Source organism: Ooceraea biroi, chromosome 3, assembly GCF_003672135.1.
Source record: "Ooceraea biroi isolate clonal line C1 chromosome 3, Obir_v5.4, whole genome shotgun sequence".
NCBI lineage: Eukaryota > Metazoa > Arthropoda > Insecta > Hymenoptera > Formicidae > Ooceraea > Ooceraea biroi.
Genome location: NC_039508.1, coordinates 8,345,600 through 8,417,688, shown reverse-complemented (window position 1 = coordinate 8,417,688; position 72,089 = coordinate 8,345,600). Strand labels below are relative to the sequence as shown.

The window sequence follows — 72,089 nt, the reverse complement described above, 5'->3', positions numbered from 1 at the left end:
TCGTGCCCATTATCCCAGTCCAGACATTTAGTTTCCATCGTGTTTGAAAATTTCTGACACGTGTAGCTGAAGGATTCTCGTCATTCCACAGATGCATATTGTGGGAATTATAAACGCTTTCCCGTGTAAATAGCGATTCATCGCTGAATATTACACGGTAAGGAAATTCGGGATCCTCATTTGCTCTCGTCAAGAAATATTCGCAAAATCGTTTTCTTTTCTGGTAGTCTTCCTCTCGTAAATCTTATATGCGGGTGTAGTGATAGGCGTGCAATTTTTCGACTCTGAGGATTCTCCTTACAGTAGAATGAGACAAATCGTGTTCTCGTGCCATTACCCGAATACTTGTTTCGGGTTCTTCCTCAACAGCACGAAGAATTGTCTCGACATTTCGTAAATTTCTGGCATTACGATTTCTACCAGTGTCTTTTTTCTTCGGTAAGATACTGCCAGTTTCGTACAGCCTTTGAGCTGCCACAAGTATTACGGGGGCCGATGGATGTCTTGCTCGGTTAGGATACAACTTAGCATATCTTCTAGCAGCAACGGCAACTACGCCGTGGCACTCTCCGAGTGCCATAGCATGTCGTAGTACTCTTCGTTCGTGTATGCTGCCATGTCTCCTGTGCTTCTAATAATCGAGGGATTATTGATTGCAGTATCGATCGCTTCATCCCATTTATACGATCCTCGCGGGGGGTCGATGCCCCCTCCGCGCCCCCGCGGACGAATCGCCGACACCCGCGACACGCAACTAGCCGATTGCACTCCAAGTCAGCGCCCGCGTCGTTGGTGAGTGGCGCCGCCCCTGTCTGCCTCCTGTACCCGACCTGTGGTACGCTCATTATTTTCATTTATATCTTGAAAAGTAAGCTTCCGATAAAGTTTTGCAAGAAGAAAAAGTGATTCACAATTCACTCAAGATTATGTGGCTTTAATGATAAAAGGTTGTTCTGACTCACCCTGTATATGCAAACCAATAGAGATCTTTTCAGTAAGTACAGTTTTATTTTTGAAATTTGGTATTTTTATAATTTCAAGTTAAACTTGCAAAATAAATCTTTATTTAACAGATTTGTATCATTATTATATCGGATCGCTCGAATTTTGCCTAGTTTTATGTATTTTTTTTACTTGGCATCGTGACGCTACCGTGTCGTGGAATTTAAAATAATTAAATTGAAATATTTTTAATCGCCAGTTCAGTTTCATATATATTAAATACAATTTTTGTCGATCATACTGGCTAACGTGTGCTCGATGGTCAGCACTAAATACGCGATAAACTGCACGCCGACGGGGTTTGTCAGTCATATGCAGTAATAAATCATCAAATGAAGCTGGAAAGGAGCGTTTCGTCTTGAGATCGTCTGCAGACTCATCAGTAGGGCTGTGCAGACGATCCCTTGCCCTAGACGCTGATAAACGAAGTTGTTAGAAATGTGTATATATTGCAACAGTGCCGTACAGAGTGCCTGCGAGAAACCCACAAGCGCGCCCCCACACGGTACATATTGCAAACCCTATAACTAGATCAAGGGTGTATTAAATTGAAATACTATTTTTAATCGCCAGTTCAGTTTCATATTGAATATTAGTTTTTCTATCGATCTTACTTAAGTAAGATCGATAGAAAAACGATTATTGCATTTGACTGACAAATCCCGTCGGCGTGCAATAGATCGCGTTTGAATAATAAATAATAGAGGATTGCTGACCATCTAGCATACGTTTAGCCAGTAAGATCGAAAAAAAAACTAATATTCAATTTAAAAAAACGTCCCATAATAAAAATATATCCATTTTGTATTCTCTACAAAGACATAGATTATTTTCATACAATAACATATACATACCCAGATAACACAAAAGTTCCAGAGACAATCTAAGAACGTTCAAAGTTGTCAAGACGAAACGCTCCTTTCCAGCTTCATTTGATGATTTATTACTGCATATGACTGACAAACCCCTTCGGCATGCAGTTTATCGCGTATTTAGTGCTGACCATTGAGCACACGTTAGCCAGTATGATCGACAAAAATTGTATCTAATATACAGGGTGTCCCATTTTAATGTCCCACCCCAAATAACTTTTGTATTTTTGATTGTAGAAAAAACTGTTTCAGACAAAAGTTGTTTGGTTCGAAGAGGGACACAAGATGGTGTCATTAATTTGACCTTGAATAGTTGCTTGAAGGTCACCTTCAATTTTTTTAAATTGAAACTCCAATTTTTTATTGCAGAATCTGATTCTCTGTCGAAAAGTAAGTAACTTTTGTTCAAAACATTTTTTTAAAAACGTCCTCCTTATCCTGAAAACTCAGATCCAACCATTGGCGGATCTATGATAATATCTCGCTTCATAACAGATACTGAACTTTCTTTTAGTATTTTACTGTTTACCATCAGCATGTGCGTGCGTGCGTGCGCGCGAGCGTGCGTATGCGTGTGTTCTACATCCAGCCAACTAAGGCAAAATCGATCACTGATCCGGCCGGTTAAGGCAAGATCGATGGTTGGTCTGGCCAGTGAAGGCAAGATCGGTGGTTTATCCGGCCAGTGAAGGCAAGATCGATGGTTGATCCGGCCAATGAAGGCAAGATCGGTGATTGATCTGGCCAGTGAAGGCAAGAAGTGAAAGTTAAATGATTCTTCTGGAAGAATGCAATTGAACATCATTCAGGTCTTCGAATCAAATGTTCAAAATGTCCGCCATTATTCCGTAAGCATAATCGAAGTCTACTTTAAAAATTTTCTAATACTGATCTCAGTACCTCTGACGTTATCGATTCACAAAACTCTCTTTATTCTATTCATCATGTCTAATCTGGTAGTCGGTGCATTCTTGTAAACAATATTTTTTGAATAACCCCAGAAGAAAAAATCCAGCAGATTTAAATCTGGTAATCTTGGTGGTCTTGGAAGCCACAGGACTGGTCCTCCTCGACCTATCCAACGATTTGAATAGTGCTCGTCTAAGAAAGTCCTAACATCATGATGAAAATGAACTGGAGCACCATCTTGCTGGAACCAACACCTCTGGCGGGTATTTAATGGAATGTTCTCAAGGTATTCTGGGAAATGATCCTGAAGGAACTGTAAATAGGATGCACCCGAGATGGTATGTTCAAAGAAGTGATGTCCGATGATTTCACCATGGCATATTCCCACCCAAACATGAAGGTTCCAACGGTGCTGGTATAATACTTGTCGATATCAGTGAGGATTTACTGGTGACCAATAATGACAATTATGTCTATTGAGACACCCATTGCTGTGAAATATTGCTTTATCTCCGGACAGGACATTCGAAAAAAATTCTGGCTCCTGATCTAATATATCGAGTCTACATAATTGTGCTCCTATTCTGTGGTCGTTTGCGTTTAATTCCTGTACAAGAGTTATGTGGTAAGGATGGTATCGAACCGATTGTAATATGCGATGAATAGTGGCTTTTGGAATTCCAATTTGATTTTGCGCTTGACGAATACTAATATGTGGATTAATATGGACCAAGCCCAATATCGTAAGAACTCTAGGGGCATTATTGGTCTGAAGTCTGTTTCTCTGTCTTTGGCGATGAAATATATTCGTGCGAGATCTTATTTCAATATTGCGGATTTGGTGATCAGCTGGATGCCGGCGATCAGGATATCGTTGAGCATAGACGCGTACCGCACGTCTGTAGTTTCTATGACATTCACCAAGAATAAGAAGAATGTCGACTACTTCGTTTGGTGGATAATTTGACATTTTGTGAGGACAGATACGTCACTGAATTTATCAAAGTTAACTAACGATGCTCTCTAATTTGTACTTTCTACTATTACTCTCTGCCTTTTGTCAGAGAACAAAAAATTGTCTTAATCGCAGATTTAGATTGATAATACGTTACATAGAGATTAGAAAGGAGAGAGGAGAGAGCAATAATAATAATATGGTAGAGCGTGGCTATACCGTCATTTCATGTTTACATGTTTACAACTATGTATAAACACGATTGATGCTTCAAAGTGTAGATATGATGTCAGACAAGACAAGTGTAGACACTTTCAAATATTCATTTGCACTGGTTAGAAACATAAATATTATCGCTAGACGAAGTTGCCCCGTGGACGGTGTTGCTAGTCTGCAGACGCGGCTCACGGCTCGGCGCGACGTATTGGCAAGCGAAGTAGAGAGAGTACCGCGCCGCACGAGCTGTCGGCGCGCTGGCGGCGCGCAAAACAGAGATATTGTAACTTTCAAGCCTTATAACTCCAAAAGTACTTAACGAAAAAACATTTTCCGTTTCAGTATCTGTTATAAAGCGAGTTATTATCATTGGTCCGCCAACGGTCGGACCTGAGTTTTCAGGATAAGGACGTTTTTTAAAAAAAATGTTTCGGATAAAAGTTACTTACTTTTCGACAGAGAATCAGATTCTGCTAATAAACAATTGGGGTTTTAATTTAAAAAATTGAAGGTGACCTTCACGTGACCTTCAAGCAACTATTCAAGGTCAAACTAATGACACCATCTTGTATCCCCCTTCGAACCAAATAACTTTTGTCTGAAACATTTTTTTCTACAATCAAAAATAAAAGTTATTTGGGGGGGGACATTAAAATGGGACACCCTGTATATGAAACTAAACTGGCGATTAAAAATATTTCAATTTAATACACCCTTGATCTAGTTATAGGGTTTGCAATATGTACCGTGTGGGGGCGCGCTTGTGGGTTTCTCGCAGGCACTCTGTACGGCACTGTTGCAATATATACACATTTCTAACAACTTCGTTTATCAGCGTCTAGGGCAAGGGATCGTCTGCACAGCCCTACTGATGAGTCTGCAGACGATCTCAAGACGAAACGCTCCTTTCCAGCTTCATTTGATGATTTATTACTGCATATGACTGACAAACCCCGTCGGCGTGCAGTTTATCGCGTATTTAGTGCTGACCATCGAGCACACGTTAGCCAGTATGATCGACAAAAATTGTATCTATTAAAATAATTAAATTTAAACTTTTTATAATTTATGCAATTTATATTTTTATTTATTTATATTACAATAAATCATTTCTCATGTATCAAAATCATTTTTAATTCCTAATAAATTAAATAAGTCGTGCATGTGTGAACGCACCTTGAGGGACAAAATAGCTTTGCTTGCGAGCATACGTACGTGAGTCTGAACAAGAATATGGAAATGGAGAAAAACGAAACGTCACAGTTCTAGCATACGATTACAATATCTCAGCATTAACTGCATCAATCTTATTCGGAGTGGTCGCGATCGAAAGCTTGTATCCACATTATATTATAAAAGTGCCGTTAGATTTTTGAATATGGCTTTAGTTCCTGAGATATTTTAATCAAAAGTTTGTTTGACATGAATTTGGCATGAAATTCCGGATAAGCTATACGGTAGCGCTCGACGTTTATGCAATGAATTTGGCAACGCTCGACGTCTATGCAGTAATGCTCATTGCTTGGAACCTTGGTTTTGTATGTACTTGGCGTCGCTTGACTAATCAGCATAATTTTGTAAGCGAGTGTTGTACTAGGCTCATTACGTGTTTCATTAAGCGATATTGGACGGCTTTAATAGTTTAAAGATTTTCCCAGCAAACAATAGTCTGTTTTTTTAATAACAATTAATCATTCTAAAAACTGAAAATACTTATTCCATTTACTGATAGAGACGTAAATCATAGATGCTCTTACTTTTTTACTGTGTATTATTCTTTTGCACGTATTCTTCAAACAACAAAATTACCTTTTTAAAAAAAGCGCCAAGTATACGCGCCTGAAGTTCTTTCAAAAAAGGACTCTACAAAACTAATGATATGAACAAATTGCGCCAACTACAATGGGTATTTATGCAAACCAGAAAATTTATTACTTTATTATAAATATTTTAATACATAGAAATATGGCAATACAAATAAGTGTTTTTTTCAAAATACTTGGCGCTGTTAAACCGAATCATTATGTTAATTACCTCATTCTATTTCTTTCTTTCTTGTGAATGCGTGCGTGCGTGCGTGCGTGTGTGTGCGTGCGTGCGTGCGTGCGTGCGTGTGTGTGTGTGTTGTGTATTGTGTGTGTTGTGTATTGTGTGTCCGTATGTGACATTAGAATTAAGTATAGAATAAGTTTAACTACATTTGTACATATATGTATTTCAGCGAGTTGTTATGTAATTTAGAGTTTGAGGAAATTATTATAATCTTTAGATTATTTACATACTAAGACAATTTGTGATTCGGTTTAGCAGCGCCAAGTATTTTGAAAAAAACACTTATTTGTATTGCCATATTTCTATGTATTAAAATATTTAACCCACCTTTTCTGGGTTTGCGATACCTTTTCCGGGCGTTACGTTAACTATTTTTCATGTCATCCTGTTAAGTATAAGATTAGTGTTATTAATGGACTAGTTGACAGGGCTATACGATTATCTGACGATAGATTCCACTCTGATAATATAGATATTGTCCGGTCGATCCTTTTTAATAATTGCTATCCTTTGGTTTTCATTAATAAATACATTAAGAAACGGTTGAGTTTAATTAAATATGATAAAGGGCATTCAGTCAATAAAGATATGTCAAGACGTGAGATATTTACTATACCGTATATTAATGGAGTGAGCGACAAGATATGTAGATTTTTCAAACATTTTAATTTTGATGTGGTTTACACTGTTCCCAATAGACTCGGATGTATTATTAAACGCGGTAAAGATATGTTGACGAAGGCGCAACAGACTGGTGTAGTCTATAAAATTAATTGTTTGGATTGTAACTACTGTTATATAAGACAGACAAAGAGGCATTTGAATACTCGAATTAATGAACACAAATCTAATGTTAAGCGGCCTGACAGTGCTCTATCTGTAGTCAGTAAACATAGATTGAACAACAATCATGAATTCAATTGGAACAATGTTAACATTTTGCATAAGGAAACTCACAAGAAGAAGCGCGAGATCGCTGAAATGTTTTTCATTAAACGTGAGAAACAGGTAGACACTGAAAATTGGCCCGGTATTTACGATCCTATTGTGATAAACACGTAATGTGTTTCTCCGTAGCTTCACTCGTTTGTCGACCTTGTTCGAGTGTAGACATGTTTCTTGTAAGATATGTTGAATCTTAGTCTGATCTCTGAATTTTCTGTCAGTGAGTGGAATTTATTTATTTATTTTTTGTGGCTTTTCATTAAGGTTATATATACTTTTATAATTTTATATTTATTTTTATGTTTATTATTATTCATGTACTTTGTTTATTGTATTTTAGAAATTGACTTGTATAATGATTATGTTTTTCGACACTTGAGAAGGGCTGGAAGCCTGGCCGAAACGTAGTGTAATTCGCTATTACTAATAATAAAATTGCCAGCCTGGTCGATGATTGATTGGTTGTTTCTTTAATGTATTATTCTGGCGGCCTGAACTAATTGAAGCTTATTGAATATAAATTATGGTTACGCGAAGTACCAAATAATGCGAACTTAGTATTCTGTATTATTTGTGATACATTTATTACTGGTGGCCTGTCACAAATACATAGACACGCAGAATCCAAGTTGCACATAACTAATTGTGGAAAAAATGACGCGAACAAATGGAACGAAGATTTTGAAACGCAAATTGATGAATCTCATTTAACGTATGATGAGCAAAGGAAATTAGCCGAAATACGTTTTGCAGCATTGATGACGGAAAAGAATATTCCTTATCAAACAGCAAATGAGATTCTCAGTCTTTTTCAAGACATAGGAAAAAATCCTCATGTCTTGAAAGGCATGAATATGGGTCGAACAAAATATAAGAATATTATATGTACTGTTTTATGTCCTGTTGAGACGGAACGTGTAGTACGTAGTACGTAGTATTCAAAATACGAAATTCTCCATTTTCATAGATGAAACATCTGATATTACGAATGCTAAATGGATGACATTTCATGTTCGATACGTGGATTCCGAAACTATAGATATTCGGTCGCAATTAGTCAAGTTAATTGATATTGATGCAAGAGATTGTAGTGCAGAAAAATTATTCAATGCATTTCAATCTGAAATGTTTAAACTTCAGATTCCATTTTTAAATATTATTGCACTGTCATGCGACAATGCGTCTGTCATGACAGGAAAGCATTTATCATTTAAAAAGAAGCTTGAAGCAAAATGTCCAAATTTATTAACAGTTTCATGTTCTTGCCATTCCGCTGCATTGGCTGCGCACGCTGCGTGCGCTAAAATGCCTGATTTTTGCGACGAGTTCTTGAGAAAAATCGCAACTTTTATTAATAGCAGTCCACAGCGGCCAGCTATTTACAATGAGTTTGCTAATGTTTTCAAGAGACAAATCACAAAATTTTGAAATTATGTGATACGGCTTACGCATTATACATGTATTGTGTTACGTCACGCCGGGTCAGTGCCACGAGAGGGCGAGTCTGGCCGTAGACGGGACACGATCGCTATTACGGGTCGCGGAGTCGCGAAACTCTACCCGGGGATACCCGCGATCAAGGTTATTCGCGAGGAAGACGCGTCTACTGGTCGGTCGAGGGTGAGACCCTACCCATGTAATCACCTTGAAAACGAATCACAGTTGGGTCAGGTAGTTCGTAAATGCTCTCACCGGTATACCGTAGTTGTTCAATGAGTTCGAGATAGTTGTCCGAGCAATTGTCGTAGGTGTAAAACGAGGCGTATGTTGCGAGATTCGCGCGACACAATTCACACGTAGGGACGTGACGGTTAAATCCAACGTACAAGTCGTGTTTCGAAATACGCGTGAAATATTGTCCCTCAGGGTAAGGGATTTCGCTTAAATTATTGAGGCACCTTTCGCAAATTAGGATTCGACTGAAATCAAGCAAATACGCGGTGTATTTCATGCACGAGACAACTGCAGTTCGACGTTGATATTCGACAACTGGGTTCACGAGCTGGGTGGAACCGTTTTGTCGTATAATTCCACGGCACATTGCACGATGTTCTCCTATGGTCCCTTTCGCTTATGGATTTCGACAAACAATTCTATTAACAAACCACTAAATTGATTGTGACGATAGGTAATTAACTCTAGCTTTCTCCTTTGAATTAGGTAAATAGTTCCATTAGTGACTAATTGTCATTCCTTTCTCTTTGATTTCAGACACAGTTCCATTAAAATTTCATTAGGTTGATTATGATACAAGTAATTAGCTCTGCCTTTCACTTCCAGTTTAGATAAATGATTTCGTTAATAATCAATTATAGTTCCCTTCACTTTTGACTTGAACAAACAATTCTATTAACAATTCATTAAGATGATTGCGACGATAGGTCAATTATGATTCTTCTCATTTTATAATGATCGGTTAATAATATTCTAATACTAAAATGGAGTAAAAAGAATAACAAAAATAATATTTTGGTATTAAAACGACAAATATATATATAATTTTAGTAGGAATGAAATTATGCTGCGACAGTAATTTTACTTACTAGAATACTTCTGATTGTTCTCGATCCAGCTCTGCACCTTGCTTTCTTGCGCCAGTCTATTGTAATGGTTTCGTCGAGGGTCGTCCTCGGGGATGTCTTGGCACAGCGAATATCGTACTTTGTGCGAGATCGGGGTTAACCTCGTCGACCACGTGTCCTCTTCTCCTTTGCTCTTATTTACGTTCCTAATTATACTCACTCGGTAGGTGCACGCGGAATTACTAATCACTCGCAGTTTTGCAGGTCGCGCTACAGCGGGATTATTATTATTATCGCAACGCGGCTGTATGCTTTCGGACGGTACACGTGTCTGAAATAGTTGTTCGTATTCAGGATCGATATAGCAAGGTTCGACACCGCAATATGATGAAATATCGGCGCTTGGTGTTTCGTAAAGAAACTTGGAAATGTTTTGAAGCAGGCGTCGCGCACGGTGCTTCTTTCCTCCTCGTCTCGTTTTCGGCATCTAGTTCCAGTGATTCTCGATAATTACTTTAATCGCTAGTGCTGTTGATAGGATTGAGGGTATCAGAGGGTAAGCGAGACTGGCGTGCGTGGACCGCACTGGCAGTTCACTTATGTAAGGGATCACGTTTAACAATATCCACGTGCGAGGACCGCACTGTCGAGATCGTAGAACGTGTCGGAGAAGGAACGTCACTAGGGTTATTCACACTGTGCGTTGGTTCGTCGGGATTGCACTAGTTACGATTACACTTATGGTTTAGTTTACGCGTAGGGATTGGTTGGTTGAAAGGTATGCGCTAATAAGATACTGAGTTAACACACAAAAGCTATATTCTAATAATAAAAGGGTTACAATTACAATGTAGAATAACTTCTAGAAATAAACTAAAACTGAATAAAACGATATAGAAATAAACTAAATTTGAATAGAACGATATAGAAATAAACTAAGTTTAATGAGACGATAAAAATAAACTAAGTTTAGAGTGGCAAGATATAGAATTAGACTAAGTTCGAATTAGAATTAGAAGCAGAGGTTCGAGACTCGGCGGGAACTGACTCGTCCGGAGTCGTAGTTAAGAGTGACGGGAAGTAGTGCTGCACTGAAGTCCCTCGATTTGGCGGCCTGCCGTTTGGTGGTGAGGCGTGAGTTTTCCTCCTTCCCCGGTACGGCCGGTTGATGGTGGGACCTTTGGGTCCTCCCCTTCTGCGGATTGAGATGACTGTCTTGGCGATCAGGGTGGGAGTCAGGCCGACAAAATGGCGTATCGGCTGCGATTGCCGATGGCGAGAGACGTCGCGCGTGTGACTCGGCGCATTAAAGTTCTATTTGCGAGGAAAAATGATAGCCGGATTTTCGCGGGACGTCACAATTGATAGAGTTCTTGAATCATGGGATACATTAAAATCTTTCCTTCGTGAAACGGTTATGAGCGATACATCAAAGTCTGGGGAATACTTATTATCTGTAATGGACAATGTAGATACAAAAGCATATTTCCTATTTCTAAAGTATATTTAAAATGTTTTAAATTCATTTAATGCTTTCTTTCAGCCTGTTGAAACAAGGATTCATTTGTTACATCCTAAATTAGGTGACTTCCTAACGCAAATTTCTAAAAATTTTTTGAAACCAGATTCATTAACACATTTACTTACAAATATTTCATTTCATGAAAAGAACAATCATAAGTCTCTTTGTTCGGAAAGAAAGAAGAAAGGCTCATCCAAAAAAAAAACATTCCATCCCGCGGGACTCTCTTCATGGTCCGCGCTTCCATCCCGCATCACGGCGGGACTCTCTCCATGGTCCGCGCTGTGATTTCGCGTTCCGGCGGGACTCTCTCCACCGTCCGAGCTCCGATCCCGCGCGCCGCCACCCGTCTCGCTCGCTTCCCGAATCGCCACCAGATGGCCAGGAGAGCCAGTATGTTCTCGGAAGAGAAATACGTCAAGCGACCTATAAGATACTAACCGTTCGGGCATCCTTTTCCGGGACCTTTTTTCCGGCACCGATCCTCGACTCCGACCCTGGACACCGAAGAAGACCAATCCTCGACCATTCGACCCTGGACACCGAAGAAGACCGATCCTGCTCCGGTTGAAACCGGATTATTCCTGCTCCTTGTGTTTCTGTTCCTGCTTCGTGGAGGACGATTTGATCCGCTGCTGATACGCCTTACGGCGTTGTTCTCCGGTCCTAGTGGCCGGCGTGGTTCTCGGTCCTTATGACCGCTGCTGGATCGCTTCAATGGCGTGGTTCTCGGTCCTCGTGACCGCTGCTGGATCGCCTCCACGGCGTGATGGTTCTCGGCCCTTGTGACCGCTGCTGATACGCCTCCTCGGTGAGGTTCCCGGTCCTTGCGACTGCTGCTGGTACGCCTTACGGCGTCGTACCCTGGTCCTAGTGGCCGGCGTAGTTCTCAGTCCTCGTGACCGCCGCTGTGACGCCTCCTCGGTGACGTTCCCGATCCTCGTGACCACTGATTGACCACCTCTACGGCGCGATTTAAACATCCCTCGGCACCAACCACGGATCCACCCTCCTACTTCCCTCAACTTTGGAAACAGCCTTCGGACCTGCACGTAAGTGAACTTGCCAACTTCCCGCTACGAACACAATCCTCGGATTCCTTCAAGACTTCACCACCCCTACTCTATCTGCCCATGCATCCAAATAAATCCAAGGATCCACTCGGCATCCAGTGAATTCTCTCCCCATTCCCAACGCGATTTAATTTACGCAACACTCTTCATGATATAAATTTAGGGTCAGAATGTGAAGAATATCTTCGTGACTTACTAAACGATGGACATGAAGATGTTATCATAAATATACAGCAAAAGTGTTTGGAATTTTATGTTACCGTTGCCAAGGAAAGTAAAAAGAGATTACCTGTGCATAACGTATTTTTATATAGATTACACGTTTTTGAATCACACACAGCTTTGTTTGATAATGATAGAGAAAAATCGTTCAATAATGTTTCATTTATCGCTAGAACCTTAGGCGATTTTCATGTCGATGCTTTGAAAGAAGAATGGCATGCATTGCATTTTGATTTGACTATGGAAGAAAACAAACTCTCGCATCATTAAATTTTGATAATATGAGGAAAAAAATTTTTATATCTGATAATCTTAAATATCCAAATTCACGATCACTCGTCAATGCAATTGGATCACTTCCGCATTCGAATGTGGATCCGGAAAGAATATTTTCTATCTTGCCCGATGTAAAAACAAAAAAAAGAAACAGGCTATCGTCGACCAATATTAATGCCACTTGCGTTTTAAAATCAGCATTGAAGACGAGGGGGAAAACAGCTTTAAATATTAAATTGATCATGAGAACCTACGTCGTATGTCGACAGATATTTTATATGCACCTACAGCAAAAAAACCTGCAAATACTCTTACATTATATGGTGCAGACAGTGATACTGATATTGCTGGTCCCTCCTCGTCTAATGTGTAACGATGCACCCCTCCGCATCGTGTATTTCCGGCCAAACATCCGCCGATGCCGCACGCCCGAACACCAGGCGGGCGAAGAGCGGGCGAAGAGCAGGCGCTGTGCGCCAAAACAACCCGCAAACAAGCTAACCGGTTCCTAAGCCGATCTACTCCGGTGAGGGCCGGAAGGGGGCGCGACGTCCTCCGTACCGCCGCTCCGACGTCGCCGCCGATCGAACCCCCACCAGAGGAAACAGCCAAACAGCCAGGTATAAAAGAGGCTGTATTCGGCTGAGAGTCAGCCTAGTTCGATCCGACTTCCGAATCCGACGCTACGATCCGAGCTTTCGATACGAATTCTCGATCTACGCCGCATCCGAACTCCAAGCCGAAACCGAGTCCGATCTATCCTGGTCCGAACCGGGGTCAAGTGTTCTTGACCTCCGCTAAGGGTTCTTAGTTAGACGACCAGTCCGATCCCCGCCACCGATTCTCTCGACAACGCACCGTTCACGGGGGTCAAGCGTACTTGGTCTCCGCCGAGCGTTCCCGGCAACGGCCTGTCAGAGACATCCGTGAGCAACTGTCACACACCGAACTCGTGCCCGGGGGTGAAGCGTTCTTCGCCTCCGCCGAGCGTTCTCGGCCACGAACTCCGGTCAGATGACCATTCGTCTTTCGTCACTGCACCGAGCGCGGGGTGAAGCGTTCTTCGCCTCCGCCAAGCGTTCTTGGCCCGGTCAGGAGACATTTCCTACTCGCCATTATGTCGGGTTATTAGCTTCAGCACAACGCGATACAATAACGGGGGGGAGGGGGGCAGGTGTTATCCTCGCGCCGCGGCATTAACTACACCCCGCGAGTCTAAAGCCGCGCCGCCCGATGCATACATAAGAACACGGCGACCGCATCGATCGTCAACACGGTGCAACCCACTGTATATAGTACGTCTAAATAAATTATTACGTTATTGGAAATCTCGTCTCTTCACTGCCCGCGACCTAACAACCGAACCCATATCCGGCGAGCCTATCCGTGCATAAGCACGAGCGAACAATGGTCAGGTCGTTTTAAATGAATAATGTGCAATTTATTATCTGTTGGACATTATTATATGAGTGTATATACAGGGTGTTCACGATAACTTTGGCAAAAATCACAGAGTAGATAGAGGCTCCATACAGAAGTACTTTGAACATAGGAACCATGTTCGAAAATGCCACCGTACGGAGGTACGGCTATTTTTAACTTAGGTCTTTTGCGCCTAGCGGGTAGGCAACCCATCGGACTCGAAGCTTGCGTTTATCAGGTGTATTATGTGTGGAGAAGCTGAAGGGGATAAAAATTGAAAGTTTTATGTTCTAAACGTATGGATTTAATGACATCAAAGTCGATAAACTCAATCAAAGTAAATAAACTGAACAGATAACAGTCATTAAACTAAAAAAAATTAAACAATCACCAGGCGTCTCTTAAAACAAAACGTAACTTCCTGAAAAAACAGAAAACCAAACAAAAAACGTGACGCACAGAGGTCTTACAAGAGCTGCTTGAAATGCTGCCCATTGACTTCAATGCACTTTTCACTGCGTGCCATCCACGATGCTCGCATTCGTGCGAAGACTCCCTGCTGCTGACGAATGGTCTCTGCGGCCATTTCCACTCGCGCAATCAAATCCTCTACGGAGGGCACCGGCGTCTCGTAGACACTTTTTTCCATGGTGCCCCACAGAAAAAAATCTAGAGGGGTGAGATCTGGAGACCTTGGTGGCCACGCGATAGGCCCTCCACGCCCTATCCACCGATTGAGGAAAGCTTGGTCCAAGTGTTGCCGGACGACTCTTCCCCAGTGCGCAGGACACCCGTCTTACTGCCACCACATGACGCGGCGGAACTGCAGGGGCAAATCATCCAAATAATCCGGCAGCTGTTGTTGAAGGAAAATCAGGTAATTCTGCGCATTCAACCGGGCAGGCAAAATGTAGGGCCCTAGCAAATGGTCACCGACGATTCTAGCCCAAACATTTATAAAAAATTTTTGTTCGTAGCCCCGTACATGAATGACATGCGGGTTTTCCTCCGCCCAGTAGTGGGCGTTGTGAGGGTTGAACGTGCCTTCCCTGGAGAAGCCTTTTTCATCCGTGGAGCAAACGAACGACAGGAAATTAGTGTTCTCTCCAATGCATGCGTTCAGCCACTGGCAGTAATGAAGGCGCTGAGGAGGATCGCCAGGGGCAAGATCTTGCACTTTGGTCAGTTTGACGGGGTGCAGGTTGTGCTCATGGAAGATGTTCCACACCGACCCATTGCTGCAACCCACTTCGGAAGCGACCTGACGCGTACTTGTGCGGGGATTGGCTCTGACACACTCCATCACCTCTTCCTCAAGTCCATCACGAACTGGACGCTGCACCCCTCTCCCCTGGCGCACCTGACCAATGATTTAACGTTATCGAAACGTAAATGGAGGTAAGACAAAAAAAGCGTTTTTGTGAAGTATCGACACTTACTTGGAATGACCCAGTTTCACGTAGCGTGCGATCAACGTTCGTGAAAACAGTGTGGTTGTCACGTCCGGGGAAGTGAGAATGTAGACGATCAGGTACCTGTCCCAAATCTATCCCTCAGGTGATTTGATTTCAGGTGCTCTCTTTTGATTATGGGTCAATCTGCATACACCGACTTTACCCGGGAATGGAGAGAGCTTGCGATTAACTCTTACGGTGATGAAATTGTGATTGTCAAAAGGAAAATATTGTAATCAATATTGATTGAAACTTGGTATCTCTCTATTATTTAATAAATGAAAAATGAATTTAAATTATTATCTCTTTTAATTCTTCAACAAAATTACGGTATAAAAATAGGAAAATATTGAAAAGAAAATCACAGCGTAATGTCGCTGTGTAGTGTATGACAGTAGTATAATATGGAAATAAGGGCGTCACTTCGCTCTTACTAATGGAAAAATGAAAAGGATGAGCAATAATAATGCTCATATGCAAAGGATTGAATAAAATAAAATATCTCAAAAGAAAAGTAGGCAGGTTACTATGCCTTTCTTTATAAGTGGAATGTAACACAAGGTAAGGAGACGAGCACTTTTATGCTCATACACGGTGATGGAGTTGAAGAATAAAATAATGATTTAAAACAAATTAATATAGATTCTAATTCGTTATTAACTGTTATTCATAATTTCGTAATGCTTTATTCGTTAATTCAATAAGATATACCTCCTGTGACCAAATTAAATGTATCAGGTAGAATATATAATGAAATGGTCAGACGTAGTATGCATAAGGAATTGGTCAGACGAATGAATCTATGTTCGTGCTTAACAATACAATAAACGAAAATTATGTAATTTATTAAACTTAAATCTTGTTAGTGATATACTGTAACCATAATTAAAGTTATTAATTCACCATGCACTGCTTTATGGTAAGTCAGCAATCTCTTGATATTGTCACTAGCGTAATTGTCACTAGCGTAAGTCGTACTATTGTCACTAACGTAAGTCGAACTTTTACCATGCTCACTTGATTTAAGTACACAAGTGTAATAAACTTGTAATGCAAATGTTAAATTAATGTTTATAATCGACTTATCCTTCAAATAATGGTATGATTTGATTCTAATTCACTTTAATATTAAATGCGACTTAATTGTGTAATGAGGCATATATGTTCTTATACCGAGCTAAAGCATGAGAAAATGGCGGCTATACACGCCGTGGTATATGACAGGTATGGAAGCGAATGTTCGCCCTCGAATGTTTTCAAAGGATAAATCACAGCGAATGAAGTCGCTGTTAATGGTATTCAAAGGGAAAAAGCGAATTAACGCTTTTAATATAATTGAAATAAATGGGTATGCCTCGCACAAATAAATTGAAATAATTAATGCATTCATGTACTATATATTCAATATAGGATGACGCTTCGCTGCGAATTTACGCTGGCGAGCGATTTGGAACGAAAGTTAAAGTTGAAATATGATTAGTTGCAACTGTTGTACCACTAACATTATTCTCAATGATTAATACAATAATAATTGAAGGGTATATTCAATGAACAATCAAATTAATCAAAAGTTTATTACTAAAATCAAGTGTAATATAGAAGTTGGTTACAATATGAATGTATGTGTTACTTGAAATAATTTTATTCGCAAATGTCATAAATCTGAACCCTCAGGCCAGTAATTGGTTCTCAATTAAGTGACTGTAAGTGTAATAATGTAGTGAAACTTTATAAATCTGCCAAAATGTGTAGTATGTATATGGAGTAGAAGTATAACGTTCCATAAGAGCAGCGAGTATAAAATAATGAAACAAATCTACTCACAAGCGTTCGCACAGATCTAACCCTCAGGTCAGGAAGCACTTGATGATGTAGCAACAAAAGAATAAGTCAATCAGACTTCGATAATAACTCAAACTTCACTGGCTCTACGTTATATTTTACGCTTAGTTAGCGAATTTACGCTAGCTAGCGACTCCAATAATAGTTGTCATAATAATAATGGTAGTAATCGTAATAGTCCTCAAAAGTCAAAGAGTGTTAATAAAAGTGTCAAAGTCAAGTGTAAAAGTGTAAAAGGTAAGTCTAAAAAGTGTCTAAGTGTAAAAAGTCAAGTGAGTTTCTCTGGCTGCTGCACCATGTTATATACTCGAAATTTATGATGCGTGGGGACGGGGTCCCTGTAGCTCGAGAAGGGATTACAATAAGTGGGGACGCTACGGTTAAAGCAAAAACTAAAATAGTAGGGAGGCTCTGCCCACTTAACTCATTGGTTCTTCGTTTTCGAAGCTTCTTATGGTGGGATCGAAAACTTAAGTGGTGGGATTGGTCTCACGGTGCGTCTAGTGGGGATGATGAGCTCAACGGTGAGCTCAACGCTTACAAAAGATAAACGTATTTTGACGCGTAAGTTCAACATAAAGTTCTCAGTACAGAATTATTGCTCATTTGTTATACTTTTTAATCAACCAGAGTTTCTCCGAATCAAATGGCAGCTGCAACTTCCTGCCGATATATCTTGCTCAAGATATCTATCCAACCTTTGATTAAGACAGCGGTCTTGGATTATTATTTCAATCAGGTGCCGACAAGTCACCGTCTTTTACAATTAGTCATCATGAAATAATATTCCTTCGTGAATTTAAATCTTTATTTCTTTGTTACTTAACGCTGTGTTCACTGTCTTATTCAAATTAAGATTTAAATAATTCTGTAATGTTCACAAATTTAATTCTTAAAATTATAACGCTTGACATATGCATTTCATATGCTCGTAGTCTTATGCAGGAATTATTATAAGACCTTGCATACGCCTACTTAATAATATAACGCATTCAGCTGAATAATAATCATTGTAAATTATTGTAAAATCAATTATTGGTATCATGAGCCTTTAATAATGTGATTAAATCATCTAAAATTATTATTTCAAGATACCATTCTAATAAACTTATAAAATGTCACTCAACCAATAATTGTCTTATATTTATAGGGATGCCTATATATATAGATATACACGTGTATGTACTTGCACATCTATTCTTTAGTTATTATAAGATTATTAATAAAGCAACTATTGGTGTGCCGGGTTTAATATTATAATTAAACCGTATAAAATTATTATTCCAATACAATATTAGTCTTAATTTATTCATAAAATCTTAAATAACCAATAATTGTTTTATGGGTTATACGCACATATATAAGTGTGTTCGTATATGATATGGTTAATATACTTAATTATTAACGGATTAAATGCGTAATAATTATATACTTAAATTAATGCTCAGTAACATAAAATATTCCTTTAAATAAATTCAATAATCCTTACTATGAATGTAATACCATGTGTAATATACTTTTTTTCATAATTAATTAACGATTTATTCTTTTCTTAATATTTTTGGGTTAAACAACTTATTTCCTTTTATATTAAATTGTTCACTAATTGATTTTGACTTTAATTGTTTTTAACTTTGTAACTTCTAAACTATTAATATTTCATTAAAACTTTCTACACTATAAATATTGAAAAATAACGCTGATTTGTTTAACGAATAGTGACTTTGCAATTTTTGCAGTTTCTTAATGATCCCGTGGTGCGATAAGGAAAATTTCATCACAGGTACCATCAGCCTAGCTAAAAATGATGATTCCCAAAAGTTGTTGGTCACTTCCGTAAAAATGATTATTTTCAAAATCTGAGGTCCCTATTAGTTTCCTCTTATGACCTAGATGCTTCAATATAATTATAACAAAGTATTTCCTTACGGTTCAAATTTTAGACCCAAAAAAGTTGGTGAAATTTTATTGCAATTTCATAACTTTAAATATGTACTTTTTGACTAAGATTGTAGATAAATATTCTACATTCTTTTACTTATAAAATGTTTCTCCTTTTATGTTAATAAAATAATCTTTATTTTTCTATACGATAAATTACTTCAAATGTAGTAATACAATCTACTACACTCACAAAAACTATTTCATTGTATAATAAAATCAATTCCAAAATTTACTCCTTTAATTGTTATTAATGACAACTTATAACCTTGTACAACAATCAACACCAAATGTCTCCGTAAATTATAATAACTGTCAAAGCCACACTGTCACTTAATAAAACTCAATTCCGCCGGCATTACTTTTACTCTTGTCTTAAATAACTAATTGATTTTTCCCGTTTTTATATAATAACCGACCTTATTGGTTTTAACGAAAATTACCTACTTGCAAAGGACTTTACTATAGTATAATAAAATCCATTTCAAATCCATTTGTTTCTTTGTTATAAAAAATAATTAAATATTTTATCCTGTCAATAACCCAAATGTATTAAGCCAAATTTGTAATACTTATCAATGGCTATATAACCATATAATAAGATATATTTTTAAACCAATTCTTTCAATTATTACAACTAACATTAATACTTTTTATATAATAAACAATATTAAGTAGCTCAATGGTTTTGCTATACCTACAAAAACTTTCATGGTATTACAATTCAAACGATCTTAAATATTACCAATCTCGTAATATTATAAATATTATAAATTTATCAAATTATTAATGATACATGTTTCAAAATTATTTTATTTAACTGCTAGAGTATATAAAACTGTTTTTATATATTTTACTGATTTTATGTATGTTTTTGTGTTTTTATGTTTCAAACAAAATATATATATATATATATACGTGACTATATTAATTAAATAAATCTATCATAAAGCATAATAACTAAGTTATACATATATATTGTTTTTGTGGTTTTAATATTTTCTTCTCCCTTTATATATGTTAATATTATTAACATTACTTTATATATTTTTATATTAAAACTATTGTCAAGCTAAAGCGTTTAACATGATAAATGTGTCAGTTAGGTTGCTAAGTAAATAATATTCTTGGTTAGGTTAATAACAGACTACTGTACGTAAGCCTGTAGTTAATAATAAGTAGTGAAGCAAAATGGTAAGTATCAATGGCGCTCAAAAATAATTAACAGCGGTTATACATTAATAATTAATATTGCAAATAAAAAAATTAAAAATGGGTGTGAGGTGGACGTCAGGACGTCACACATGAACAACGTAAATAAATATAAAAAACATTCACATCGCTAAATATAGTTATCACCCTAAGTCACATTAAAATAAACAAATTATTTTAAGATATAAGTGAAAAATCATGATTTTGATTGGTCTAATGTTGGTATTTTACATAATGAGAACAATTTTAAAAAGAGAGAAATAGCGGAGATGATTTTTATAAAACAGAATAATAACACGATCAACTCACAGAAGGATACTGAGAACCTACCAGATTCGTACAATAATATTTTGAGAAAGTCTTGAGACCTTGTTTTTTATCGGCGTGTCATTACCGTTTGAACTGTACAGTGCTGAGGTTGGACGAGGTGTCCATTCCTTTGTTCTGAATTGTTATTTCAATGTATTATGTGTCACTTTTTGGAAGTAAGTTGCGCAGATGCACTCTACAATTGTCACTTGTGGTTGCCGTTTGTTTATAATTATATTGTTTGTAGGAAGTGACATCTTTCACACTTGAAAAGGACCCGAAATTTACGTGGTCGAAACGTTGTGTGTTTGTATAATTTGCACTGCCAGCTTGGTCGCTTAATAAAGAAGGATTATATTTAATATATAAGTCAAAAAATGTAAAATATTAAATAAACTATCGTATACACTCTATTTCAAACAATCTATACAACGCAAAACAAATTACAGGAACATAGTCTGTGACCATCCTACGAATCCCACTTTCACAATAAGAATAACAGGAACGGATAACAAGGCGAAAATCGAACTCCGTCAACAGTCGTATACACAAACCAAAACGCCGAGACAAAGTCAAAGAAGGGAAAACATATTTAAAATAGGAAGATAGTCATTTGATAGAAATTCTGTCATTTTGTAAATTTAATGGCTTTAATTGCCTTTTTATATTCACCATTTCCGAAACTAACCTTTTTTTTATACGATCCTTCTTTGTCTAGAATTTGCACATCATCCCAATCGAAATCATGTCCAGAACTCAGTCGATGAGTCGAAATAACCGACGGAGAACCGGACTTTTTATTTATGTCTTTCCTGTGTTCATTTACTCTAGTTCGGAACTGTCTTTTTGTTTGGCCGACGTAGGAGGCTTCACAGTCACAGCAAGAAATTTTATAAACTACGTCACAGTGAAACATTCTATCCAACGAATCCTTTTTAACTTTAATAAACTTGTGGCGGACACGCCACTGCAAGGAAGTGCGTAACGTCACAGCTTAACAGCAACTTCACAATATTAGCGACATTCTCTTAAAAGACATCAGATGGCGAATTTGGCGTGAACATTCGCACGATCAAAGGAGGCACTGAATGGGTATAAAAAGACAGAAATCCGAAGCCCGAGAGATCATTCCGGCGCCAGTCGCCAAAGAGCGAGGAGCTAAAAAACCTCTGCTACAAGCGCTAGTCGCTAACAGCGCAAGTCGCTTTGAATTTTGAGAAAGACTATCCTGGTTTCATCTCGGTCAAAAACGGCGAGCAGAAAATCCATCACCTGGAGGAAGCGGTGTGCAACCTTCCTCTCCGAGGCGCTCAACACCAAGAGAACCAGCCAGCGGATTCCACCACATATTTATACTCGGAAGAAGAGGTCCTCAACGCCTGAGCGTAGTGAAGAGGAAGTTCCGCAGCCGACTACACCGGAGCTGAGGCACCTGGGAAAGATACCACCATTACTATCACCGGTGAAGATTTCCCCGCATCGGTGCACCGAAGTTCAGACACAACCCCCGTAGCAGACAGGAGTTTTCACGCAGACGGAGCCGAACTGCAAGACGCCTACCTCAACTCGAGCTACGCAGACCAAACGTCGAGGCGGAAGAAGATTGTTCGATCAAAATAAAATGTTGAATTAAAATGTTGAAATAAAATGTTAGAATAAAATGTTAAAATAAATATTGAAGAAAATGTTAAATAAAAAGAATAAAAGGCAAAAGGTGTTTACTCCATTGGAAAGCAATCGCAGGGAGAAAACGTTTCCCACAAACTTATTTAAAGAATTAGTGTATTTGAACGCCGTTTTAAACCCAAATTTCTTAATTATATTAGAAAGAAATTCGCTACAAGATCTAATGTAGGGTAGTGTAAAGAATTCACTATTCGTTTCTTTGTTAGAATTATCAGTATCAAGTTCAAAACAATATTTTCGGTAAATATGCATAAAAGGTCAGACCTCACCGATGACCTTGACCATGACATATGTTATAGAGGTCATCCTCCTGAGTGACCTTCATAAGGTTATAGGTGGCGGTCATTTCTTATTAAAAAGTTTTTAACAAAAAAGTTTGAGAAATATACTAGTTATTTTAAGTTTTGAAAGGCATAAACTACTAATATGTATATAAAATAGTACATGTATGAACAAAGGAAAATCATTTAAAGCAGTGAATCAACAAAGGAAAATCATTTAAAGCAGTTAATCATTAATATATTGAAGTCTTGAATATTAAAGCAGAGAATAGTTGGTATAGGAGAGTCGAGGATAAGAATAAATTAATCGATTTTTTGCAAAAGCGAAAAGTTATTCATAAAGAAATTAAATGTCCACGATGTGAAACCTATAAAAACTCCCGCAGGGGGGGTGGAACCCACTGTGTCTACGCATGTATTTTACAATGTTATCAAGGTCATTACCATCACTGGAAATGTTATTAACAAAACAATTTTGCTTAATCTTGTAAAGTACATGCGTGAACACAGTGTGTTCCGCCCCCCCTGCGGGGGGGCTCCACTTCCGAAAAAAATAACCTAACCCAAACCTATTTCTGCTTTAAAATGTTTTAACTGTCGCTCAAATTTTCGTTTTAAAGCAGAAATAGGTTTGGGTTAGGTTAGGTTAGATTCAATAATTTTGTGTCATGAGTTCTGAACTTGTTTTAAGCTCCTCTATCACATTATGGAAAAAAACATACCGAACCTAGAACTCTAGATATTACAAGAGTAGCGCAAACGTTTGATCTTCGCGATGCCGCCATATTGGACCTATCACCTTGGCGTCCAATGAGAAGACAGAGTCATTTGTAACCTAACATAAAACTGCACCTGCAGTTAGGTCCAACATGGCTTGCGCTACTCTTGTAATATCTAGAGCTCTAACCGAACCCATTAAAAAAAATGAAGGTGACCTTGATTCTTCTCCGAAGCGCTTCCACCAGGACAAAAAATATTATCGCCATATGTTAGCCCCCTTCGTACCGTATAATTTTGATTACATAAATTTTCCTCTGGACTTTATAAATTCAAAGATATTTAAGGTGGTAATAGTTATTGCCTCACCCTGTATATTATAGATGTTTGGCTCTTATTACAGTTTAATATTACTTTGAAAAATTTTTCTTTTTTAAAATTTATAAAACCTAATTTTATTTTAACTCTTCATTACATTTGCTTAATTAAAAACATTTTGAAGTTGTAACCTTTATTATAACTTGAGAATTAAATGTATTAAAAAGATATTCTTTTCATTATTATTATCATATTATGTGCAGATATTAATTACAATAAATAAATTTATTACTTAGTATTAAATTAATTCATACTTTATTATCTTCTCAATGTCTCCCAAATAATTGAGATTTTGTATTTGCATCTTCCTCCTCTTCTTTTTCTTTTTCTATTTCTATTACTTTTTTCATTGTACGAAAAACGTACAATCTTCTTCTTTTGATATATTGAGATTCTCATTTTCATCATTATTATTAGTAATATTCTCAAATGAACTGTGATATGATTTGCAATTCACATTATTAGAGGATGTTCTTATATGTTGCAAATAAATGAATAAATAAATATAAATAAATATATTAATATAAATATTAAACAAGAAAATATTAACATTTGTGACCAAACTATTATTAGAATGTCTATTATATGTTCAAAAGTTTAATAATTTTACTACTTTCTTCTCCAGACTGTTTCTGCAAATTTACATCATGTAAAACTGTTTTAACATTTTAACGCTTTCTATTAAGTTTTGCGTATCAATTTGCTGTAATAAAGCAGCCAACATTTTTTTAAGATCATCTTTTGATAGACTTTGATCACATTTTTGAAATTATAAAAAATTATTTTGTACCGCAATAAACACCTTCTTATAAACAAATATCTTTATTTGTCACATGTTAATTTTTTATAAAAGATAGATATGTAATTATGTCATTTTGACACTTCTTTTATTTTGTTATTATAAATAATACAATAATATAAAATAAAATGAAATTAGAAGTAATAAAATAGCAATACAGAAGTAAAATTAAAAGTAGAAATAAAATTGAAAATTGTAAACCACCAATGAATACGTTTTTGTAACCTTTTGTATAAAATTATGAAAGTTTTTTTGAAAATGGTATTACTTGGATTAATCCAAAAACAAAAGAAACTGTTATTTCTAAAATTTCATATAATGTTGAGCTATTACACCTTACTTTAAGTGTTCAACGATGGGGTCCTTTATGGGTTACATCTGCTTTTCCATTTGAAAATTTTAATGGTTTTCTTGCGCAGTGTGTTGGTAATAAGCATTTAGGTCAAGAACTTATTAACAATTTAGCTATTGCTCGAGGTATAAAAATTTTAAAGAATCGTGTGTCTGATCAAAATGTAAAAATACTTTGTGAAAGAAAAAGTTATGAAGTACTAAGTAGGCTTGAGAATGTTTATTTGATTGATATTGAGCACCAATTAACAATATCTGAAGGTTTGAATTTACAAGATTTATGTTTTTATGTTCGAGCAAAAATTAATAATGAAATTTACACTGTGTGTGTGTGTGTGTGTGTGTGTGTGCGCGCGCGCGCGCGCGCGCGCGTGGATGTGTATTCAATATCTAGAATGACTTGAGAATAACGATTATATACAGAATTTATGCATTAATATTTTCATTTTATTGCATGTTTATCGTTCTTGGACGTGTAAATTTTGAATAATTCGACTGGTTTATTTTAATTTACAAGTTGTTATAGCTTTGATAGCTTGAAATAGAATTTTCGTGTCAGTTTTAGAAATTTTTTTTTAAAATGGCCTAAGAAGTTTTTTGTTACTTGTTTCATGTAACAATCATGTAACAATAGTACTGATTTTGACTTTAACGTTATTTATTATTATCTCTTTACGTGAATCATGACAAATTTTTATATTATCAGTTATATAATTTAAATAATTATTTTGTTTTATTTTTTAGTTATTCCTGTTTAGGTAAGTCTCTTTTTTTCACTCATTCACTCATTCACTTATTCACTCACTCATTCACTTACTCATTCGCTTACTCGCTCACTCACTCAATCACTCACTCATTCACTTACTCATTCACTCACTCACTCACTCATTCACTCTCTCTCTCTTCTCGCTCTCTTTTTATCAATATAAATTTGTTTCTCCATTTATTAAAGGGTGCTGTACGCCTGTAAGGAAAGGCTACTGTGCGCCGATACAAGGCTGCTGAGCGCCAACATAAGACTGTTGAGAACGGTTACAGTGCGCTAATATAAGGTTGCTGAGTGCCAAAGAAGTGTTGCACACTCGTAAACAAAGTTTACTGTTGTACATTTGTAAAGGAATTAAAGTAAATAAAATGTCTCTAGAAAGAAATAATATTAGTTTAATGCCTGTAGAAAAAGATATTATTATCAGAGGCTGTTCGAGATTCAGTAAACGAACGGCATTATCTTTCGGATAAAGAATATCCTTTGTCATAGCGCGAAATAAAGACCGATCAGCTGTTTGTCATATGCGAGCAGTGTTATCGAACCACGTTATATTTGTCGATCGAGTTCGACCTCGGTCGCTGAACCCGACGATCTCGCTCACCCCCGTGCTCAACACTACCGTGCTCGGGACAGAGACGGAAGATCGGCCGAATATTGTTTGCTCCATATTCCTCATCCGAACGCTAACAAACATGAGACGTCTCTGCCGATCGCACGGGTGGAACAAAGCCAGATACAATTTAGCCTCGTTCGCTAGCGCATCGTTATCGCTCTCACAAACAGTCAATTTTACCCACGATCGGCCGCCTTACAATTCCGGCTTACTCGCGAACACAAGTCGCCAGTCAATTTTACCCACGATCGAGACCGAGTATCGCACCTCCGCGACTGACCGGTGTCTTACACGTGAACGTCGTGATCAAGTGGTCCGTTGTCAAGAAAGACCTCACGGACAAATATCGACACTCAGTCGGCTTTTGAGGACTAGTAGTTACGAATTGTTACTTGTGTTGGATGTGTTATAATAAACTGATGGTTAAAAGCGATCATCGACGATCTAACGTATTGCCCTGTCCCACGCTCCAATCCTTTCAGTGATTGCTAGTGATTGCTAGTGATCACGTAACTCACGCCGCACGTTCATTCCAGAACATCAGCCACCCCGTACCGTACTCCGAATTTCCTGTCGGTTCGCGCACAGAGGCGAATGGCTTACTGATATGCATATAAATAATAAAGACTTGTTGATACATTGCTAATACAATATCTTGATTCAATACAACCCATACCGAGAAATAGAAAGCATATACAAATACTACATAGTTCGTTTGGAGGACATTGGGTATGTAGTTATTATGATACAAAAAATATATTTATTTATGATTCTTTAAATAATAAAATGTTACACGAGCATCATAAACAATTCTTGACAAAATTATTCGCAACATATGACTTTATCAAGTATCCTGTCAAATTTCCAACTGTACAAAGTCAACCCAATAGCAATGATTGTGGTGTTTTCGCAATAGCATTTGCAGTTTTATTGTTATTTAACATTATACCAGAAAAAGTAAGGTATGACCATAGATTAATGCGTTCGCATTTAATAAAAATTTTGGAGTCCAATATTATTGAGCATTTTCCTCAAGATTTAAAACATGGTGTTCCTCAGAAAGTGTTTCCATTAGCAGTAATAAGAGCAAGACAGGCTGAAGCGGCTCGTATACGTATAAGACGCCAAAGTGAAAAGGAATATGAGATATTGAATCAGTTACAAAAAAATCACAATTCTCATCAATCTATGCAGAATTTGGAAAATAATCATGCTAAGAGGAAACAGCAGTATCTACAGAATTTAGAATATAATCGTGCTGAAAAGCGGCGTCGTTATGAACAGAATTTAGAGAATAATCGTGCTAAATAGCGGCGTCGATATGAACAGAATTTAGAAAATAATCGTGATAAACAACATCGTCGATATGAACAAGATTTACAAAATAAACGTGATAAAAACAGCTTGAACGATATAAACAAGATTTAGAAACTAATCGTATTAAAAAGCGATATCAATATGAAAAAAATTTAGTAAAACAACGTGCCCAAAAGCGAAAATGTTATTTCATGAATTCTGAGCGTGAACGAAAGAGACAAAAAGAATTACCTTCTGATCGTAAGTGGCTTTATAATAAGCGATATTATTAGAAAAAGAGTTCTAACTGCGAACTTGTTAAGAAAAACCTTAATATTACTAAACATATTAGTAGAAAATATCGAAAGTTTTTGTCAGGAAATTTTTTAAAAATTCGTGGTTCTACTGAAATATTTATTAAAGATATTTTTAAAAAGCTCAATATAACAGATAAAAGTAAAAATTACATTGAAAAACGATTAGATGTTGAAAAAGTTATACGCTGGTGTATGCAAATTAGAAACAATTATATTCGTAATATATACAAAATGTTAATGCTGCTTAAAAAAAGATGTGAAGTATGTTTGACTGTTGCTGCAGAATGTTCTACAATTGAAAACAAATTACGTGCGTTGTGTGGCATATCTAGACATACAGCTTCGTCCGAAAGTTATTTTATTGATTCTACATATCACAATATAACTTCATCTGAAGGCAATATTACTGAACCTTTAATACTAAATGTGAAAGGACAAATTGAAAATGTCTTATCCTTACAAGCACAAACAAAAAAATCATGGTTGTGCAGTACTTTATGTAAAATTAATGATTCGTTTCTAATTGATCGATATCAAGAATTCCTACAAGCTGTAAATACATGTACCTTGAAGAACATAGCAAAATTAATACAAAAAATTGATGAATGCACTGTGAAATCTTCAAATAAGAAATTAGGCCATACACAGGGCTGTTATATTGATCTAAATCTTTGTAAAGCGATGTCTATTCCAATTCAATTATTGTTCTATTTATCAACTTAAAAGTGTCTATCGAAAGATGTTAAATTTGGATAAAGCATTGACTTCTGCCGATCTTAATACGTTAAATGAAATAATTACTTTAGCTCAAAAAAAAGCAAATTTGTACAAACATCAACAGATGCATACTGTTTTGAGTGACGAAGATATTATATAACTTCTAAATATAAGAATGCATTTAATGCTTTGACTAAACTCGAGACTTTGACTAAACTAAGCTCCATGGACACACCTCGACATGTTTGTGTGTCATGTGAGAGACTTTGTTATAAAAGAAGTGTATCTACAATCAATAAGCTTCAAATGAAAATAGACATTCCAATTTGGAGAGACTTAATGGCGTATGTAGAAGAACATAATATTAATCCACAATACATATGTCATTATTGTGAACGAAAATTCCGTAATGGATTAATGCCTGCATACTGCGTTTTAAATAATCTATTTGTACATAATATACCCGAGGTAATATCATCTCTTAACACATTTGACAAAATTTTGATACAAAGAGCTAAAGCTTTTCAAACTGTTGTTAAAATGGAAACTGTTATTAATAAAAAATTGCCGGTAAGACAGATGGTACAAAAAGTAAAAGGTAGAACATTTCATTTGCCATTACCTTTACAAGAGACATTGAATAAATTATGTTCTAACACCGATGCAATAAATATGAATTATGAATTATACGTTTTAGTTAGAGATATTCCAACAAAATCCAAAATTATTTGGGAAGTAACGGTGAATATTAAAAAAGTATTTGGTGCTTTACGCTGGTTGAAACGTAACAATCGGTTTATAGTAACATTATGTTACCAAGTACTCACGATGGATTATGTTTAGAGAATCTGAATGATCTAGAATTTCAAATACAAGAAACAGAGAATGATAAAGAATGTGTATTGGATGATGATCGTAAGTTATTAAATTTAGAAATTGAAATGCAAAGAACCAAAAATAATGTAGAAACTATTTTAAATAAACAACATAAGGCAATGTTAACTCAGATTATCGATGAAAGTGATGGTTGTTACTAGAGTGGGTAAAAGGAGAGTGTCGCCAATTAACCGGAAGTCGCCATTGTCAGACAAAGTAAAACGATATTAAAACGTCACTACTACTTTAAATGTACACTTACACAACTACGTTCACCTAATACCTATTGACGGCTAACCGGAAATTGTCTGTAAATGGCGGAGCCAATCAGCATTAGGCATGTATATTGGCGACACTCTCCTTTTACCCACTCTAGTTGTTACGAGCAATGTACACTGAGGTGCATAAATGAAGTCCCTTTTTCGGTGTAGATAGGTGCAGGTAAGCGCGCCATCTGCAGACTGCATGGCGCGCTTACTACCCAAAGACCGAACGCATGTCTGTATACTATTAATCATAGCCAATAAAGAAATTAAAACTAATACAAATAACTGAGACAATTATATATTAATGTTACAATTTTTAACTTAACAATGTAACTGCAATATACATATACGCCTGTTATATCGCAATTACATTATGAATTAAGTGGGAAAATATGTATAACATTGATGTTACGCATATAATTACAACTTTGTGCTGTACTGAAATAATTAATTATAGATACATAATATATAATAATTATATTACAATACATAATATAATAATTATAATTATATAAATTATTACAATAAATTATTTTTATATAATTACAATTATTATACAGGGTGAGTCATGACTTACCGGACACCCTATCTAATTATATAAAAGTACTTTATTGTAATAATTGATATAATTATAATTATTATATTATGTATTGTAATATAATTATTATATATTATGTATCTATAATTATTATTTCAATACACACAAAGTTGTAATTATATATAACATCAATGTTATATTTTCCCACTTAATTCATAATGTAATTGCGATATAACAGGCGTGTATGTATTAGGAGTGTGATTTAGTTTTGAGGGTTTTGCAACAGATGGCTGTAGTGTCAGTTTGTTCCAATAGCTGTTTCCGATAACTGTTGTTTCTTACAGTGTTGACATTATCCATGACATTTAGTAGCATTATAGCAATTGATGCAATAACAGTCGTGTTTATATCATCGTAAAAATGGAACTTCCGAAACAGCATTTTCGACATGCGTTGCTTTTGTTTTTTAATCAAAAGAAAACTGCGGCTGAGGGTTATAGAATTCTTGTGGAAACTTATGGTGATTCTGCCCCATCAATTAAGACGTGTGAATACTGGTTTAGACGCTTTAAAAGTGGTGATACTAATGTGAAGGACAAAGAACGCTCGGAACAACCAAGAAAGCTTGAAAATTCAGATTTGCAAGCATTATTGGACGAAAATGCAACACAATCCACTTCAGAACTTGCCAGAGCATTAAATGTTGATCGTACAACAGTTACCAAACATTTACATGAAATGGGAAAAATTCAGAAAGAAGGGAAATGGGTTCCACATCAATTATCGGAAAGTGCCATTGCGAACCGGTTGAACATTTGCATTTCGTTGATCGCCAGGCAAAAAAAGAAGAGTCTTGTCTCGGATTGTTACTGGGGATGAAAAGTGGATCTATTTTGATAATCCCAAACACAGAAAATCATGGGTGGATCCAGGCGAACCATCAACATCCACTCCGAGACGCAATATTCACGGTTAAAAAGTAATGCTCTATATTTGGTGGGATCAAAAAGGTATAGTGTACTATGAGCTGTTAAATCCGCATGAGACTGTCACGGCTGATCGTTATCAACACAAATTGTACAAGTTGAAGCAAGCATTGGACCAAAAACGACCACCAATTGCGAGTAAACGACGGAAAGTGATTCTTCTTCATGACAACGCTTGACCTCACGTTGCGTTATCAGTGAAACAAACACTATTAGAGCTTGAATGGCAAGTCTTACCGCACCCCGCGTATTCTCCGGACATTGCTCCATGCGATTATTATTTGTTCCGGTCGATGCAACACGCTTTAGAGGATACACACTTTCATAATTTCGAAGAAGTGCGAAAATTCGTCGACGAATGGATCAACTCAAAAGAAGAGTCATTTTATCGTCGTGGAATCCATCTCTTGCCAGAAAGATGGGAAAAAGTTATAGAAAACGAAGGAAAATATTTTGATTAAGGTATTCATTCATTATCATATTTAAATACATGCGTTTTTGAGCAAAAAAAACCCTCAAAACTAAATCACACCCCTAATATATTGCAGTTACATTGTTAAGTTAAAAATTGTAACATTAAGATATAATTGTCTATAAGTTATTTGTATTAGTTTTTTATTAATAACTTTTTAATAAATAATTAGCAGCTAAACTTTTTTGATTACTCAGGAGAGGGACTGTGAAACATATGTTAAAGTCAAGACGATTCACCGCATGATTGTCCTATTCGAAACATATTTATCGTATTATAATATTCCGAAAAGTTTTTCTCTGTTAATTAAATTAAAGTATAATGCGCAATATACAAAATACAAATATGAAAAAAATCAGAATTATTTATAGGATGCGAAGATTTCTTCTCTTTATATTTGTGGTTCTAAAAAGATTGTTTTGTTTGGCACTATGGGATGAATTTTAATTTTGACCCAATCACTCGTATGTACAATCACTTGATAGGTGATGATCATGGGTGTCCGCAGATGGAAGGCAAGACTGGCCATTTGCCCCAATCAGCAAACAATTAAACATTTGTCCTTGCTTGAAATAAAGAAAGAAGATACCATATTACAAACACAACACACAACATCTACCTTATCGTGATGAGAAAGTTTTTACTATCAAAATTATAAATTTTAAATGTATAAATTTTAAATTATAAATATTTTAATTCTACACTGAGAAATTTTCCATCGTACCATATATTACATAATTATAATTATATAAAAATACTTTATCGTAATAATTTATTTGATACGAAGAATCGATAATTATGATTTGATTTTAATACACTTTCATACAATTATAATTGTATGAAAGTGTATTATATTATAATTATATAATTATATTATAGTGTATTATATAATTATATAATCATATAAATATTATAATATTTATGACATGTTATATAATAATTATAAGTAATTATTTTGCAATTTTAAATTAAATATTGTGACAGAGTAAATTTATTCCCCTAACGTCAACGTGATCCGGCTCGTCGGAAGCTTATATAAGGATAGGAAAATTTTAAATATTTTATGTTATATTTTTCATGGATATTATTGAAATGATCAGAGCTATCGATATTGTTAGAATTATTGGAAATTATCATTACCTACTGAAGCTATTGCATGAATTTTGAAATTATTATATTATATTATTGGATTTTCGCGTATATATTGAATTGTTGTATGTATTGAATTATTATATCATTGAATTGTTGCACTGTAAAATTCGGATCGCTTATATTTCGGACGAACGGGAGGTTCTCTCAGTTCTGGTCACTGAATTGTGGGCGAAGGAGGCGTGATGAGAGCGACCGATGTGGACGGGAGCGAGAGGAGAACAGCGAAGTGCGTTCCCATCCGGCCATAGGGCGGACGAGGATAGACAGCGATCAGAGGCGTATGTCCAATATATGGAATATCGATTGATATCGATTCATCGTTACGCGAAGAACGCATGCGTAGATGATCGACGACATCGTACCCGGTCCATGCTCGAGGGAGCGGGATCACCGTGTGGCACTCTTTGGATGGCAGTGCTATAGTGAAACAGAATCCTAGAGTCAGCTCTCGAGGAGTCGGATCGCCGCTTGATAGAATCCTGTAAATTTCTCTGCCGTGGACTGCATGCAGCGGAGACTGCAAAAATTTAACACAAGGCTGACAAAGTGAGAGACCTCCCGTCGTCAATTGTGAGTAAAACTTGTACTATTCTGCCTTAAACAAAATCTGTGAGTAAACATATCCGAATTATAGTATTTGAAATATAACGGTTTTTTTATTTAATTATATCTTGTCGATGTTACAACAGTCGGTGTCATAAAAAAGGGTCCTCCCAAATATCCACCTCTGAGATCTATCAAGTTAATTTTACTAATTTTGGAAAATTAGTTGGCGCCCAGTTACTACAATGTTTTTAATAAATTAGCAACTTGACAGTCGCGGACCCGGCCGCGTCAGATGAAGCCGAGTAATAAAAGATTCCGGTTGCAATATAAATTATTAGAATAAATCATTGTTATATAATTATATAATAATTGTAATTATATTAAAATAATTGATTGTAATAATTTATATTTAATTTAAAATTGCAAAATAATTACTTATAATTATTATATATTGTATGTCATAAGTAATAATAGTAATTGTATCAAATTGTTTTAAAATCAAATCATAATATCGATTCTTCATATAAAATGTATGGTCGGGCAATATATGTGCTGCGGGATTAGCCATTTTTACGCGTTTTAACTTATTTTATTGGCTATAATTAATAGTATGCAGACATGCGTTCGGTCTTTGGGTAGTAGGCGCGCCATGCAGTCTGCAGATGGCGCGCTTACCTGCACCTATCTACACCGAAAAGGGACTTCATTTATGCACCTCAGTGTACAATATATCCTTTATATGAACGAAGGTCAAATAAACCTGTTTCCGCCCGATATCAAATGTTAAAACTTGAAGATTTACCGTTGGATAATCGTGAAAAATATTTGGATTTATTGTGTTTTCCTGATTTGTTTCCTCTTGGTGTAAATGGACAACACGAAAGTAGAAATATCAAACTTTATATTCATGAATTTATTAAATGCCGTTTGACATCTAAACATCCACAATATAGATTAAATATACAATACTTATTTTTTTGTTAAATAATACGAATATTCGTCAATTAAGTCGTGGTATTTATCATAAAATGAATGTAACTAATTTACAAGATCGTTACACAGCTTCTGAATATCTAGAAGCAATTCAAAAAGACTTGTTAGAATCTAATTTGAGTACAATATTTTCCACTCTAAGAAATACAGAACAATATTGGCGTAGACCGAGAAGTGATTTAAATTGTATGACACAATATTACGGACCTACGACATGGTTTCTAACCTTGAGTCCTGCTGAATGGTTGTGGGATGATTTAGGTGAATATATCCGCGAAGTTAATGGATGGAATAATGATACCTCATCTACTAGTGTACTCGTTGCTAGAGATCCGGTATCAACATCCAGGTTTCTACACAATAAGTTTCAAGCAATACTTGATTTTATTTGTTCCAAAGATCACCCGCTCGGAGAAGTAACACATTACTTCTGGCGACGAGAATACCAAGGTAGAGATATACAGCATTTTCATATGTTAGTTTGGGTTAAAAATACGCCAATTATCGGTGAATTTTCTGTTGAAGAAGTATCTAAATTGATTTTACAATATGTAAGTTGTGGAATGTCGAATCAAATCATTTCACCATTATTATATAGGAGAGTCAATACGCATCAACGACACAAACATAACGATTATTGTCTTCGTTCTAAAAAAATAGGACGTAAGTAGTTCGTGTATGTCGTTTTGGATTTCCTCGTCCTGTCACGGAAATATTGATCATGAGAAATGTCGTAAGTTCGATAGCAGGTAGAAAACAATTAAAACATAGGAGTAGACTTTATGACCTTCCTCGAAAAGATGATGAAATTAATATAAATGATTATAATCCTGTTCTTATTGCATGGGAAGGAAATATGGATATACAATTTATTGGTGAAAAATCATCGTTGCTTACTTGGTATGTTACTAAATATATGATTAAAGCAGGAAAAAGTGAATTATCTGATTCTATCTGTAATAGTACAAATAATAAAAACAAATCATTAGCGAGCTATCTTTGGAATATTGGTTTGCGATTCACGAATAATAGGGAATGTGGAGCTCTTGAAGCTGCTGATACATTGCTAGGTATTCCTTTATATGGAACTGATCGAAATACGACGATTAAGTGGGTAGATGTTAATCAGATACGATACAGAAAAGTCAAAAGCCATAAAGAAATTGAAGCTCTTGATGGAGATTCTGCAGACATATTTTGTCCATCTATAATAGATAATTATTATCCACATAGACCAATAGAATTAGAATCGATATTTTTATATGAATTTGCATAGTGGTATGATATTACTAAAGTCAAACCATACAATAAAAAGATTGAATACTATAAGATGGATAACAGTTTATATTTAAAACGGCGACAGCGTGGATATCTTATTAATCATTATAGATATAATGTTAATATGGAACCAGAAAAGTATTTCTTTTCTTTACTACTTATGTTCAAGCCATGGCAGAAAATAGAGTGACCTTAGAAATGGATGACATAATTATGCAGAATCATTTCACAAAATAAAATTACATCTTGGAAGCATTGCAGTATCATGAAAAAGTAGAAGAATTACAAAAAGCATTTGAAACTGCAAAGCAATTACTTCAACAACAATTAGATGAGTTGGAAAAACAGCATGTGTCTCAGGATGATCCTGATAATCCAATAGGTGTCCAAAATATTGAAGCTGGTGAAGTAATGCAAGATCTTAAAGATCTTGGTGACAAATGTGTTGAGCAAATCGATATATGTGAAATGATTTCAAAACTGAACGCAGATCAAAGAAGAGTATTTGATAGTTATCAATGCTGTAACATCGGATGAATCATTACTACGATTATACACGTTAGTGGAGAAGGGGGCACTGGTAAAAGTTTCTTGATTAAAACAATTAAATGTTGGATTAAACAAAATCTAAACAAGAATACTGCTATAGCAGCACTTACTGATATAGCAGCGTTTAATATAGATGGTTTGACAGTTCACAGATTGCTTCAATTACCCTGTTGAACATCGTCATACACCAAAGTATTGGGTCATTAAGTATGAAACTTTACAAATGTAAAAGCGCCATCTTTAACATTTGTTATCTCAAATTTGGCGCCAGACGTCAGTATCAGGTTAGGTTAGTGTGATAGATGTATGTTCGCTCTTCAAATGTCATATTTGTTTGTTCAAATATCTTCATTAGTTTTATTGGTGGATTCTTTTTTATAGAACTATGGAAAAGTCCAAAATTCGTGTGATTTATGAATATGAGTTCCGCCGTGGAACCACAGTGTCGGAGACAGCTCGTAATATCAACGCTGTATTTGGTGAAGGTTCAACTACTAAAGCAACGGTGGGCAATTGGTTCAAAAACTTCAGAGATGGAGATTTCAGCCTCGCTAATGAGCCACGTGGAAGACCAAAGACGAAGGTGGATAATGATCACTTGAGAGCCGTGGTAGAGTCCGATCCATCTCAAAGTACACGTGAATTGGCATCGATATTCAATGTTTCTATACCCACCATATTGTTCATTTAGCTGCAATTGGTAAGATAAAGAAGTTGGACAAATGGGTCCCGCACGAATTGACTGATGCGCAGCAGGCGCAACGTCTAGAGGCTTCCCTTTCTTTGTTTTCCCGGCACAAAAATGAATCTTTTTTGAATCGAATTGTGACCTGCGATGAAAAGTGGATACTCTACGACAATCGTAAATGCTCACATCAGTGGTTGAACGCTGATGAACCACCGAGACATCACGCGAAACCCAACATTACACAGAAGAAGCTTATGGTGACTGTTTGGTGGTCCAGGTCAGGTGTTATCTACTACAACTTTATGAAACCTGGTACATCGATAACGGCTGAAGTATATTGCAAGCAACTGGACGAAATGATGCAACAACTTGCTATTAAACAACCGAAATTGGTCAATCGGTCAATGCCAATCCTGTTGCATGATAATGCTCGACCGCACACTGCACGACTGACCGTGGCAAAGCTACGGGAGTTGGAATTGGAAACTCTCCGTCATCCACCATATTCACCAGATCTATCACCTACCGACTATCGCTTCTTCCGGAATTTGGACAACTTCTTGGTGGGAAAATTCTTCAATTCTCAACAGGCAGTCGAAACAGCCTTCCGCGACTTCATCGATTCCCGTACTCCTATAGCTTCTATAGTAGAGACATAGACCAACTACCACTAAAATGGCAGAAGTGTGTAGATAACATGGGCGCATACTTCGATTGAAAATAAATCATGTCCATGTGCCAAAAAATGCAAAAGTTTATGTTCTATTTGTAAAGTTTCATACTTAATGACCCAATATAAACAATTGTCTGATCATGTATTAAAAGTTTTACGAACAGATCTTAAAGATGTTATTCTTTTTATAATTGATGAAGTGTCAATGATACCTAATTTGACCTTAATATATATATTATACATCTACGATTATCTGAAATATTTGATACTGCTGATCGTGATGATGGTTAGTTTGGTCGGAAGCATATTCTTTTGCTTGGAAATCTACTTCAATTACCTCCTGTACATGAAGATCCTGCTTTTGTACATTTATCAGATGAAAAAATTTATAAATACCTCGGGTCCTTATGTGCCACTAATTTATGGGCTACATTATTTGACTACGATGAATTGACAATTAACATACGCCAGCAAGGAGATGGGTCTTATCGTCAATTGCTATCGAGAGTTCGTGTTGGTTTATTGACAAAATCTGGTTGTGAAATTCTCTAAAATAAAAAATATCTTTTAAAAATGAGACTTTTGAAGCAAGATTACATAAATTATGTAATTATATTGATAATTTGCCGTCTGATACTGTTTGCTTACTGCCTACTTGTCATATGTGTGATATTCTTAACGCTGCTATGTTAAATCGTATTGCTTCGAAAGAAATATTATTAATAGCTGAAGATACAATTGAATGTATTCCATATATTAAGAGAAAAGTAGCAAAAGTATTGTCAAATAATGATGATGATAATTCTAGAACAGCTGGGCTTTCAAAACAAATTATTATTAAAATTGGAGCGACAGTCATGATAAAGACGTAATATTGATGCTAGTTTGGGTCTTGTAAACGGTACAATTGCTACAGTTGTTACAGTTGTACACGATATATCTAATGATTATGTAGAAAAGATCAAACTGCTTTTACCATCTGGTTTCGAATATTTAATTGAACGAGTAAGTGTCAAGTTTGAAGTGATGCATAGAGCATATGTTATAAGAAGACAATTTCCATTATCCTTGAGTTATGGTATCGCCATTCATAAAAGCCAAGGATTGAGCTTGAAAAATGCTATTATGGATATAGGTAACTCTATATTTAGTTGTGGTCAAGTATATGTTGCATTATCTAGAATAACATCTCTAGATGGATTGCATTTAATTAATTATGATCCTTCATCTATAATAGCTAGTGAAGAGGCTATTATTGAATATAATCGGCTAAAGAGAATATATAAGCCAGAAGCAGAAATGATTACTGTTTCAAAAGAGCGTCATCGTAAAGTGAAAGATGTTCCATGGATACTATCAAAAATAATTACTTCTTTTCGAGAGTCAGATCAAAAAGTACTAGCTCGACAAAGTACTGCTTGGGTCGTACATGGTTTTCAAAATATAGATAATGTTTCATGCTACTCAAATACATTATTACAATGCTTATTACATTCAAGCACTGTTAGGAAAGAGATGTTTACTGTTGCTAAATTAGATGTTTTACGCATATTAGCTCATCGATATAAAAGTAGAATGCGTAATTTGAATACTTATGCAATACGGCAATATTTAGGAGAATACTTTACGATCTCTATTAAACGAGATGCTTCCGAATTTCTTATTGCTCTTTGTACAAAACATGATTATAAGAAATGTAGTAGAACATAAAATTACTTCTACTAGTCGCTGCAAGTCATGTGGTAACACAAAAGTTATTACTGATAATCATATACTTGTTTCAATTTCTATTAACAATTTGAAGAAGAAAAGTTATAATCTTAACGATTTATTAAATATTACATTCTCACATTGGGTTCAAGGAAATAACGAATCATGCAAATATTGTGGAGAAAATGCAATATTAATAAAACGTGATTTAGTCTTGGCGAAAGAGATAGTTATTATCCACTTAGTATCGTTTTCGTTACAGGATGATAAATTAGTGAAGATACCAGGCAAATTTAGTTTATGTTCTGTTCCTACAAGTAAAATATTAATAGCTGAACAATCGTATAAAGTTATGAGTGCTATATTTCATCATGGTTTATGTATTGAAACAGGTCGTTATACAAATATGTGTAGAGAAAGAACATCTAGCATTTGGATTGAAACTAATGATACGCAAGTTAGTAAAAAGCAATGGCCTAAAGGTGCTAAAGATATTTATATACTATTTTTAGAGAAAGTTGTTAACAAGTAATATCAAGAGGCACGGTAGTATCTTACGTCAAGTATGCGCAGCGCGAGAAGACCGGACACATCATTTATAGGAGGCGAACTTGCGAAAGACCCTTCGATTATCAGATTTCAATAACAACTGATCCGATCAAGTGCTAAGTAACCTTAATGGATAGCTTGGGTTAGATTTGTTAAGAAAAGTGTTTTCAACATCAAAAAGATTTCTGTCCGACCATCAGACGTAGCCGGAGATAGTGTTAAACATTACTGAATTAAATTTACCTGGCTTATAATTTCTTGTTATGACATACACCACATGAGGTGTTTTTACAGTAGGCCGCGGGAGGGCACTTGCGGATTTTTCTCGCAAGTACTCGGTATGGCACTAATTTAATATACAGGGTGGTCCACTTAAATCGATCATCTTAGATATTTCACTTGTTTTTGATGATACGAAAAAATGTCTAAGGAAAAAGTTGCACCGTTCGAAGGGGCTATCATGATGACAGAACAAAAAGTTTTTCAAGGCTATTTTTTTCGGAGATTCAAAGGTCAAGATAATTTTTTTAAATGGAACTACATATTTTTGTTTGCGCAATTTTATAGCCAACATCGAGAGGAGTTCAGCGACCTATGACAACATGACCTTTAAATGATCTTGAACGTGGGAAACAGAAAAATCAAACTTTATGCTCTTCAACACAAAAATTTATTTAAGGAGGTGTTCGAAATGATGTCCTCCGACTTCAATACATTTTCTAAGGCTCCATGGACGTTCTACTTATCGAAGCCACCTTAGATTTTCGACGGTCCAATAGTTCATATTTCTTCTATTTACTTGTCCATGGTTAGTGAACATTGATTCATCGGTAAACACTCTCATGTTCTGGAATTCAATGGAATGTAAGATTGAAATAATTCCATACATGTATTGTGTGCGTGTGTGTATGTGTATGTAAATATTTATGATCGTGAAATGCTTTTGCAGTTCAGTTCATTTCCTGAGCTTCTCGATATCAGAGTTTAAATATGACTGATTATACGAAAGAGGAAAGAATAGAAATGCTTTTTATTTACGGTGAAAGCGGAAGAAGCTCTACAGAGGCGCAGAGAATGTACGGCCAAAGATACCCTGAAAAGCGTTTACCGTCACGCGCTGCTTTTGACCGTCTTATTACAACATTTCGTGAAACTGGAAGTGTTTGTTCACGTAAGAAAATGCGACCTCGTTTACAAACTAATGAACCAGCAAAAGTTACTGTTTTGGCTGCAGTGGCAAATAATCCACATATCAGTTCTCGACAAATACAAAGAAATACTGGTATTTCCAAGACAAGTGTTTTACGCATTGTTAAACGTCACTCATTTCATCCATATTACATTGCATTGCATCAAGAACTTCATGGAAATGATTTTATTAATCGAATAGAATTTTGTCAATGGGCGCTACAACAGTTGGAGGTCAATGAATTTTTCTTCAACAGAATATTGTTTACCGATGAATCAACTTTCACTAACCATGGACGCTGGATAGGAAGAGGAGGACATATCAGTTGGCCAGCACATTCTCCTGATTTGAATCCTTTAGACTTTTTTTTGTGGAGAATGTTAAAGAACACTGTTTACAATGATGTACCAACTATTATACAAGAGAACATGAGAGAGCGCATTTTGAATGCATATGCTAGTATAAATTCAGAAATGATAAAAAGGGTAAGAGTATCATTTGTGCATCGTATTCGAAAATGTATTGAAGTCGGAGGACATAATTTCGAACACCTCTTTAAATAAATTTTTGTGTTGAAGAGCATAAAGTTTGATTTTTCTGTTTCCTGCGTTCAAGATCATTTAAAGGTCATGTTGTCATAGGTCGCTGAACTCCTCACGATGTTGGCTATAAAATTGCGCAAACAAAAATATGTAGTTCCATTTAAAAAAATTATCTTGACCTTTGAATCTCCGAAAAAAATAGCCTTGAAAAAATTTTTGTTCCGTCATCATGATAGCCCCTTCGAACGGTGCAACTTTTTCCTTAGACATTTTTTCGTATCATCAAAAACAAGTGAAATATCTAAGATGATCGATTTAAGTGGACCACCCTGTATATATATATACAGTGCTGGCAAAAAGTTCCGGAAGGGTTAAAAATCTTGGAAAATAATGATTTAGTGGAAAAATGTTTCAAACAAAACGCATAGGGCTTTAAAAAATCTATTAGATGATGATATCTATTTGACCTTGGTATGACCTTGGAAAGCCCGGTCATGGTCAACATAAAAATCTTAAATGGAAACCCCTATTTTTTATTACATATTCTTGTAGCATAGCTCGAGAGCTTTTCGAAACGCTATAATAAATTGTTTTCTCTTACGTATTTTTTGACTTATAAGGCTTAAAAGTTACACAGTACCGCCGGCATTAGAATTACTCAAGGTGTACCGCATGGAGGTTGGCACGGTCGGATTTATACCTCTTTTGTGTGTGTGTGTGTGTGTGTGCGCGCGCGCGCGCGCGCGTTACGTGTGCGTGTGTGTGTAATGTCGTTGTTCGTATATACGAGTATAAACTATTTTTGTGAAGTTGGTTTTATGAAGAACACACACACACACACACACTCATACACGCACGCACACACACGCACACGCACACACGCGCGCGCGCGCGCGCGCACGCACACACACACAAAAGAGGTATAAATCCGACCGTGCCACCTCCATGCGGTACACCTTGAGTAATTCTAATGCCGGCGGTACTGTGTAACCTTCAAGCCTTATAAGTCAAAAAGTACGTAAGAGAAAACAATTTATTATAGCGTTTCGAAAAGCTCTCGAGCTATGCTACAAGAATATGTAATAAAAAATAGGGGTTTCCATTTAAGATTTTTATGTTGACCATGACCGGGCTTTCCAAGGTCATACCAAGGTCAAATAGATATCATCATCTAATAGATTTTTTAAAGCCCTATGCGTTTTGTTTGAAACATTTTTCCACTAAATCATTATTTTCCAAGATTTTTAACCCTTCCGGAACTTTTTGCCAGCACTGTATATATATATATATATATATATATATAATATATATATGTATATTATATATATATATGTATATACCGACATGCGAGACGCTATAATTTGAGAAACTACCTAGAAATAAGTAACATAAGATACGTACTTTACTGTCTATATCCTCTGCCTCTGCCTCTTCCCCGTCTGTTCCAATAATAATTGGCGTTAGATAATTTGTATAAAAATTAGTAAAAATGGTTGTTTTGACGCCGCCACCCTGCCCGAGTACCTCTTCGCCTGTAATCTAAAAATTATTAAAATTAATTGATGTGACAATTGTGCAAAGAAAAATATGCATGTAAGTATATACTAGTGGGTTGGCCAAAAAGTAATTGCGTTTTTTTCCAATAGATGGACATACATGTCTTGAAATGTAACTAACTTCATTCTAAACCGCAAAATCATTATGTAGGTTAACAACTCACAGTTCAAGCTTGTTTTAGAAAAAGAAAGTACACGATTTCGTTACCAATTGTTTGTTTGCCGTCGATTTCAAAATGGAAAATCGAAAAGAACATTTTCGTCATATTTTGTTTTATTACTTCCGAAAAGGGAAAAACACTGTGCAAGCTCATAAAAAGTTATCTGATGTATATGGCGAAGATGCTTTAAAACTGCGGCAGTGTCAAAATTGGTTTACTAAATTTCGATCTGGAGATTTTAATGTGAAAGATGCACCACGCTCAGGAAGGCTAATCGAAATTGATGATGACAAAATAAAGGCACTGATCGATTCCAATCGGCGTTTAACGACACGAGAGATTGCTGAGAATCTTAACATATCGAAATCGAGTGTTGAAAACCATTTAAAACGACTTGGATACATTAGTAAACTCGATATTTGGGTACCACATGAGCTGAAAGAAATTCATCTCACTAAGCGTATTGACATCTGCGATTCTCTTTTGAAACGTGAGGAAAATGATCCATTTTTGAAACGTATGATAACAGGCGACGAAAAATGGATCGTCTACAACAACGTCAAACGAAAAAGATCGTGGAGCAAGCGTGATGAACCTGCTGAAAGCACTTGAAAAGCAGATATTCACCAAAGAAAGATTATGCTGTTAGTCTGGTGGGACTTTAAAGGTATTGTGTATTTTGAGCTGCTTGCAAGGAATCAAACCATTAATTCAGACGTATACTGTCGTCAACTGGATAAATTAAATGATGCCATCAAACAGAAACGTCGAGAATTGGTGAATCGCAAAGATGTTGTGTTTTACCATAATAACGCTAGACCACGTACAAGTTTGGTCACTCGTCAATAATTGTTGCAGCTTGGATGGGATGTGTTACCACATCCACCATATTCGCCAGACCTGGCACCATCAGATTACCATTTGTTTCGTTCTTTGCAAAACGCCTTGAATGGTAAAACCTTGACTGCTGATGAGGATATCAAATCGTTCTTGGAATTGTGTTTTGCTGAAAAAGATAAGAACTTTTTTGAGCGCGGAATCATGAAGTTGCCTGAAAAATGGCAAAAGATAATCAAACAAAATGGACAATATATTGTTTAATAAAGTTTTTGTTTCCCATGAAAAATTCGCCTTTTATTTATATAAAAAAAACGTAATTACTTTTTGGCCAACCCAATACAAAAGAATATCATCTTTTAATACATTAATATTATACATTAAAATAAAATAATTAAGTATATATTACTTCGTTAATTAAATATACAGGGTGTTTCCTAAGTAAGTAGACAAATTTAAGGAGGATATTCCTTGGCTTATTTTAAGAAGAAAAGGTCATATAAACATATATCCTAAACTGCTTTGTTTTCCAAAAAAAGTACTTCACTGTTTTCGTTCACTTTTCGGATAACGTGCTTTTGCAGTATGAGTCAACAGCGGTGGGGATGGAGTGGGGATGGTCTCGCGGCGCCGCAAGTGAACACTCGTTTCAGACTGCGCCGCGCGGCCGCTGCGAGACCATCCCCACTCCATCCCCACCGCTGTTGACTCGTACTGCAAAAGCACGCTATCCGGCATCACTGCTATCACGTTATCTTTGACGCAAACTTTATAGTTTCTATTAAGTTTAGTAATTTTATTAATTATGGTAAATTACACAAACGCCGAAATGACAGATATGCATTTCGTATACGGTCTTGCTAATGGAAAATGAAAAGTGAACGAAAACAGTGATGTACTTTTTTTTGGAAAACAAAGCAGTTTAGGGCATATGTTTATATGACCTTTTCTTCTTAAAATAAGCCAAGGAATATCCTCCTTAAGTTTGTCTACTTACTTAGGAAACACCCTGTATATTACTTCGTTGGATAGAATCGTCGGCAATGCCATCATCAGAAGCGACAGCGACAGCGACGCGATCCTTACTGACGCGACTGGCGGCAATGCGATCGGCAGGAGCTGCAGCGACACAAGATTCGCGAGCGGTACCAATTCGACCGTCGACGACGGGACCAGTAATGACGGGAGCGATGCGATCGTCGGCGACGCGATTGGTGACGATGGAAGCTGCGGGAGCGACGCAATCATCGGCGACATGGTTTAGCATCGTCGACAACACGACTGGCGACCACGGAACGGGACGGGACTGCAATGCCGCTAAAGTCGGTTAAGAAAAACTCTTCGTCTATGTCCATCTGTACTTTTATGACAATCATGATGTAATGTTCTTAACAAAAAAACTCTCCTTTGAACCACCGAACTGACAATTTATTAATTAACAAAACAAAATGAGATACAGAGTAATGATAAAATAAATACATTATTAAAAATTTACTTGCTGACAGAAAAAGACTTTAAGCGACTGTAATCGATATGAGACGGATTCTCGGAGACACGACAGAAAAAGCATATCAGATCTATGTTCTTTGATTCTTGTTGTCTTTTGATCTGACCAACGTAACAACAATTAAGCTTCGCAATCAGCAAAATTGATTCTATGCATTGTTGTATTAATTAAACTAATAATGACGCTGATTTTCAAAGATTACTAGCGAAGTAATTAACAAAATTTCCAGATAAAACGCACCGAATTAGACGCCACGGAGATTTTTATTAAACGACATCCATTAATTTACAGAATGATACGGAAAATCTTCCTAGCATTTATGATGATACTATTTTGACAAACATAACATGTTTATTTTGGTCTGACTTGTTTGCTCATGCTATGTTTGTTAAAATATGCTCTCTGCCTTTGTTCACATCTCTTCGAGAGTTCTTCTCATGTCGATTACAGTCGGTTAAAATCTTTTTCTGTCATTTAGAAAAGAACTTTTTACTTATGTTAATTGTCTATTTAAACACTCACACTTGAGAAGGACCAGAACTTTGGTCGAAACATGTTATCTGAGTATCAATAAATTGTTTGTTTCATTGTTCAAAGGAGATTTATTTATTCTGGCGGAACAAATTTAATAAGTAATGTTTTTAATACATATAAAAATTTTAATACATAGAAAAATATGAAGGATGAAGTATTGATATACTTACATTTTCTTTATTATTTCGGTTATCCCTTCCTTCCATTATTTTCCTTCCTTCCTTCCGTATTTTCGATTTCGCTTGTCACTTCACTTTCGCGCCGCACAATATCTATATGTAATGTCAGTGCATCGCGCGACCATCCTCACTCCATCCCCACTATGACAAATCAGACCAAGACAAACATGCTATGGCCGGTATTCATAGTCGAATCTTATATTTAAGACCGTCTAAGTGTAATGATATCTGAAGAGTATCTTCAGATACTCCGTAGCCAATGAAATGATCCATACAGCATCTTCAGATAAACTTAAGTGTTTGTCAAAACAGCATCGATTAAATTATTGATCGATAAATCGATGAAAGATCGATTCGATAATAGGTGAGTACCGATTGACCACGGGTACAATTGGTCAATGAAATTAGTGAAATTTTTTAACTTAACCCAACCAAACAAAACAAATTGATAAGCTGTAATCAATTGTATTCGTCGTCAAACGATATTATCTAATATGCAAAATGTAATATTGGAAAATATGTAAGTTTTCATATTCATAATATATGTAAATTGTTAGATATATAATTGTAAATTTATTTTATAATTTCTGAAAAATTTAAAAGTGTGTGGACAAACAAGTGTGGACAAGTTTGAATCAAAAAACTTTTCAATTATGAAACACTATTTCATATTTTTTGGAAATCCGAAAATATGTATTACGATACGATAAAATATTATTAATATAAAATATGAATATAAAATATATTAATAATATTTTAATAAATAGTAATTAAAAATAATGATTACACAAGACAGATTACACAATTGAAATTTCTCTGTTATTATCAAATTATTATATTTTACTATTATTATATTTTACAATTCAAACTTACCGCTCTTTAATTAGAAATTTCTCTGAAAATGGCGACACTCTCCTTTTATCCACTCTACACTCGCGTTATTAGGAGCGCCAAGTGGACCGTATCCCAAATGGTACAGTTGTTATAGAAAAGCTGCTCATTGAATATCGCGCGTCGCGTGTCGCCAATCGCGAGTTGCGTCGCGGTGGTCTGCCGAAGCCCATTATTGGCGGCCCCTCCATTGCCACTTTATGACGCCATATTGCTTCTCCTTCTACGTACTTTACGTGGTGCCTCAGAAGCTACTTCATAAGTTTTCAAGGATATATACTCCTTTTACGAACTCTCAACAGCATAAGAAGGTACATATATATATATATATATATATATATATATATATACATACATACATACATATGTATATAGAAAATACATGTATTCTGATATAAAGACACTTGCTAAGTTTTGTAACCTCTATTTTTGCAGTTACCACAGGGTAACTTGTCTGCAAATTTGCTTTGCTATTCTTTCGCATTCTATACTAAAGGTATAAAAGTATATTTATATATATTATATAAATTAAATGCATTGTTATATGTGATATCATAAATTGCAATTTATAATGAATATTTTTATTTGCAGGTTACACATTGAGGACGCTTAACATTATAGTGGCTGTTCTCTGGCGCTGGGTATCGGCTGCCATAAGCGCTGCATTAAAAACTCGGCTGCTACAAGCGCTGATTAAAAGACTTAGCTACATTAGCATTAAGGGGTATATTCTGTAAAAATGCTCTGTAACGCTGTATCTCTATAAGCTACGTAGTACTGTAGAGCGACAAGAGAGAAAGATCGACAAGCGAAAAGAAGAAACAATTAAAGAACTAAAGAGCTACAGAGCTTATAGAGCAAAAATTTTCTTACAGAATACACGGTTAAATCTTCAGTGTTGTGCTCAAATTATTTGCCACATTTGTCAAAGTTATTGTCTGTAAGGGTGTCCAATTTGTTAAGTATTGTAAAATATTTAGACGCCTAATTATTGTGTGTTCTTAAGTATTTCTTAATTCTTTATTCCGTGTACAATAATAATAAATAAATAAATAAATAAATAAATAAATAAATAATTCGAAGTTTTATTGTTTTTTAAATTATATCTGCAAATACAATAAGGAATAATAATACTCAATTCTTGAATACTTCCGCAATGCAGATAATAGTTGAAGGTAAATGGTTAGAAGACACTCATATCGATTATTTTGGATTATTATTAAAATCTTGTTCACAATATCGACCACGTGAAACGTGGAGAATACAATGTCCCCATACCATCGAATCTATTTCTAAGGATCAGAAACATATTCAAATATTATATAGTTGTAGCAATATGATTACTAGTGAAAATGGGCATTGGGTTTGTAGCTATTATGATACAAAAGCTATTTATATTTATGATTCATTGAATTTAAAATGCTTGCATGCTCATCACAAAATATATCTTAACAAATTATATACATTTTATTGTTTTGATAAGAAACCGGTACGATTTCCGACAGTTCAAAATCAATGTAATGCTTATGATTGTGGTGTTTTTGCAATTGCATTTGCAGTATCACTTTTATTCGGTCTTCAACCAGATACAGTAATGTATGATCATACTATAATGCGTCGACACTTAGCACAAATGTTTAAACTAAATACAATAGAACACTTTCCTCGAATTATAAGATCCACTGATCCCAAGAAACTTTTTACTTTGGATTAAATACAAAAAAGAGAGGAATTAGCTAAGAAAAAACGAAAACGTCGACAAGAAAAAGCTGAACAGGAAAAGTCTGTAAGGTTAATAGACAATTTAAAAAACAATATAACTCATAATGAAATGATAATACAGCAAACAATAAAGAAAGATGATACAATGTCAACTCCATCTGATTGTTACAATATGAGTAAAAATAATACTGTAAATGAATGTAATAATGTTAAGCAATCTACTCATAGCACTTTCAAGAATTCCTTTTCATCATTACATATTTCTACAGGCAAAACACAAGATAGTACAAATAATTATACAAATAATGTTCCTACATATATTCAGAAAAACACATTGTCAACAGATATTAGTATAAAAATTAATGAACGTAAATATACAAATTGTGTTACAAATATTACACTTCTAAGCCAGCAATATATACAGACTATTTTTAGAGGTGAATGGTTAGAGGATATTCATATTGACTATTTCGGTTTCCCAAACAGCACCAAGTCGACTGTTAGTTGACTGTCAGTCGGCAGAAGAAGTCTAAAGTTGACTTTAAAAAGTCGAAGTCAGGCTGAATGTCAACTTATAGTCAGCTAATAGTCGACAAATGACTCGACTATAGTCGTCTATCAGTCAGCCAAAAGTGGACTTATAAGTTGACTTTATGGCAATTAGAAGTCGACTTTCGAAAATAGTCGACCTTAGGTCGACTTTCAGTCTATAATTAAAGTCGACAATAAACCATCCAACAAATAGTTGACTAAATGTCGACTTAAAAAGTTGACTTCAAGTTGACTGAAAAATGCCGACTATCAGCCGGCAAACAGTCATTTGTGCTGTGTGGCTTATTATTAAAACATTGCTCACAATATCAACCACGTGAGTCCTGGAAAATTTAATGTCCTGATAGAATTGAATCTGTTTCTAAAACTCAGAAACATGTTCAAATATTGCATAGTTGCAATGATATAGCAACTAATTTAAATGGTCATTGGGTTTGCAGCTATTACGATACTGAAATGATTTATATCTATGACTCATTGAATATGAAACAATTACATGCACATCATAAAATTTATCTTGAAAAATTATATCCATTTTATTCCTTTGATAAGCAATTAGTACAGTTTCCAACGGTCCAGTTGCAACCTAACGGTAGTGATTGCGGAGTTTTTGCAATAGCCTTTGCAGTATCTCTTTTATTTGATCTTCAACCAGATAAAATTATATATGACCATAGTGTAATGCGTCAGCATTTAGTAGAAATGTTTCAATCAAATAGAATAGAACACTTTCCTCAAAGTACAGTATTAATTGATTTAAAACAAAGTAATAGTAAATATGAATTCAATAAAGGTAGTATAAAAAATGATAGTATTAATGTTAATAACATTATAATGTCTAACAATTTAATTGAGGGCCAACAAAATATGAAAAGAAAAATAAATTGTCATAATCATAAAGATAATAAAAAGCAAAGGAAGAACTATAATTCAGAAAACGTTTTATTGAGTAAGACAGATGTTATATTGAGGAGCAAAGCCCCGCCCCCCCGCGAAGCAGGCTGAAAACTATGCGTGATACTTTTTTGGTTAATAACTTTTTAATAAACAACGAGCAACAGATGAAACCTTCTGCATGTTGCTTGGTGGAAAATCCATACGAAACCACTAAATTTATTTTGTTAATAACTTTTTAATGAACACGAGCGCCGGCTAAAACCTTTTGAAGGTCACTCAGGAGAGCGACCGTTATAACATATGTCAAGGTCAAGGTCATCGGAGATGCCTCCTTTTCTTCAGGTTAGGTTTACCCACTTCTTTTGTTTACAACTTTTTAATAAACAACGAGCGACGGCTAAAACCTTTTGAAGGTCACTCAGGAGGGTGATCTTTATATGTCAAGGTCAAGGTCATCCGAGGGTGCTCCGTTAAACTATATAATTACCATATTATGTTACATGCATCTTTATAGGAAGAACAAATTTCATATGTAACAGAATTAGATAGAAAGAATTCCATTCCATTTTAGTATAAATTGAATTTATATTTAAATATTTACTTTAAAGTAAAAGTTCTTTTTTCAGACAAGAAATGTACAAACCCCGTTATCTCAAAGCGAGTTTGATGATTTGGTTGTCAACTGGATATGCATCAAATATTTGCCTTTTAACTTTTTCGAAGATGACGCTACACGATTCTTTTTTCAAAAACTTAACGATAAAATTATAATACCAAGACAGGATTCAATGAGAACGAAAGTAATGCAAAAGTTCGAAAAACTACAAGAATGCTTAAAAGAAATTTTAATGGAAAATAAATCAAAAATTTCTTTTACCATTGACGGATGGACTTCCGTGGCAAATAAATCATTTTACGGAATTACAGCTCATTTCGTAGATAGTAATTGGGAACTACAGTCCGTAGTTTTAGATTTTGTTCCTTCTAACGGAAAACACACAGGAGATGATATTGCTGCAGTTTTTTATAACTCGTTACAATCCTTTCACATTGAAAATAAGTGTGGGGGAATAACAGTAGATAACGCAGCTGCGAATACCACGTTTATGGAAGAATTGCAAATTCTTATGGAAAAAAATAATATTTCCTTTGATGCAAAACAGCAACACTTTCGTTGCTTTGCTCATATATTAAATTTAGGTGTTCAAGATACTTTGAAATTGATGAAGTTGCAAGATATAACGTATGATAACAAAGATGCCGAAGATGAAGAAATAGAAGACGGTATAAATAACGAACAATCATGCATAACGAAATTGCGAGAATGTTTAAAAAAATACGTTCTTCGGAACAATGGCAAATTAAATTACGTAGTTGCTGCGACTCTACAAATGTTAAGTATGTAATGCCCAATATTGACGTTTCGACACGTTGGAACAGTACATATGACATGGTAAAAACCGGATTGCATTTAAAAAATCCCCTAAATACGCTTTGCCAAAATAACGCAATTTTTTTGCATTTAAAACTTAATCAAGATGAATGGTTACTTCTTGAAAAATTTTATAAATATTTTAAGGTATTTAAAACCGTGTCGACTTTGCTAGGAGGTGATAAATATGCAACATTACCGATGGTAATTGTAGGATTTAATATGCTTTTAGATTCTATCGAAAAGCAAATTTTTGAATTAGACAAAAAAATCGATAGAAATGAAATCGACGAATGTTTACTAACTGCATTTCAAGCAGGGCGCGACAAAATGCTCAAGCATTATTCGAAGACTAATTGAATTTACTGTGCTGCATTGATTTTAGGTCCACGACATAAAATTGAAACTTTTGATATGACTTCATGGGGCAAAGAAATGAAAGCAGAGTCAATAAAACAGTTTTTAGAATTATACAAAAATTATTACGATGAAAAACAAAACGATGGCAATAATTGCACAGAAACAATTGATACAGATGACGATGATATACGTATTGACTCTCTGTACACGAAATAAATAATAAAAACGCCAATTCAAGAATTCGAAACGTACATAAATGCGCCAAGAGCATCAAAGGAATCTTCAGTACTAAACTGGTGGAAACAAAATAAAGCAATATATCCTACTTTATCAATAATGGCTAAGGATATTTTTGGAATTACCGCTACTTCTGTTCCAGCAGAAAGATTATTTTCTAAGGCGTCATTAGTTATTAGAAAACATAGGAATAGGTTAAACGAAACATCGGCACGCATGATTTTATGCATAAATTCTTGGCTGACTTGTAGTCTTAAAGATAAAATTCAGAATATTAAAGTATTGTAGTGATAGCCAATCTTATAAGTAATCAAAGTTTTTAATTAAAGATTTTTATGTTGTTTTTTGAAGAGTTTAATGTTGGCATGAAAGATTATGTTCTAATAGTATTGCACTAAATTCTATTATAAAATAATAAATATATGAAAAATTAATTTAAAAATAAATAATTTTATCCAGATTAAATATGTTGAATAGTTTTACGTTATCCTTATCTTATTAATTATTTGAATATTCTTTAAGTTTAAATTTCTCTGACTATATATGAAAATGTTAAAACGTATAAATATATTACACAGAAACATATGTACACACACCCATACTGTTTTTAAAAATATTATATTATAACATTTATTTATCGCATATATTATTATTATTCTTAATTATTATTATTCTTCAACACCCAATACCTCAAACTCAGCATCCCAGGTAAGCATACCGAGGAATTTGAGGAATTTTGTTTAAATGGAAGTAGGTCGCCGTTCTGTCGGAGACATAATGGCTCCGGCATACATTCTTCGTGCTTGCGATTGAATTGTTATTAACTGAACTGAATTATTATTAATAACATTATTAATGAATAATTATTATTCGCATTAAGAGATTAGGATTCATATTATTAACCTAATAAAGTTATGTCTTATACATAAAAAAATTCGAGAATCTCGACGAGACTCTCGATATCGTCGAGACTCTCGGCATTAAAAGTCTCGTCTCGGTCTCGAATTCAAGTCTTAAGTCTCGTCTCGGTTTCGTCTCGGTATCGTCCGAAACACTACCATTAAGCTGTTACCTGTACCGAAAGAAATTTCAATATTAAATGATTACGAACAAATTCTTATACAACGAGCTAAAGCATTTCAAGTTGTGCAAAGAATGGGTACAGTAATGAATAAAAATTTACCACACAAACACATGATTTCAAAAGTAAAAGGTAGAACGTTCCATTTGCCATTGCCTATGGAAGAAACCTTAAAGAAGATTTGTTCTTCTAATGAACCTATTACTCTAAATCATGAACTATATATATTAGTTCGTGGTATTCCAACTAAAGTAAATATTAATCTGGGGAAAAATTAGTCGATGTAAAAAAAGTATGGACAGCCTTAATATGGTTAAAACAAAATAATCCTATATATTCAGACATTATATTGGGTTGGCAAATAAGTTGGTTCGGTTTTTTAAGGTGGAATAAAATACAATTTTTTTTATACACAAAATAAATTTTAATCAATTATATATTGACCATTGTTATTGATGACTTCTTGCCATCTTTCCACCAACTTCATTATGCCGCGTTCGTAAAACATCTGAGGCTTATCGGCGAAAAACCAATCCAGGTGTCTTTTGACGTTCTCTTCATCCTTGAAGAATTTTCCGTTCAAAGAGTTCTGCAACGACCGGAATAAATGATAATCGGAAGGGGCCAGGTCCGGTGAATACGCAGGATGAGGCAAAACATCCCAGCCAAGACTGAGTAATTTGTTCCGAGTTGTCAATGATGTGTGAGGTCTGGCGTTATCGTGGTGGAAGACAACACCTTTTCGATTATCAATTCTGGACGTTTTTTGCGGAGTGCTTGGTCCAATTTTGTTAACTGCGAGCAGTATGTGGTTGAATCAATCGTTTTGCTTGACGGTAACAGCTCGTAGTAAATGACACCTTTGAAATCCCACCATACGGAGAGCATGATCTTCTTCGGATGCAATCCTGCCTTCCAGGTTGTTTGTGGTGGCTCGCTGCTGTGTCCCCATGATCTTTTCCGCGTTACATTCTCATAGACGACCCATTTTTCATCTCTTGTCACTAACCGCTTCAAAAATGGATCGTTTTCTTGACGTTTCCGCAGCAAATCGCAGATGGATATGCGAGTGGCCAAGTTGGCCTCGGTTAATTCATGCGGCACCCACACATTGAGCCGAGAAACGTATCCCAGTTGGCGCAAATTGTTTTCTACGCTTGTATGAGACATATTAAGTACTGTAGCAATCTCTCGCACCGATTGGGATGGATTTTTATCGATGATAGCTTTGACATTACTTGAATCAATCTTGATCGGGCGACCGGAGCGAGGCGCATCATTGACGTCAAAATCTCCAGAACGGAATTTGGCGAACCACTTTTGACATACGCGTTCTGTTAAGGCATCATCTCCATAAACACGGCATATCTTTTTATGAGCCTTTGCAGCTCGTTTGCTCTTCTTGAAATAATAGAGCAAAATATGACGATAATGCACGTTATTTCCTTCCATTTTTACAGCCACGCAGCACACACAATATTGATGTTAGTCAAACCTAAATTTACAGAAAGGTTATGTGAAACATGTACTTTCAAATGCACTCTGAAGTTGCGCGATAGTGTCGAGAAAAACAAGAGTGAATTGGAAAGAAGTTGCACCGAAGCAAAAACCGAACGAACTTATTTGCCAACCTAATACTACCAACATTTCCTGAAAATTTGTTATATTCCGAATTACAAAACGTTGAGTTTCAAGAACATGATTCTCAATGTTATGATAATGAAGAAAATAACATTAAGAAAACACGCGAGGCATTATTGACTCAAATGTCGCAAACAGATGAATATTATGAACAATGTACAATATATCCTATGTATGAAAAAAGAATAAATGAACCTGCAACTAAACTTTATCAAATGAAGAAAATTCAAGATATTCCATTGGATAATCATAATAAAGATTTGGGTACAAAATGTTTTCCTGATTTATATCCATATGGTGTAAATGGACAGCATGAAGATAGATGTGTCCGGATAACTGATTTCGAATATATTAAATTAAGACTTATGTCGGAACACTCGGAATTTCGGACAAATCCACAATTTCTTTTCTATTCATTACATGATACCAATATGCGACAATTAAATGCTGGCATATTTCATAAACTGAATGTTACTAATCCTCGTGAAAAGTATACAGCTGCTACTTATTTGGAGCAATTATCTACCCAGCAGCTTGAATCTAGCTTAAGTACTATATTTTCTAAGTTACGGAATACAGAACAATATTGGAGAATACATAGAGGCAATTTGCGTTGTATGATAAATAATTACGGACCTGCTACTTGGTTTCTTACTCTTAGTCCATGCGAATGGTTATGGACCGATTTGATAGAATATCTTCGAGAAATAAATGAACCAATTTCCAATGAAAAATCTGCAAACGAACTTATTACATTCGATCCTGTATCAACTTCCAGATTCATAGATAATAAATTTAAAGCTATGCTTGATTTTATTTGTTCACCTGATAATCCAATCGGAGAGGTCACTCATTACTTTTGGCGTCGTGAATATCAAGGCAGAGGTATGCAGCATTTTCATTTGTTAATTTGGATAAAAGATGCTCCGGTAATTGGTACATCTTCTAATGAAGAAATTGCATCTTTTATCTTAAAATATGTCACTTGTAGAATGCCAAATAAAGAATTATCACCGGAATTATATCGACGTGTAAATACACATCAACGACATAAACATAATGATTACTGCTTGCGTACTAAAAAAACTAAAGTAGGTTTTTCGAAAGTATGCAGGTTTGGCTTTCCAAGATCCGTAGCAAATACTTTGAAAATTAGAGATGTTGCTGTTTCAATAGCGGATAGAAGAAAGTTGAAAACAAAAAGCAGATTGTATGATCTGCCACGATCCAAAGAAGAAATCAATATTAATGATTATAATCCAGCTATACTTGTTGCTTGGGAAGGAAACATGGATATTCAATTTGTAGGTGAAAAATCTACGTTATTAACTTGGTATACTACAAAATATGTTTCCAAAGCAGAAAAGAGTAATAATGCAGAAGATACATTTCAAAAGATAAATTCAACAAAATCGTTGAGAAGTTGTCTTTGGAATATTGGAGTGCGCATGTTGAATCACAGGGAATGTGGAGCTCTTGAAGCTGCTGACACTTTGTTAGGAATATCATTATACGGTACTGACAAGGAAACGACTATAAGATGGTTAGATGTAAATATGATTAGAAGTAGAAAAGGTAAGTCTCGCAAAGAGATTGAAATGTTAAATTTTCAATCTATCGATATTTTTTGTCCTTCTTTAATTGATACATATTATCCGAGCAGACCTAAACAACTAGAATCTACTAATTTGTATGATTATGCAAAATGGTATGATATTACGAAAGCTAAACCAATTTCTACGAAAATAAAGTATTACGTGCTCGGTGAATCTTTATATTTAAAGAAACGTAAACGTGGATATCTTATCAATCATTACAGATACAATGTCCATACTCAACCAGAGAGATATTATTTTTCATTGTTGTTATTATTTCAGCCTTGGAGAGATATTAGTGAATTAAAGAATGAATGTGATAGTTATGCAGAAGCATTTTCTTTAGTACAATTTAAATTTAAAGATGCTCTTCAGTATCACGAAAGAATAATCGACATTCAGCAAGGTATGGATAATATTGGAGAATTAATTCAAGAAAAAATTACAGAAATTAGAAAAGATGAAAAGGAAAATGACTGTCTTGAAAATTGTCCATTAGAATGTGTTCCTGTCGAAGTTGAAGGGGCAATGAGGGACTTTAAAGATGTTGGTAATAAAAGTGAAGTTAACGTCGATGAAATGGTGACGCAATTAAATACTGATCAAAAACGAATCTGTGATAGAATTACTGCTGCTTTATCTGATACTAATAATAATGAAGTTCTTCGACTTTATGTTAGCGGTGAAGGTGGTACTGGAAAGAGTTTTTTGATCAAAACTATTAGATGTTGGATTAAAAAATATATTACAGACAAAGACACAGCGGTAACTGCACCAACCAGTATAGCAGCTTTTAATATTGATGGACTTACTATTCATAGATTATTTCAATTGCCAGTAGAACATGGCCGTACTGCTAAATATAAACAACTTTCTGATATAGCTCTTAAAGTTATACGGGACGAACTTAATGTTGTTTTAATAATTATCGATGAAGTTTCAATGATTTCAAATATCACTTTAATGTACATACATCTTCGACTAACAGAGATATTTAATACCATGGATTGTGATAATGGATGGTTCGGCAAAAAACATATACTTCTTTTTGGAGATTTATTGCAACTTCCACCTGTACATGAAGATCCGCCTTTTATTGAATTAGCAAAATTACAAATTCAGAAGTATGTTGGTGCAATGGGCTCTGTAAATTTATGGTCTTTATTCACTTATGATGAATTACAAATTAATGTGCGACAACAAGGTGATGACTCTTATCGACATATATTAACGAGAATTCGAGTTGGAACAGTAACAGATTCGGATGTAACTATTTTAGAAACGAGAAAAATTAATTTTAGAGAAACTAATTATGACGACCGATTACAAGATTTATGTAATTACAAAATTTACCAATGGATGCAGTTTGTTTACTTCCAACTTGTGCATTATGTGATATTTTGAATACTGCAATGTTAGATCGTATTTCTTCGGATAAGATAGAACTCGTTGCTCAAGATCTGGCAGAATGTGCATCATATTTAAAGAAAAAAGTTATGAAAATATTAAATAAAAGACGATGAAGATAGTTCTCGAACAGCTGGATTAGTAAGAATCATAACTGTCAAAGTAGGAGCGCGTGTAATGATTAGAAAAAATATCGATATTAGTTTAGGTCTTGTGAATGGTACCATTGGTACAATTACATCAATTATACGTAGCGCAATTGACAATAAAGTAGAAAAAATAAAGATAAGAATGTCATCAGGAATAGAGCATATTATAGAACGTGTAAGTGTCAAATTTGAAGTAATGGATAGAGCATTTGTTATAAGAAAACAATTTCCTATATGTCTAAGTTATGGTATGACTATCCATAAAAGTCAAGGCTTGAGTTTAAAGCATGCTATTGTGGAAGCTGGAAATTCTATATTCAGTTGTGGACAAATATATGTATGTCGCTCTTTCACGAGTGACTACGTTGAGTGGATTGCACCTTATAAATTTTGATCCCCCTCTTCTGTAAAAGCAAATGAGTTAGCTATAATAGAATATAACAGATTACGAATACAATACAGGCCAGATCTTATTCATATTAATATTTTGAAACAACGTGTTCAGAAGGTTCATGATAGAATTTGGGCAATATCAAAAAATGTCTTGGAATGTCAAATTAATGATAACGATATTAATGATTATTCTTTATGGCATATAAGAGGACTTCCAAATGTTGATAACATATCTTGCTATGCTAATGTTTCAATTCAATGTATACTTCGTTCTTCTACTCTCAGAAAATTTTTGCTTCGCCTTGAGCATACGAATATTATAAGAAAATTTATTGATTGTTACGTATCAAACGATAAAACTATTAATATAATGGCAATAAGGCAATTGGCAGGACATCAATATCTTGAAACAATTCAACAAGATGTTAGTGAATTTATTATACATCTTATTAATAACATAGATAAGATAAAGAGTGTAATTGAGCACCAATTAAACATTACTTTACGATGTAAAGTATGCAATTATACAAACACAAAAATTGATACAAATTATATATTATTGCTCCAATTACCCGAAAATTTTAAAAAATCATACACTTTACAAGAACTAATACAATATAGTTTTTCACGCTGGAATAATGTTGGAAAAATATGTACTAATTGTGGTGCTACTTCTACACTTGTAAAGACTGATATAATAATAACAGGAAGTGTTATTATCTTACAGTTATTGTTATTTAAAATTAGTGATACAAAAATTATTAAAATAACAGATTTAAAAATTAAAGCTGTACCTACGGAAAGATCTCCATTGGTACGAATATATATAAAATTACTAGTGGAATTTTTCATGAAGGTGAAAGTACAATTGATGGACATTATACAAACATAGTACGTGCTAAAGGTACCGAATGGCAATTAATAAATGATTCGAAAGTACAAAAGTGCAGTTGGCCTCGAAATGCTAAAAATGCATACATATTTTTTGCAGAAAAATATAAATAAAACATTTTTACAAAAAGCAATGAGATCCCACTAAAAAAAACCTTATAAAGGTGAAAAAAGTACGCCAAGTACATAAAAAAATTTCAAAAATGTACAAAAAGGAGTGAGATCTCTACAAAAACCTTTTTAAAAAAAGAAAAAATATATACGCCGAGTACATAAAACGTGTCGGACTTTGCAAAAACAGTGTAATTCAAACAATCTTTCTAAAACAAGAGTATTATACAAATTTATTTATTCATTCAAAAATATACATGAAATCAATACAAGTAGCCAAGTATATCATTATTATTATTCAAAAGTGAACTCTGTTCACAAATGGATATGAAATCAATGCAATTTATCTAGTATTCGTTTAAAAATGGATGTTGTCAGTGCAATATCCAAAAATTATATACAAGATGCATTCACAATTAATCCAAAAATTATATGAAACAAGTTGTATACATTCAAAAGTATATGCAACACAAGCTTAACGCATCCATTGTCTCTTCACGCAAATCCTAAGTCGCATAAAATGGGCTTAAACTGATTCAAATGATCAACGGAATCATAGTGAAGCAAAAAACTTGGCGTGCCCGGGTTGTATTACGATGCAATGCTCACCAATGTTTTACAGTATAGAAATTATTTGCGTGAAGTAATGAAACGATTTACATACAATATTTGTAGAAATATAAATATATAAAAGAAACAATTAAAGAAGAAAGAGATGTTTTATATTTCCAAGGCAATTATTGAAATTATAAACATATTTACAAGAATTCAATAAATGCAACCCGGGCACGCCAAGATTTTTGCTTCACTATGATTCCATTGATCATTTGAATCAGTTCAAGCCCGTTTTATGCGACTTAGGATTTGCATGAAGAGACAATGGATGCGTTAAGCTTGTGTTGCATATACTTTTGAATGTATACAACTTGTTTTATATAATTTTTGAATTAATTGTGAATGCATCTTGTATATAATTTTTAGATATTGCACTGACAACATCCATTTTTAAACAAATACTAGATAAATTGCATTGATTTCATATCCATTTGTGAACAGTTCACTTTTGAATAATAATAATGATATACTTGGCTACTTGTATTGATTTCATGTACACAGGTGAAAAATTTGTGTTAAATTTAACAGATATCACATGTCCCAAACGGTCCACATAAATTTTTGTGTTAATTTAACATAATATGGATATGTTAAATGGTGACACTAATATTATGTTAATATTTTAACCCAAAATGAATGCAAACTGCGAAGTAATTTGAAATAAATCAACATATTTTTAATGATAAAATTAACTCGAAAAAAAGTTATTTTTACATACATCTTTACTCTCAACATAGTTTTCTGTAAATTTTAACAGATAAAACTTGTCACTAATAATACGGAACATATCTATTGTGTAAAATTAAAAATAGGTGCACAATGTGTAATTTTCACTTTTTTTTAGTTGTTTTAAAAATTTAACACTTGAGTTGAATTAACACAACAGCAACATGTTAAATTAACACATGAATGTGTTAAATATTTAACACAAAATGTTAACCGGCATATTTTGTAACAAGAAAACACAAATTTTCCAACTGTGTATATTTTTGAATGAATAAATAAATTTGTATAATACTTTTGTTTTAGAAAAATGTTTTGAATTACACTATTTTTGCAAAGTTAATGTTTTATTTTAAGATAAATATATAAATCGCAAAAACTATTAAAAAATTTAAATTTACTTGTTTAAATGAAATCATCGTGATAGCGTCGCAATGATAAGTAAATAATTCTTCTAATTTTGAACGATATATTATAACAATTTAAGATACAATTTGGAACATTTTATACTCATAGAACGAAACCGAGGAAGAAAGAAAGGGAGTGAGAGAGAAAATTTTTAATTGTCACAATTTATATTTGACAATTAGAAGAATTAAGGAGATTTGCACGATTAGATAAATCTTTATTATCCAACATTTTTATGTTGGATGAGATCTCACAGCAGAAATAAAATGGCATTATTGCGGCAATACTAAAATACATAAAAACATGTAAAATTAATGAAATATAAAAAATTTTTACAAAAAGTAATGAGATCCCTCTAAAAAAACCTTACAATTATTATAAATAATCACTCCGCTAATGTGCAAAATTGTAACCGTATTTGTATTATACCAAATACAAAGATTTACGAGTCATTAGTGAAAATACTCAAGGCAGTACAAATTTAAAAGAATGCATGTCCAATGCGACCCGGGCACGCCAAGTATTATTTCAAATTACAAATCCTCAAACTGAATTGCTTTTAGGTACTTGGCTAGTTAACTATAAATTTCATCATATTTAGTTTTGCTTTTTAATGTACTTGGCGTATTTTTCTACCTTTGTAAGGTTTTTTTTAGAGGGATTTTATAATTTACAATTTTAGTGAAATTGTAATTAAGATGTTTATTTATGTTTTAGACTACTAATACAGGGGAACAGAATACTAACGTGGGAAAATATCCACACGCCACAATATTTCTGTGAAAAGTGTAAGTAAGCATATCTGTAAATGTTTATTAAAAAATCCAAACGGTCAAAATTTAAATGAAATATACAAGAGAAAATTATCTTTGCAGGTCAAACTCCATTCGGATGTGAACATTCTTTGAAACAGCATAATAAACTCCAACATTCTAAGATAAAAACTAAATATACATACATGTAAACAGTGGGTGTGCTAACTCATATTCCATACAATTTAACGCTGAGAGACATATTAGAAGTGGTAAGAAACATATTTCGTTTTATATTTATGTTTTTATGTTTATGTATATGTATGTGTATCAACAAATTGCGCCAACTACAATGGGTATTTATGCAAACCAGAAAATCTATTACTTTATTATTACTCTTTGGCCGATATTCATTATTGATTCTGATTTAAGACCATCTTAAGTACAATTATAAGATATTTGAAACCAATCACACAGTCGTATTAGCATCTTAAGACATTACTTCAGATCGTCTGGAAATAAGAACGGACTATGAATACTGGCCTTTGATATTAAAAAATAAAGGACATAATAATATTAAGCAGATATTTTTATACGAATAAATATCTTAATACATATAAATATATTTATTAATACAAATAGGTGTTTTTTCAAAATACTTGGCGCTGTTAAACCGAATCAATATGCTAATTGCCTTATTCCTTCGTTCGTTCGTAATAGCTAAATGTTGAATAGTGTTATGAATTTGATGTTGCACAGAGAAAGGTTAGTAGTGTCGGCTAGAATTCTGTTGCACTCGTACAATTCAGTGCAATGTGGACTCGGCCTAGTGCTGCACTCGTATAGTTTAGTGCAACACGAGTGCAAACCGACCGAATTCACTATTATATATAAATTTCAAGATTTGGACTTTGCATCGTAATATCTCTGCTCGTAGGGCACGTATACGAAAAATGAGAACACTTTTATTATATAATGTAACCCCAAGCTATCCATTGAACCTACTCTGAAATTTATCCGTTTAGTTATTAAGATCCGATAATATAAGGGTCTCCGAAATCGTCACTTCGCATAAAGATACACGGTAGGTCTCGCTGCGCGTATACTTGGCGCGAGACACTACCATGATAAATGTGACTCTTGATAAATATTTAAGAAAATCTGTGTATCTAAAGAAACAATGTGAAAAGTATAAATAGAGAATTAATATCGGGAGGGAAGAGATAAAACATTAAGAAAGTATTATGTCACTGTTATTAATAAGTATTCACGAGGTATAGTCACACATAATTGAGAAAATCTACGCATGTCACGAAACACAGTGTGATACATATAAAATTGAGAAAATGTACGAAGCTAGCGAGACAATATGCTAAATATAAAATTGTGTAAAGTATGAATCCAACGAAACAACGTGATAAATACAAAATTGAGAAAATGTACGAACATTACGAACCTAACGAAACAGTACCAGAAATTTAATAATGAGAAAATGTACGAATCTAACGAGACAATGCGAGAAGCGTACCATCGAGGAACGTACGAACCTAAAAACAATGTGTAAATATAAAGTTGAAAATTAATATCTTGGGTATACAAATGAAAGACCACCAAGCTCATGCTATTCCACTATTAATATAAACAAATATATACATGTCCTCGAAAGGACGGCGAGCGTTCTCCGCTCGCTGCCTATATATGTGCAGTAGCAGATGTTACGTACGAGTACACTGAACGCCGCGTAGCCATCTGGTGGCGACGTCGAGTACTACGCTCCTGCTAGCGTATCCATAAACTTTACAAAGTAACTAAAAGTTCGATATGCGCAAATGTGCAGCCGTAAGTATCTCGATGGATTCTATCTCTATAGATTACATAATCACAAATGAGATTTATATAGCAGACTACTGCTATATAAAGCTTATACATAATATACACTGACTAAAACTAAAACGTAATCCACATATTTACTTTCTGATATCAGAGCTGAGGAGAGCTATTATTAAAGATATTTCGTGCTGGAAACAATTGTAGAACTCGATAACATTAAATTAAACATCTATTCCGGATATTTAATCTCGTATATAATCAACGAAATGTATGTATCAAACAAAACACTATAATAAATATAAAAAGAAGAAATATCTTTCGAGGAAACAATCGTCATTAAAGCATTATGTACTTGGTGTATATAATTAGTCATTAGGTTTACTCATATATAATTAACAACCTCTATACATTAAACCAAACCCTTTAATATACATAAAAACCGTTAATTAATATGAGAGGGAAGTTTATTCTTGGAAGAAACAAATGAAACATGTACACAACATTATGGACGTACGTGTAACTAATTACTGATGTTTAGTGTCGTATATGATTAAGAAACTCAGTGCATTTAATTTAATTTCCAAATCGAAAGACTTTTACCTAATTTAATAACATAAAAATTGTTAATTAACCATATAAAAATTGTTACATACACACACACACACACAAACACAGAGATCTTATTTCAATTTGTCTAACTGTTGAACTTTTCAATTTTATTACAAAAGTATTAACAATATCAAAATGCGAAACACGTATAATTTTACAAGTAGAGCTACTAATAATTAATATATAAATTTTATTCGTTTAACTTTACCTGTTTCATCGTTAAAAACATTCATCTTATTAAAATTATAACAAATGCCCCATAAGAAATTCACGCATTCAGTTCAACAGGCATTACATCATACAATTAATTATTTTAGTTTATCATGCAATTATTTTTCATTACATAAGCAATTTGTTTATCAATTTTCACATATTACAAACCTGGTAAAAATTAAATCATCGTGCGCGGTTCATCGACATAATCAATTTTAATAACAAGAATTTTAATTAAGTAATTAGTTTTCTCTTAAATTAATATAACCTAATAAAGATATAGCGAATCCGCCTGCGCTGTCTTTTTCAGAATCGTTTCTAGTTGTTTTGTTTCTAGTTGAACTTTCAAAAGTTATTAACATTTGTTTAAATAAAAAATAGCTAACTTTGCCATTTGTTAAGATATCGCGAATTCGCTTGCGCTATCCTTTTCAGAATCGTTTCTAGTTGTTTCGTTTGTAGTTGAACCGTTCAAAAGGTATTAACATTTGTTTAAATAACAAATAGCTAACTTTGCCATTTGTTAAGATATCGCGAATCCGCTTGCGCTGTCTTTTTCAGAATCGTTTCTAGTTGTTTCGTTTGTAGTTGAACTGTCAAAAGTTATTAACATTTGGTTAAATAAAAAATAGCTAACTTTGCCATTTGTTAAGATATCGCGAATTCGTTTGCGCTGTCTATTTCAGAATCGTATGTAGTTGTTTCGTTTCGTTTGTAGTTGAACCGTTCAAAAGATATTAACATTTGTTTAAATAAAAAATAGCTAACTTTGCCATTTGTTAAGATATCGCGAATCCGCTTGCGCTGTCTTTTTCAAAATCGTTTCTAGTTGTTTCGTTTCTAGTTGAATTTTTAAAAGTTATTAACATTTGTTTAAATAAAAACTAGCTAACTTTGCCATTTGTTAAGATATCGCGAATTCGCTTACACTGTCTTTTTCAGAATTGTTTGTAGTTGTTTCGTTTCTTTTGTAGTTGAACCGTTCCAAAGTTATTAACATTTGTTTAAATGAAAAATAGCTAACTTTGCCATTTGTTGAGATATCGCGATCGCTTGCGGCGTCTTCTTTAGAATCTTTTGTAATTTGGGTAATTATTTAGATCAGTGCTCGGAATTAGTTGCCCTTTTCGGGCCGATTTCAGAAGCGACGCCTATCATTCCCTCACTAACGCTCGACGCGTGACGGCCGAGCCGCCGAACGCTGTGTCTCAGGGGCGCCACTATATGAGATATACGCTGAGAGCATTATCCCAGCGCCCTTTCGTCCAGTCATTAAAATTTTTCTAGCTAAATAGGTTTTACTTTCACAATGAAACGTGAAGTACTAAATTTTCAATTATTAACTTATTATTAATGTGTAATGTAAAATTATTACTGTGTGTATGTATAGAGAAGAATCCCCTATTATGAGATATGCTCCTAATATGAGATAATGGAGTTTCTGCTAAACTAGTGAGCACCATCTGTTAATTCCACCATAAACTTATTACTCTTGGTGTAAAATGTATTTAGTGAAAAATTCATTGTTCGTTAATGCATTTAGCTTTTGCAAAAAAAGGTTTGTGAAATTCTGAACATGTCAAAGGAACTTAAGGTAAGTCTTTAAACCTTGTTTATTACATAATAAAGAAATGATTGGCAATAAATTCAGTACGCAATGATAGAGTAGAATCGTAGTAACAGAACAATACGCGATTTGTTGAATTGCTTAATTGTAGAGGTTAGATTTCATGATCGCGGAACCGCTAGGCGTGTGGCTCGTATAATGAGATATTCAGGGTACTCTTAATATGAGATAATTATTGCTTGAATATGAAGAGTATGTAGTGTAATAAAAAGAAAGAAAATACTACATTAAGGTTAAAGAAAAGTTAATACGAATTTATATTACGAATTTTTGTGTATTTAATTTTTATAGAATCTGACTATGGAGGTTAGAGAAACGAAGAAGCGTCGTTGACAGTGGAATCGTAAAGATTTGGCGAAGGTTGTGGCAGCAGTATTTTAATAAAAATATCTAATAAAGTTTTTTACTTGCAATACTGATGTATTTTGTACTTTTAACACCGATTTCTCAAGGTATCTTATATTAGGAGCACACTTTCGCGATCTTGCGTAAAGCTCTTTTTTCAAATTTTTTTATTTTCAGAAACAATAATATTTAAATTAGATTTTTCATTTCACCAAACTAAAGCTTATTAAATTCTCTTCAAGAGAACGTATTACATTTTTAAATTCTGCCTATAGATTTCCTTACATTCGGCAAAATCGATATGGTATCTCATAATCGGGGACTTTCCTCTACAAGTATTAATTTTAAATGAAATATTAAATATATGTTGTTCATTTAATTGGATATGTTTCTGTACTTGTAATAGAAATCGTGATACTGATTATTATATTTCGCTTGATTGAAGGGTCGCATCAAAAGTCTCGAAAATAATTAAACAATAAAAATAGAAGTTTAAACGAAGAAATCACTATAGCAAATAATGTACATTAATTCTATAATATTCTCCATAGTCTCCATATTCTCTTGATAATATTCTTCATAACAGCTGCCACATTATATATATATATGTATATATATATTGATAGTTTCCTATAATATACATATATAAGAAATATACATATACATATATAAGAATGAATAATAATATACATATATAAGAATGTTTATTAGAAACATTAGTAATAGATATTATAATTAGTTACATAAAACTCTTTTACTTACGAACAATTCTTATATTTCATAGTATTTACAATCATGATATTCCTCAAACAAATGCTGCATACAAAAATATTTTTTGCACCAGGAACAACGTATTATAGCAGGTGCACCACATATGGAACAGCGTGGTATTTCTTGTACATTTTTTCCAGAGAAACAAAAATCTACTGGATTTTCAAAATGTGGTGGTCGTTCTTCGATGTAGCCACTTTTATACCAGGCATATTTAAAAAGATCATGGAATCGCGGAGAGAACAGCTGTATGTGCATTAAGGATTGTAATTTAATGATATTATTTCTCAACTGTAAATTAATATCATAATTTAACAAAGTAACATAGTCACTATATGTCCGCACAAAGTTTTTCCATATTCTAAACCCATAAACATCAAGAGGTTGAATCATTCCCGTGGTCTTTTTTGGTATTGTTAAAATCCGTACATCTTTATCTATAGATGATATAAATTGTTGTAGATTCGCGGGACAATGTCCACTCCAGGAGTCTAATAATAGTGCACTGAAGCTTCCAGTTGCGGGTAAAAATACATTTGTGAACCAAGATTGAAAATGTTGTGTAGTTAATTTTTCTGATTTCGATGCTGTGATAACAACATTTCTAGGTCTAACAATAAATACAGTCTCGGTAAATATTGACAATAACGGAGGTCGCCCCGATGACCTTGACTTTGATATATATTGTCAAGATTACCCTCCTGAGTGACCTTTAAAAGATTTTAGCCGTTGCTCGTTATTTATTAAAAAGTTATTAACAAAAGAAGTTTAATGATTTTGCACGAATTTTCAGCTATCTACGCGAAGTGAGGACTTGATCTTGATATATATTATACAGATTATCCTTCCGAGTAATCTGCAGAAGATTTTAGCCGTCGCCCATTGTTTGTTAAGAAGTTATTAACAAAAAAGTTTAATGAATAAAGCATAATTTTACGATACCATATATGTTTACGAAAGAGTATATTTGATAGAATTTTAGCTTTAAATCAGAAATAGGTTTGGGTTGGGTTATATTTTCCGAAACTGGAGCCCCGGACACATACGCTCGGTTTTCAGCTCGCTTCGCGGGAGGGCGGGGAGAGGGGCAAAGCCCCCCCGTCAGGATCCGTGCCGTGTACCAAGTGATCAAAATCTGTGTGAAATTCGTTACACTGGCTCCGGCGGGGGGGGGGGGCGAAGCCTCTGCCCCCCGTCCTCCCGCGAAGCAGGCTGAAAACGATGCCGATACCATCCCACACTGCTCCCTATGTCATTCGTCCGAGGTGTCCGAGGTATAAGTACATCATAACAAATCCTTCTCAGAAGTCTTCTCCTTGTCAGTTGACTTTCGTTCGGCTATGTTGTTAGTTGCGATGTGTTAGAATGTAAACGATGAAGCTTCATGAGTTTTTAAATCTTACACATAATAAGCAGCAGCTTATTGAATATTTGTGTGAAAAGGAAGTCATCCGTCGAGAAATGACATGTCCACAGTGCAACACAGTTATAAATATCATATATGAATCCAATATATCAAGATCAAGTCCTCACTTCGCGTAGATAGCTGAAATTCGTGCGAAATCATTACACTTCTTTTGTTAATAACTTTTTAATAACCAACGAGCGACGGCTAAAACCTTTTGAAGGTCACTCAGGAGGGTGACCTCTATAATATATGTCACGGTCAAGGTCATCGGGGCGGCCTCCGTTATTGTCAATATTTACCAAAGTCTCTTCTACGCGTGGTCCAAACTTTCCACTTGCCTCTTTCAAAACCAAATAAAGAGGTGATAGCAATTGTCCGCTTGCAGAAATGATAGGCATAATGGTATAGCTGTGTGTCATTGCTGATTGTGATTGAACTACGGTTTGGATTGTTTCAACACTTTGTGTTGTCAACGTTCTGCCTGAATGTATTTCCAAATTGAATCCGCTGTCATCTGCATTATATATATTGTTTATTTCAAAAAGATCTATGTAAGATTTCACAGTACTTCTGAATTCGTGGCATGCAATTTCTAAATCTTGGTTTGTCTTTGATGAACGGTTTATAAATTTTGTTATTTTTCTTGATACAATTTCGTGCTTTCTTTTAAAATTTCGTCGCAGATTTATATCATGAATAATTTTGTTTTTATCGTTAGCGTCGTTGAATTTCTTTAAGACATATTCAGAAATATATAATAATTTTTCTCTATTAGTACCACCTTTCTGTAGGGAGAGTTCCCATCGATACAGTTGCGGCACAAGGACTTTACTTTTTTAAACATATGTTGTACTGTTGATAAAGCGTAACGTCCCTTTTTCCCGCTTTTCTAAAATTCAACAACTCTTCTTTTATCAAGCGACGCGGTAGCGTCGCGACGCCAAGTACATAAAAAAATAAATAGCTGCGTGAGAAATAGCCGCTTGATACAGCACTGGCGTGACATCGTCAAGGCGCTACCAAGTAGCTTATCCGGAATTTATATCATTTGACAGGTCACATAAACTTGTGATTAAAATATCTTAGGAAATAAAGCCGTAATAAAAAATCTAACGGCACTTTTATAATATAATATGGGTGCACGCTTTCGAACGCGATCAATTAGAATTAAATTGGTGCAGGCAATCCTGAGATATTGCAATCGTTATGTTAAAACTGTGACGTTTCGGTTTTCATAGAATTCAGACCACTCACGTACGTATGCTCGCACAAAAACATGCAAAGCGATTTTGTCCCTCAAGTTTGCGTTCACACATGCGTTCATACATGCACAATTTAATTTATTCGACGACGACGTTGCACGACGACGACGATGACGTTGCACCACGTCGATGTTGACAACGTTGCACCACATCAACGTGCTGCAACGTCATACGGCAACGTGGTGCAACATCGTCGTCGTCGTCGTCGTCGACGTGGTGCAACTTCGTCGTCGTCGTCGATGTGGTGCAACGTCGTCGTCGTCGTCGATGTGGTGCAACGAAAAAAAAGTACAAAATCGCTTTGAATGTGTATGTGCGAACATATGTACGAACATATGTACGTGATTCTGAACCTGATTTCGGAAAAGGAGAAGAACGAAACGTCACAATTCTAACATTCAATTACAATATTTCAGGATTGACTGAACCATTTTTATTTGGAGTGGTCGCAACCGAAAGCTTGCACCCATATTATCTTATAAAAGTGCCGTTAGATTTTTGATTATGGCTTTAGTTCCTGAAATAGTTTAATCATAAGTATATGTGACATGTCAAATGATATGAATTTCAGATAAGCTATACGTTAGCGCTTGACGTCTATGCACTGAACTTGGTAACGCTCGATGTTTATGCAGTGACTCTCATTGTTCGGTACTTTATTTTTTATTTTTATGTACTTTTCTATAAAAACATTAAAAATTAATGAAATATAAAAAATTTTTACAAAAAGTAATGAGATCCCTCTAAAAAACCTTACAAAGGTAAAAGAATATGCCAAGTACATAAAAAAGCAAAACCAAATATGATGAAATCCATTGTTAACTAGCCAAGTACCTAGAAGCAATTCAGTTTGAGGATTTGTAATTTGAAATAATACTTGACGTGCCCGGGTCGCATTAAAACATACGTCCTACCTATACTTTGTGTAAACTGTATGTGTAAATTATTTGTATTAAGTGAGTAATGAAAAGGCATATTTATAATCACTCCGCTAATGTGCAAAACTGTAACCGTATTTGTTTTAATATTACCAAATACAAAGATTTACGAGTCATTAATGAAAATACTCAAGGCAGTACAAATTTAGAAGAATGCATGTCCAATGCGACCCGGGCACGCCAAGTATTATTTCAAATTACAAATCTTCAAACTGAATTGCTTCTAGGTACTTGGCTAGTTAACAATGGATTTCATCATATTTGGTTTTGCTTTTTTATGTACTTGGCGTATTCTTTTACCTTTGTAAGGTTTTTTAGAGGGATAATCATTATTTATAATTTCTTCTGTACAACTATCTTCTTCCTCATCTTCCTCGCTTTTTTCAAATTCTTCTATTTCGTCAGCCGCGACAAATTCTGCTTCAGGTAAGTGTGATTGTGAGTCCCAATAATTTTCAAATTCTAATGTAAGTAGGTTAGGGGGGCTGATTCTAACCCAGAGATCTGAGGGGCGGCTGAGTCGCGGGGGGGGGACGACGTCACACGGCGAGGGGGGCGCGGGGAGGGGGGAGGACTGCTGACCTAACCCACACGCGACAGTATTTGCTGGCCCAACTCGCGGGAGGGGGTTTTCGCGGACCTAACTCGCGGAGGGGGGAGAGGGGACCGTGACCACCTAACCTAACCAAGGGGGTTTTCGCGGACCCTACCCGCAGGGATCGTGACAGTTTTTTGCTGACCTAACCCCGCGGGGAGGGGCGAGGGGGAGGATACACGG

General features: G+C 34.8%; 2 protein-coding genes and 1 pseudogene across 2 annotated transcripts; 2 read left to right on the top strand and 1 right to left on the bottom strand.

The window, feature by feature from the left end:
* Positions 1–13,967: 13,967 nt before the first annotated feature.
* LOC113561656 lies at positions 13,968–15,474 on the bottom strand. The gene is made up of 2 exons (XM_026968393.1): positions 15,428–15,474; positions 13,968–15,348 (listed from the first exon to the last, which is right to left on the bottom strand). Exon 2 carries the CDS (start codon positions 15,289–15,291, stop codon positions 14,785–14,787), a length of 507 nt encoding a protein of 168 aa, XP_026824194.1. The 5' UTR covers positions 15,292–15,348; positions 15,428–15,474; the 3' UTR covers positions 13,968–14,784.
* Positions 15,475–29,479: 14,005 nt separating this feature from the next.
* On the top strand, positions 29,480–45,495 carry LOC113561586 (annotated as a pseudogene).
* Positions 45,496–55,311: 9,816 nt separating this feature from the next.
* LOC113561683 lies at positions 55,312–58,919 on the top strand. The gene is given in 4 exon segments (XM_026968475.1): positions 55,312–58,117; positions 58,204–58,373; positions 58,375–58,752; positions 58,754–58,919. Coding segments are annotated over 4 exon segments (3,348 nt in total). The 5' UTR covers positions 55,312–55,389; the 3' UTR covers positions 58,826–58,919.
* Positions 58,920–72,089: the final 13,170 nt, after the last annotated feature.

Bases quoted from the DNA above. Each gene is read 5' to 3' on its own strand.
- LOC113561656 (XM_026968393.1), bottom strand. From the start codon at position 15,291: ATGGAGTGTGTCAGAGCCAATCCCCGCACAAGTACGCGTCAGGTCGCT.